Source organism: Elgaria multicarinata, chromosome 3, assembly GCF_023053635.1.
Source record: "Elgaria multicarinata webbii isolate HBS135686 ecotype San Diego chromosome 3, rElgMul1.1.pri, whole genome shotgun sequence".
Taxonomy (NCBI): Eukaryota; Metazoa; Chordata; class Lepidosauria; order Squamata; family Anguidae; genus Elgaria; species Elgaria multicarinata.
The window spans coordinates 38,346,028-38,398,833 of record NC_086173.1 but is presented as its reverse complement, the minus strand read 5'-3'; the positions used below and the strand labels follow the sequence as shown (position 1 = coordinate 38,398,833).

General features: G+C 41.6%; 1 protein-coding gene across 5 annotated transcripts; it reads left to right on the top strand.

The window, feature by feature from the left end:
* Nucleotides 1-345: 345 nt before the first annotated feature.
* On the top strand, nucleotides 346-51,906 carry PECAM1 (platelet and endothelial cell adhesion molecule 1). Of its 5 annotated transcripts, none has more exons than XM_063120004.1 (16): nucleotides 346-688; nucleotides 791-817; nucleotides 11,875-12,168; nucleotides 14,756-15,061; nucleotides 17,599-17,868; nucleotides 20,487-20,735; nucleotides 22,800-23,084; nucleotides 23,468-23,749; nucleotides 25,516-25,623; nucleotides 26,736-26,763; nucleotides 27,786-27,811; nucleotides 29,560-29,619; nucleotides 31,053-31,121; nucleotides 33,567-33,661; nucleotides 41,935-41,957; nucleotides 51,263-51,906. In XM_063120004.1, exons 1-16 carry the CDS (start codon nucleotides 655-657, stop codon nucleotides 51,267-51,269), a joined length of 2,163 nt encoding a protein of 720 aa, XP_062976074.1. In that variant the 5' UTR covers nucleotides 346-654; the 3' UTR covers nucleotides 51,270-51,906. The 5 variants fall into 5 exon arrangements, with proteins under 5 accessions (XP_062976074.1, XP_062976075.1, XP_062976072.1 ...); XM_063120002.1 differs by having other exon boundaries at nucleotides 347-688; nucleotides 27,786-27,859; XM_063120003.1 differs by having other exon boundaries at nucleotides 348-688; nucleotides 27,786-27,859; nucleotides 33,567-33,623.
* Nucleotides 51,907-52,806: the final 900 nt, after the last annotated feature.

Below are 52,806 nucleotides of genomic sequence, written 5' to 3'. Positions count from 1 at the left end.
AAATAAATCATCATCATCAGATGATGATGATGATGATTTTAGAGAAAAGGGTGTGCTAAGCATCACTTGTGAAAGCGCCCTTTCTTATTGCTCCCTGTGTGAAGTTTCACACGGCGTCGTGCAACCTGGCCACAAAAAAGGCACATATGACTAAGCTCTAGCAAAGCATTCTTACAACGAATTAAAAATGTATTATAGCGTATTGTTCTTCTGTAAATTAAACAGTTGAAGAGTGATTTTAAATTAATGAACGGAGTCACCGGAAAAATGTCATTGGTACTTCTTGTTTTCAATGTACCTTAAGAAACTGAACAAAGCAAGTGCGTTCACTGGCTCCCTCAGGAAAAGGCCAGTCACTTCCTGAGCAGTAATCTGCCTGTTTGCAGCAGATAGATCTTCATTGTTTGCCACTTCCAGTTTCCAGTAATGGGAATGATTACTTGACCAATATCAGCCAGTTTGTAGTGCATGGGTCCTGTAAAAACATAGGCGTTCTGTATCTTCTGCAGTGAAGACACACTACTGGATATTTTTTCACTTTTACAAAAAGAATTTGAAAGTTTTTCGTGATTGAAGCTCCTTGAAGGCAGGAACTAGTGGGACAAATGAACATTTCTTTATTCTGGAGCTTTACGTCTGCTTCCCAATGACGAGATGTATTGTGTTTTGCTGTTGATCCTTTTACATTGTAAGTTCCAGACTGAACATTTCCATTAAAATATAAAAAAATAATTTGTTTTTCTTACATTGATTCATTTGATAATGACCCCTTCTGCTTTTTCCCCCCCAGCTTGCAAGCTGAAAGCTCAAGATAATGGTGAGTTTGCAACTTTTAAAAATGTATGCCTTTCCAGTCTGGAGACTTTCAAAGTTATTTTGGGTAGGTTGGAGAAATGCTGGTTAGTCTAGACTTGCATGTGTGTAACAAAGAGAAGAAATTGGCCCAGGTAAAAAGATACATGTTGTAATTTCTAAATGTCTTAATTTCTTCAAGAATGTACATAATAATGTGTGATTCATGTTTTCTGCTGAGTATAAGAGTCTGTAATATCTGCTGACTGAGGTTCCATATTATAACCCAAATGGTCAGTATAATTTTCAGCCTGAATCATGATAATCCACTAAAACTGAAGCTTTTAGTTCTATACTAGTTGAGTTCCTTTGCTTTCAGTATGACTCAAGTGGATTAAGGGCTCAATCCTATACATGCCTAGACAGAAAATAGTACTGCAATTCCCAGTCTTTTTGTTGTAGGACTTTTTTCCCCTGACTAAAAATGCATAGGATTGGATTATAAATGTCCCATAGCCGGATCTACGCTACTGCTTTAAAGCGCTTTATAACAGTTTTGAAAACGGTATGTGGAGTGTGTCCTGGGCCCCAACAGTTGTCCACACTGTTATAAAGTGCTTTAAAGCAGTCATGTAGATTCTGCCCAAGTCTCAAAAGTGTTAATAGCAACTTTGATGGGAACTGCAGTGCTGGGAGAAAGTGGTTCTAACCCTTTGTCCTTCATACAATTTTCCAGAATAAAATAATAGATACCCGTCCCCAAGCTGCTGTTTCCTCTGCATGGCAAAGGAAACAGGTATTGTAAGGGTACCTGTTTGCGTTTTGCTCTGCAAGGCAAGTAGCAGCTTCATGGTGATTTTAATTAGGTAAATGGTGGAGGGGGAAATTAACTACCCCACCCCAGCATTGTGACTCCATTCTGAACTGGACCCACTCACACACACCCAGACCCAGCTTCTCTTAACACTTTTTGAAAAATGAGTGACCTGACTCCCCACTTCCTATGCTATTAACCATTCTTTTAAAAACTTACGGAGATCCTGTTCAAGGATATGCTGCATCGCATTTCATTTAGTGTTTATACAATGGGCTGAAATGCCATGAAAGTTATGATATACAAAGAACGGCATTATCAAAATGAGTTGGCTTAGCTTTACAGTAAAACAAGACTGGCAAAGTCTATGAGTTGTTGCAATCAGGTTTTCTATACTGGATGGTCTCTCAGTTATAATAGACCCTGTCCAGAAGACACCGCTTAAACCACACTTGTTACGGCTTTTTTGTTAACAAAAAGCATTAACTACAGTGATTTAAGGTGTCTTCTGAACAGGGCCACAGTGCTACGATATATTGGCCCCATTCAGAAGACATGTTAAACCACGGCTTTTACCACTATGGTTAAGCCAGAAAACTGGGCCGTGTTCAGAAGACACCTTAAACCATGGCTTTAACCATGGTGCATAAAACTTTTTGCCTTAGTCACTGTGGTTAAAGCCATGGTTTAAAGTGACTTCTGAACACAGCTCGACTTGTGGCTTAACCACTGTAGTTAAAGCTGTGGTTTAAGGTATTTTCTTAACGGGTCCACCATATCAGATTATGTAAGGTAGGATTGCACAACACCACTTTTGCATTTTGAAGGACTCAAGCAGACCATATTACTCTGTTCACTACACAGAAAAACAGAGCCTGGATTAGTTAAGCCACAGTAGGTTGTTTTTGTGGATGGCTGCAGAGTGGCTAGTCTAACGTCTGAGCCCAGAGTGTGTTTTTCGTTGTGGGTAGTTTTGCACAAACAAGCCACCCAGAGAACCCATGGCTTGTAGGGTGGCTTGCTCTCAGGGTGGCTTAGGACTTTTCTACATGAAGCTTTTAACTCGCACCTTTACCAAGCCTTCTGCTTCTAGATTATTTGTGGAATTAAGATTATTTGTGGAATTAAGATTCCACATTTGTTCCCCTTGGCTTTTTCTTTCTCTGCTTTTTGGTGTGTTCCATCATACAACTACTACGTGGTGCTGTGGTATAGAAGAATTGCACAATTACATGAGATTTCTATGGTGTTATAGAGACCATTCAGGGGGGGAAAATACTATGCTTTTACCATTAAGAAAAATAATCCAATAATGGTTTCAAAGCACAGGAGAGGCCCTGGAGGATGATAATGTCATGTAAAGTACCCGCAAAGTACTGTGCTTGAGCAATCATGAATACACAGTAAAAGCCTCATGTAGAAAGGCTCTTAGTGTGAATTCCAAACCCTGCAGGGTGATTTTTTTTCATGGGTTGTTGGAACTGTCTAGAGAGCTGGCCAGCAAGAGCAGCAAAAATCCTTCCCACTCCTTGTGATCTCTGTAGTGCTGCTGTCCTTCTCCCTCAAACCTTCTCACCCCAAGGATAGATTAAGAAAAATATTTTATAGGACTTTTGAAGACACCAGAGAGTGTCCTAAATCTCTTCGCAGTTTCTTTTTGGTCTTGCGCAGGTGTGCAAGAGTGAATGACCACTGGTAGGACTATTTTTTTTTTGTAATGGTCACCCTTCATTTTATAGCTTTGCCATGAGATTGCACAATTTCCCCTTTAGTTTTACTGCTTTGCTACAAGATTTATGGCTAGTAGCTGCAGGAGAGAAGGAGCTTTAGGGGTAGGTATGCTTACTTCAGTGTAACATGTAATGTGAAGCTGCATTTAAAAATAAAAGAAGGGAAGTGCCGATTCTGCATTTGGTCCATGAAAGAGAAATGCCCTTTCTGCATTTGGTCCTTGGTAGCTGCTGGCTGATGAGGGAAACTCCCCCCTCCCCGGGCATCAGATCACAAAAAGGAGATAAAAGCAGCCTTTAAAAGTAAAAGGTGCTCACTAGGAAAGGGAGGATAAAACTGACAAGGACAAGCAGCTAGCATCTGTAAGAGAGAAGGCACTTTAGGTGTGGGTATTCTTATTTTAGTGGCCCTGCCTTCGCAGCGCTGCATTGGCACTGCTGCACCACCAAACCTAGAAGTATCGCCACAGCACAGGCTTTACGGCAACCATTTGGCTTGCTGCGCCCCTTCCCTCCTCCTCGCCTGGCTTCCGGCGATCAATGGGAGGTAACTTTTTGCCCAGGAACACCCCTGGTGTGGCGCCAGAGCAAGGACAGGTGGTAGAAAAGCCATGCTGACATCCCTCTGGCAGGAAAAGTCGGGGCAAGTCCCCAATTTTTCTGCTGCACGTCTTCATTTTTTTGCCCCGTGCTGGCAGTAAATCCGCCACTGCTTCATATAACTGACACAGTGCCAATTTGCAGCCACCGCAGGACAAAGATGATGTTTAGACAGCCCCAGTGTAACATGAAGCAGCCTTTTTAAAAGGTGTTTGCTAGCAAGGGAAGCTCCAAAATGGAGGACAAAATTAACAAGGAAATTAAATTGACAAGAGGGAGATACAAGTATGCTTGGCTAAATAGTGAACATACAGTCTTTCACCCTTGCACAGGAGCCCCCCTCCCTTTAAAAATAAATAAATAAAGCTTGCTAAAGCATTCCCATGTTCATAAGGGCTCAGAAAATTATTTTGCAATCTGATGCGGGTTGGGGGGAGTTTCAGCTGGCATCCGCAGTGGACTAATTGCGTCCAGTTCTGGGCTCCACAATTCAAGAAGGATGCAGACAAGCTGGAGCGTGTTCAGAGGAGGGCAACCAGGATGATCAGGGGTCTGGAAACAAAGCCCTATGAAGAGAGACTGAAAGAACTGGGCATGTTTAGCCTGGAGAAGAGAAGATTGAGGGGAGACATGATAGCACTCTTCAAATACTTAAAAGGTTGTGACACAGAGGAGGGCCAGGATCTCTTCTCGATCCTCCCAGAGTGCAGGACACGGAATAATGGGCTCAAGTTAAAGGAAGCCAGATTCCAGCTGGACATCAGGAAAAACTTCCTGACTGTTAGAGCAGTACGACAATGGAATCAGTTACCTAGGGAGGTTGTGGGCTCTCCCACACTAGAAGCATTCAAGAGGCAGCTGGACAACCATCTGTGAGGGACACTTTAGGGTGGATTCCTGCATTGAGCAGGGGGTTGGACTCGATGGCCTTGTAGGCCCCTTCCAACTCTGCTATTCTATGATTCTATGATTCTAACTGCAGAAAGTGTGCTGATGCAAGGAAAGGTGAAACAAGGATTTCTGTTGCAAAGAACCTGGGATACATTCTGTCAGTGGCCTGTTGGACTTAGAAGAACTGAGGGAGAAACAAGGCACCGTGCCTTCTTCTCAGGGTGGCTTAGTGTGATGTGTGAATGCGGCCATTTTGTTGCCATTATAACTCATTGGGCCGGTTCACACAATCACCACAATGGCTTGTTTAAGCTGTGGTACATGCTGGGTGTCATTTCCCTAATCAACCACCTGGGCACAGCTTGCCTGTCTCCTGAACCTGGGTGGCATGGCTTGTTAGAGGTGGGAAGAACCCTGAAATGATCCATGGGCTGTTGCTGGGGTAGTTTCCCACTCCAACAAGCAATATCCCCTCGGTTTGGACAACATGACAAGATGCATCTGGTGATTAGGCAAATAGCACCCACATATGTCACAGCTTAAATAAGCTATCATGGCTTGTTTAACCAATGGTGATTGTGCAAAGCAAGTCAATATGTTCTCTTATCTGTTAAGCCCCCTCCTTCTCTCATGTCCTATAGCGTGGTCTGTGTCATGTCTAGCCCTGCTCCCCCTGGTTTGGAAGAAGGTGTTTCAGGCGATCAATTAGAATCAGACTATGAAGTAGAGGAGTCGGTGCCAGACACAGGCCAGCCTGTACCAGAGGGGGAGAAAGCTCTCACGGGCTCTTCACCAGCTGATGGTGAACTGTCTCCAGAGCTTAACTTGTCAAGGGCAAATAATACAGTCAGTGGGAAGCCAACATTCTTCCAAAGGGGAGAGCCCTGACAGGTTAGCCGATCCTAGAGTTCGCCGCAGACTAAAATGGGTGGAGCAAAACGAAGGCGAGAGAAAGTCGGCCCGGCTCGCATCGCTTCAGAAGCTGCCTCAGAACTAGTCTCTCTGAAGTTAATGCGTCTTGGGAAAAGGCTTTCCATCCTTCTTCTTGAAAGGAGAATTGTCTCGCTTAGCTTGCATAGTTTTGCCTAGGGGAAAGTTCCTAAAGATTAAACTTTCTTCAGGTGGGAAGAGATGTTTATTGCTTAAATAAACCTTTGTGGATTACTTAGCAGGCCTCGTTATTGTCTCCCAAGAAGACAGGAAGTTTTGAGAAACACGACAGTCTGTCTTTTATCACCCCTCTACACCCCCATTGTACATATTCTATTTTCTTTCTCTCACTACAGGAGACACGCTAAGCCACAGTGGTTAACATTTTGAGCTAAACATTATGGCTTAGCGTTTTGTGTGATCCATGACTTCGTGTGTTGGGTGAACCATTCCTAACTATGGTGGCTACATAAGCACGGTTTAAGCACGCTCACTAAAGATTTGCTGCAAAAGGGTTAGTGGTCTAACCATGGTTTAGCATGTTGTCTGTACAGGCCCACTAATAGCTTCATCCCATGTACCTGTTTCCCTCGAATTATCCCCTACAGCACTAAGCTGTCATTGTTGTTGCTAACTAAATCACACCCTGGGCGGCAGCGCTCCTAAGATCCTTTGCATACCAGGAAACGGGTTTTAGGGGGGAAATGTAAAAATAAATAAAAAAATCAACAGATGACCCAATCCAATTCAAATTTGGTATGCTTAAAGCTCTCCTTAATATTTATTACTGTGCTAATTTTGATGCCACAGTGGAGAAAGCCCTCCTCCTAGTAGCCACCTGCCTCACTCCCTTTGGCAGGGGCTCACGGAGAAGGGCCCCTGTAGATAATCTTAAGGTCCAGGCAGGTACATATGGGAGGAGGCGTTCCTTCAAATAACCTGGCCCCAAACCGTTTAGGGCTTTAAATGTCAATACCAGCACTTTGAATCGGGCCCGGACCTGGACTGGCAGCCAATGAAGTTGTAAAAGGACTGGTGTAATGTAATCTTGCCAGCCAGTCCCTGTTAGTAAGCGGGCTGCTCTGTTTTGTACCAGCTGAAGTTTCCAGACCGTTTTCAAAGGCAGCCCCACGTATAACACATTGCAGTAATCCAAATGAGAGGTTATCAGAGCATGGATAACTGTAGCTAGGCTATCTCTGTCCAGATAAGGGCATAGTTAATTTTTTTGTGAACCGCCCAGAGAGCTCCGGCTATTGGGTGGTATAGAAATGTAACAAATAAATAAATAAATAAATAAATAAATAAATAAATAAATAGTTGGTATATCAACCTAAGCTGATAAAAGGTGCTCTTTGCCACTGAGTTCACCTGTGCCTCAAGTGACAGTTCTGTATCCAAGAGCACCCCCAAACTACGGACCCGATCCTTTAGGGAGAGTGCAACCCCGTCCAGGACAGGGCAAACATCACCTCGCCGGACAAATGATTCGCTCCAAAACTAGTAGCAAAATAGGTCGGATCTTTTGGCTTTATAGCACAATTAAAACAGGATGCATGGGAGAACTTCACAGTCAAAGCAGATTATAAACTGGAAAACTTCAGAGTACTTCACAATAAAAGCATCTTATAAGCTGGAAAACTTGGAGTCCTTTGCACACAATTTGCAGTGATTGCACAGTATAACTGTTGCGATAAAGCTCTAAGGCATAATTTTAGCTCAAAATGGCTTAGCGTGTCATGTGTCAAGTTCACAATTAAGCAACAGGATACATGATGTTTTAAGTTATGTTGCTTGTAATGGCTATTAATCATCTGTATATATAAAAGCCCAGACTGCTCCTACAAGCCAGTTATTGTTTTTGCCCTCTGGCACCATCTAGCAACGTTTCTCGGAACTGCGGCCTTCTATGGAAGCTCCAAGTTCCGAGAAAGATAACTGCCAGGAGCTTCCGGCCTAGCAGAGGGGCCAAAACCCACTAACCTCCTCATCAGACTGCTCCTCTACACCTGTCGTATGGCAGGCTTTTTTGCTAGTATACAATAAAATGTTTTGAGTTGAGTTGAAGTAACAGGGTACCCCTAAGCACAGTCTGAGCCAGAATTGAACTGACTTCACAGTCCTTTCACACAAAATTCAATTCCTGGTTACTCTACTATCTTCATTTCAGCAGCCCAATTTAAGTGGGAAATGTTGCTAATTGTTGCTAATGTTAATCAATTAGGAGCCAGAAACCCTTGCTGTTCTGCTGAAAATAACCGGAGCTATATTAGTAGATACCAGCTGATTTACCTTCTACACACCCTTGAAGTACAGTACTATTACAGATAGATGTTTTATTTTTAACTGTAAAGAAAGAAACCAGATCCAGATCTTCTTGTATGTTCAAGCAAACATGCTCTTTAATACTCATATTACCGTTCATCAATGGACAGAAGGGTCATGTGCAACTCTTCTGTATCCGACTATTCCAGAATAACCAAACACACACACACTTCTAAGCATAGCCAACCCTCATTAGTGTAACCCTTGGGTCGGTACCCAGGGCCGGGTTCTATGTCTAGGGGTTGTTTGTTTTTCCCTTAAGGTTAGCTCAGGCTCAAGCCCCCACCCAGGAAACCTGGGACACCAATTTAGAGATGTCTGAGTAGCAACCTCACCCACACACATGAGGTATAAGTACTGGTATTTATTCAGTTTAACAACAAGCAGCAAAAATAGAACATGGGAGACAACCTTTTGATTAACACATTTCCCTCCCAAGGTCTAGGTAGGCCGATGGAAGCCTGTGTCCTTTAGCCTTATTCACAAGCCCAGGAGACAGTGAATGAATAGAGATCCTCCAGGCATGCAATAAGGTGGATGGTAGGTGGCAGCAACTGGAACTGGGGTGCGCTGCAAAGAGAGCTGATTCAGCAGCATCAGGAACTGGGGTGTGCTGCAAAGAGAACTGATTCAGTAGGCCCAAACCAGGAACTGGGGTGCGCTGCAAAAGAGAGCTGATTCAGCAGGCCCAAACCAGGAACCACCTCCAACACTAACAATGTCAAAGTTCAGCTCCTCCTTCTGCAGCAAGAGACTGTTGCATGCACAACACTGTATGCAAATGAGCTCCTTCATGTTAGGGCATGTTTTCCCTGCTCCCCCCCCCCACCGGGTGGCATGTACTCATTTCTCTACTGCTTTACATTAGTATAGTAAACACAGGTTTAACCTCAAATGAACTGTATATCGCAACCTTTTCTGACACTAAGGGTTTTTCTACGTAAGTCTTATAACCCACACCTTTACTGAGTTTTCTGCTTCTGGATTCTTTACAGGAGTAACATTGGTTCCTTTATACATATTTTTTTCTAGGGGTTTTTCTTTCTCTGCTTTTCTATATATTTCATCCATGTATCAATAGCCATGTAGACATATTTCAATTGCTTTTCCTTTTATATACTATTTTCAACAACAAAAAGCTTAAAAACCAATGGTGACATCTCCTCTGTATTTAACAATGAACCAAATTGTTTCAAATGAGCAGTCTAAAAATATTGTTAATAAATAATAAAAAAAATGTATGGCCGTGGATTCTGAAACTGGATAAAGAAAATGTAATACTGAAAACTGAATACCTGATCTTAAACCTCCTTGCCAAGATTCAAATATCAATTTTGGAAGTACCATGGTGGCTTGTTAACCAGCCCTGTATGTGCTGGTCACATGCTGATTCATTTCTCTAATTACTCTCACCTGGCACAGGTTGTCATGATGTTCAAACTCAGAGAAGGTGGGTGTCTGGGTGGTTAATAAACCACCTCACAACCCCACAACAGAACGTGGGTTTTGGGTGGTTTATTGACCACAGCAGCCAGCCAGGCTTGTAGGGTTTGGACAGCATGACAACCCATGTGTGCATAGACATGGTGAGGGGAGGTGTCATGGCTCCCCCCAAAGTATTGTGAGAATCGTAGTTGTATGTTTGTGAATGCTTCTCTATTAGCCTTTCTCACAGAGCTCTGAATTTTTAGCTGATGACAGCAGTAAGGCGTTGGCACTTTTTACCCACTGTCATTTCCTGCAATAGTTCTGTAACTGTTGCTAAAAGCTTGGTCTAGCACAAACTTGGACAATGTGTGACCCCCTAATGTTTTGGCCTACAACTCCCATCATCCCTCACCCTCTACTATGCTGACTAGGAATTGTAGGCCAAAAATATCTGGAGGGCCCACAAATTGCCCATCCCTGTTTTAGCAACTCCCTGAAAGCGTTTGCTCAACTGTGTTGTGATCATCTTACCTGTAGAATTAAGAAAATGAAATATTAGTATGGCTGTAAGCAGCCCAGGTGGTTTGCCTCAGGCTGGATTCAGCTGGTTATTCAGTTTGTCAAATGCAGCATCTCCACTACTCTTTGGGGTTTCCAGGTCCAGACAGTGTACCTTTAAAAGTTGTACTAAAGGGAATATTTTACCAGCTGAGGCTTTTCCCACTGTAGCGCTGCAGTAACGGGAGAAGCTGCGCCTGGTCAAGATGTCTCCTTCATTCCAACTATTAAAGATATTGAATGCTTCATACTTTTGGGCTTGGCAATCTGGAGGCCCCTGGACATCCTGCCCACCACCCTCCAAGTCCCAAAGCTCCATTTTCGATTTATTTTCCTCTGACCAAAGCATATAGTTTCTTCTGAGCCCAAGACCTTTGCCTCAGTCTCACTTTATCTTTACAGGCTTTCCATTAGAAAAAGTGAGGTGGTCACCTCAGGCAACAGATTTGGATGTCGCAAAAGGGCAAATTGTTTCATCATCCTCATCCTCATCATCGCCGTCGTCATCCTCATCCTCATCCTCATCATCAAATAGTGTATTGTTGCTGCTGCTGCTGTTGTTTTATTTTTACTCCCAGACAAAGGCATTTGTGGGATTTTCTGCCTCAGGAGCAAAAATAACTTAGCTAACCTTGGATATTCTGAACTTTACTTGGGGAGGGGGTGCCATTTGATATTCTGCCTTCGGCAACACCGTTTCTGGGGCCAGCCCTTTCTCTTTCAGCCCCTTCCTTTCTTCAGCTCCATGTCTCCTCCACATGTCTTTTCCTCAGCTACCTGCTTTTTGTCCTCTGCCTGTCTTTTCCAGCTTCCTTTTAGTCACTCTGACCTTAAGCCAGTGCCCTGTCTGTCTGGTCCATTGACAGCAGGAACATACCGGCAAAGGACCTCTCCACTCCTCAGTTCTTTTTTAAAAAGTTTTCTTTTTTAAATAATGTATTGGTTTTATGTTTTTAATCAGTTTTATGTATTTAATATTTTTGTATTCAATGTTGTTCCCCGCTTCGATCCAGAGGGAGAGGCAGGAAAGAAATAATAATAATAATAATAATAATAATAATAATAATAATAATAATAACTATTTATTTTAAAAGTTGCAATTATTTTTAATAGAAGTACTTGTTCATGTGACAAGTGGATTCTTATCAGCGACTCTTCTTTTCTGTCTCACAGGAAGTGCTCGCTGCAACATGTAGTTGCATCATCTAAAAACAAAATATTCTTTTGCTGCAGTATGATTGCTTTATTTATGTGCAAATCCATGCATATTTAATCACTTAATTGTGTGATTTATCAAGAAAAATGTATTTGATTAACCAACTCAGATTGCTTTAAATGGCTGACACTCTAGTAGTGGTGATATGAACTCCACTGAGGCTGTGAAGTTCATCAGACAAGTGTTTTATCGCACGCTTGCTACTGCCCACTTATGGAAGTACACGTGTCCACCTCCTTCACACCTCTTGCTCCTTCCGCTTGTTTTTCCATCGTGAAATAGATCCCTTTTAATCTGACTTTTTTTAAAAAGAGGATGTGCCGTGATTGCCTGCTGTATGCAGGAAAAGCAGCACGCTACAAACAGCCCCTGAAAGGGCCACGTGGTCTTTGTTTACTTCCTCTTTCCCCTCCGGGCAGAAAGAGGAAGTAATGAGGGACAAACATAGGGGCAGAGAAGCAACGGTAAGGAAACGCTATTTTCCCCCATGTGATGACGCTTTGTGAATCATATGCAGACACTTTCTAATAAACTGCACTGGATTGTTACTGAAACTAATAAATGTCACTGGTATTTCTCCTCTTTTCCAGTGTTCACCATCAATAAAATTACACTCCGTGCTGATCCACCTCAGGAAGTGGAGAATGGAAAGCCAGTCACCCTCTACTGTTCTGTGGACATCAGCAAGAGCGAACATTTCCAGCCGAATTATACGTTTTCATTTTCCAGGAATGAAAACATTCTGTTCAATTACACATCGGAGCAAAACTGGGCACAGTATACAATCTCAAAGCCTAGATTTTCTGATTCGGGAGAGTATGAGTGTACACTGAGTGTTGAGGGGAAAACAAAATCCAGTGATCCTTTGATTGTTAAAGTGAAAGGTAGGTGTTCCTTCATCCCCTAAATGTTTTCTGGCAGAGAATATGACTAGGTGCTAAAATAATGCAGTTGTTCATAGATATAAAAGACTGACCACTATATTCTCCTAGTGCCTTTATGTAACTTTGTATTTTAATTATTCTTTTCCCTCTTATTTTCCTGTTCTCTGTTGGGTTTGTCTCTTTGATGGTCCTCTATTCTTCACTATACTCTTCTTCTTAGCTCCATTAAACCTTCTCTTGGTTATAATACTGTTTTGTCACTGATGAACTCAAGAACTTTCTTTTATTCTGTCCTTTTCATTGGGCTTTCTACGCAAGGAATTTATTTTGCACTTGTCATTCCCTACTCAAGGTTGTTTATGGGTTCTTTAGAGAATGTTGTGACCCTCCAGTTTCGCTTCTGAGTCTAAGGAGCAGTTTCAGCAAGTTTTTTTAGAACAGGGAAAATTTGGCAGTTGATTGTGAAAGCAAAAGAAAGCGTGAGTTCGTCTTGTGTATTTGCATATTTCATTATACTCCATTATATTCCAATAACTTCTGCCACCTAGAAGTTATTTAGTGGAAAAGCAGGAAAGGAAACACTCCTTGTGTTGTGCTTGGATCTCAATTCTGCAATGAAACCTAAAGTAGATAAAGTGAATTAACAGCCAATTAACAGCTTATCGTCGTTTAACATGTGTTTTTAACTTCTGTAAACCGCCCAGAGAGCTTTGGCTATTGGGCAGTATATAAATGTAAATAATAATAATAATAATAATAATAATAATAATAATAATAATAATAATTTGATTTTGACCTAAACTTTAGTCATATATGTACCAGGTGAGTATCTCTGGGGAGGCTGTTCCATAACTGGTGAAGCACCACTGCCATAGAAAAGGCTCCACCTCCAATCAACCTTGTGCCAATGCTGAGCTTTAGTCTACTCTCCAGTAAGGGAAAACTTTCCAGCTTTCTTCTTCTTCTGAGACTGACATAGAGCCCAAACATCTGCTTCCAGTGGATCCATTCTTGGTCCAGGCTCTTCTGTGCAAAATCAGGATTCCTGGAGGTTTCAGTTCATGTGCCATTTCTGCTTCTTCTGAAAATCATGCCAGAGATTTTTTTTAAAAAAATGCTACCATGGTGTTTTATTAGCATAAATCACTGGCAGGCTTTAGATTAGAGGAAATATTCTGTGGACCAAGAACTGAAAATTAACATATCACAGTCTTCCTCACTGTGATGAGACAGATTGTACTTTTACTTAAATTATAATAATTATTTCTAAATTTCCTGTATATATAAAAATTAGCACATGTGAATATTATGCAAATCACCATCCTCTTTTTTTCTTTTTTTGGTGATGCATAACTGACCTCTCTAACTGTTAGTGACTGATGCCTAGTACAATAATGCTAAGTCCTGGACTGCACAACTAGAAACAGATCTTAAGAAATAATATACAAGATGCAGCGGGATGGCCATCTGTATGCTTTAAGGTGGATTCCTGCACTGAGCAGGGGGTTGGACTCGATGGCCTTATACTCTACTATTCTATGATTCTATGAACGCTACATAGGTGGACTATATAACTATTGGACTTCCTTTCATATTATCATATCGAGACTTATTTTCAGTGGTTTGCCCAGTTGAATGTTTGCTTTACTTCTTCATCCCCTCCCATTTCCTTTGCTGGTAAATACATCCTAGTTCTTATTTTATTATCCCAGTAAATTGCTTACTGGTGAGGGAACAGAGTTTCTGGTGGACTGGTGGCAGCACACGCTAGTTTGGAGTCTGCATCTTTCTGCCTTATCAATTGTCCCCCCAAACGGCAATGAAAACGATCAAGCGGCTGGTGGAGCAACTCCCCAATGAGGGAAGGTTACAACAGCAGGGATTATTTAGCAGCTTGTTAAAAAAGGCAAGTAAGGGGAGACATGATAGAAGTGTCATAAATTATGAATGATTTGTCAAGCACCTCAACGTGGCCTCGCAGGCAGCATTGGAGACTCGTGCTCTGTGTCATGCTTTTAAATTCTATTCAAAAGCCTGTATCATCATTTATTTAAATGAAAAATAAGATACAAACTTACTCAGTGTTAACTACCAATGTGATATTCTTGGGTTTTCTGTTATACAGGGGGAAAGTGGGCCTTGCTACAGGTAAATTCAGTTTGCAAGTGGGCCCCACTTCACTCCCTCTCCAGCCTAGACCACTAGCAAGTTTTTTTTAACCCTCCTCCCTGCCTAGTGGAGGCTCCAATGTCACTGGGGCAGTGAATCCACTAAAGTTTTCAGTCAGATCTAGTCAGAACTCTAAAGGAGCTATCCTGCCAACCTGCCCCCTCCATTCCAAGCTGCCCCCAAAGTGCTATTTGCTGCAAATGGCCCCTTCAGGGGCAAAAACAGCTTCAGGAGAGACAATGTTTGGGTGTAGAAATGGCATGGGGAAAGATCCGGTTCTAGGTCCCCACACACCTGCTTTTTCTAAAGAAAACTACTTGGGGAATCTCAAGTCCAGGATGTTTGAATCAATGTCTAGTTTGTTCCTCGTAGAAGCATGTTCTGATTAATGTCTTGTGTTGCTTTTATTTTTTAAAAGGAATAAGGCAGCCAAAATTGACAGTCCAGAAAACTGCAGTGATGGAAGGTGAAAAAGTATCTTTACGCTGTGAAGTGCCAGAAGAAACCCCCCCATTTTATTTCACATTTTATAAAATCCCACAGTCTCCAAAACAATCAAAAAGGGACAGGAAGAGAGGACCAGTGAATAACAACTTTGCAGAGATGGAATTTCCAATTGATGCAGGGGATAGTATTTTGTATTTTGAATGTACTGTTCGAATGGATTCAGTGGCAGGGCCTGAGATATCAAAACCCAGTAACAAAACAATAGTTACTGTTACTGGTAAGTTAATTTTTACTTTCATGCAATTAGACTTTAATGTTTAACTATTTTATATGTATTTGTTCTTATGCCCATGACATCTTTTGTCCCCAAAATACCACATCATTTTTGACAATATTAACCATTATTGGATCCAACCACTATGGGTTGAATCCAATAATGTCCTTCCACCTGTGGAATGGACACCACAGGCAGATACATTTCTCCTCCCTCCTGCAGCCTGCCAAATCTCCTCTGGAGGGTTGGGGGACCCTCCAGTGCAGATTTGAGGAGGGGGTTGTGGGGAGGGGGGGAAGAGAAGGAAAATTCCTATTGCGCAAGTAGAAGTCCACTCACGTAATGCTGGATTTCTCCTGATGTATTTATAAATTGTAGCCATAATTCCTACTAGCTTTCTTTCTTTCTTCTATGCTCAACAGCAGTGTTACCTGGTAAATGTCTTCCAAAATTAGATTAGCAAGAACATGAAGCCCTTTGGGGGCATTCAAGCACGGTGTTTCATTAATATGTATGGGAGGACAAGCTCTGCCCCTGAACTATGCATGTTCGCTAGAATGCCAGAATGCCACCCCCCCTAAGCACATAGCTAAGCTGGGAGGGCTTCTGTCTAGATAATGAGGAGCCCAGCAAAGGGTGGATCACATGGATGGAATCCCCTGCATGTAGACCTTTATGTGTGTGGGTTCAGTTCAGGAATTCCAACGAAAGGCATAGGTCAGGGCAGAGCTTGCTGCTGTGATGCTGACTGTCCATGTGTACATTGACTATCCAAATGGCTGAATTTGTGTTGACTTGCAAGATTGGTCCATAAGCCCCCATCCCCCCATGTATACACAATCTAACTATGTGCCTAAATAAAGGGCTACTTCACAGAAGGCCATTATGTGTTTCTTGTATCTTGGCTAGCTTGGCTGTTAAAGGTCACTCAGAGATCAGGAGTATCCTCAGACGGGTGGATTTTCGCATTTCCCTACCGTCGCTATGGCCTCCTGCTGCTGTTTCACAATAGTGACGATCTCTTTACATGGGGAGAGAAAGGGGAAGCAGCAATGAAAGAGGAAGCAGCAATGACCACGTGGCCCATTCAGGGGCTGTTTGTATTGCAGTGCTTTTCCTGCACACAGCAGGAAATGGCGGCACATTTCTGTTTTTTTTTTAAAAAAAGTCAGATTAAAAGGGGCCTATTTTGCGACAGAAACACAAGGTGAAGGAGCAGGAGGCGGACATTGTCATCCAAAGGATGCACAAACATCCATAAGTGGACAGTAGCGAGCGTGCGCTCATCTTATGACACTCCAAATCAACCAGATATTCCTGCAGGACCTCGTAGCATTGTCAAAGTGCTGTTAAGATGGACTGCCATAGGAGAGGAGATGGCTCCTGGGTCTGGTCCAGCAGGGCAGTTCCTATGCCCAGCATTCTTTAGATTGCTGGAGGAGCTGGTCCTGTGTTGGATGGGCAGGACTGCAGAACTCAAGGCTTGGGAGAGATGCCTAGACATATAACTGTGCCAGATCTGTGTGTAGATTCAGATTGGGCATAATCACATAGAATGTGGGTTGTGTTGTGGCTGTCTTGGGGAGTCCAAGTTAAGGAGCAAAAGGGATACACGGGGGAGTGAATCCTTCCCTCTCTGGAGCAAGCTCTTCCCAAGTTCTTCTCTCTTAGCCTGGCTCACTTTTGAAGTCAGAGCGCAGCTAGGAGAAAAGTCCTTTGAGAAAGAGGCTGTGGTGAGTAGAAGAAGGTATGGAATGGGGAGGCTTCTTGCTTCTCACACATGTGTCTTTTGCTCCTTAAATCAGACTGCATTCTATGTGATTGGGGCAGACTCAATCCCATGTACTTTGCATCCTGTCAATTATCGTTTTATTTTAATTGTCTGCCTCTTATGGAACCTCATTTTATCCAGTGTGTAAAGCAGAATTTGTTACTGGTCTAATGTTGTTCTTTTATTATTTGGGTAAATGCAATTAAAATGTTATTATAAAACAAAAACACATGGATTTGTCACCATGTCTAGTTCTGCCTTAAGTATCCCTTTCTCTAGAAGCACGTAATAACAACAAACACTTAGGGGCTTTCTATATATTGTCTTTGACCCGGGTGGCTCTGAATCCGTGCTGTCGGTTATATGACGCAGCTGCCAATTTGGAGCCACTCCACGGCAAAGAGTTGAAGATACGACTTTTTCTGCATGAGCGAGGTCAGTGTAGCTCTTCCCTGTCTGTCCTCACTTGGGCGTTGTTCTGGGGGGTGTTCCCGGGCAGAAGGCAACCTGCCATTGGTTGCCAGAAGACAGCCCCTTAAAGATATCACTGATATTAAGGCACTGAGATCATTCCTTCCCTTCCCTTTTCCTTTCCTGTTTCCTTTTCAAAAACTGATACTTTAAATGGAGTAAAATTCTTGAAAAATTCCTCTGGGATTCGTAGAAGAGTTTCTAGTAGAAATGAATGTCGAAGTGCCTAATGTAAGTCCTACAACATCCTTCCATATGTTATGTATTTATGCTTGATTTCCCCTCTCTTTCTTTCTAGAACCATTTTCCAAACCCAAAATAACCATCCTGCCACCAAATAACATTACAGAAGGAGATCAAATGTGCCTAGAATGTACAACTGTCCTAGGTCATCCGGATCAAACTGAAATCATCATCCAGAAAGACAAAAAAATTCTTAACAGCACAAAGGGTAAAGAGACTGTGACATACTGCAAAGTAGCCACCATGGAGGACAATGGCAATTACATTTGCAAAGCAGAACTTGGGAGCGTGTCCAAAATCAACGAAGTAAATGTTGGCGTAGCTGGTAAGAATTTTCTCTGCCTTGCCTGTGCTAGCTCAGAGGGCAGACATTTGCATCTCTGCTATTATTCTTATTATTATTAACAACAACTAAGGAAGGAAGGGCTTGGAGCGCGCAGTTTTTGAAGAGCTAAATCTGTAATCTGAAAGTCTGGAGAATTAGATGAAAGTTCTGGTTAAAGTGCCTCTGTAACACACTAAGCACCGGTGTATGATCAGATTAGATCGTTTCTTTGGGTGACAGTGTTTGAGAGCAAGGGAGCATAAAGGGAACTCTTAAGGAGCTATCCAAGGTGTGAAGCAGTGATGTGGCTATTGCAAAGCACCTTGGATAGTGCCTTCAGAGTTCTGACTGAAACCCGGAGCGGATTCACTGTCCCACTGATATCGGGGCCACCAGTCTCCACTATATTTTAGAGTTTTTAAATTATCTTTAAGGAATGCATATTTACTTGTCTCTATTTTACCTTGGGTGCCTTTATAAAGAGATCCAATATGGAAATATTATTTATTTATTTATTCATTCATTTCTATATCGTCTAATAGCCAAAGCTCTCTGGGCGGTTCACAACAATTCACAAGGTAAAATGCAACATAAATATTAAACTAAAATTCCAAGGGGGGAAAAACCTCAAACTGTTCCAGTCATCTGTGAATGAGCAGGTGCACTAGTACTATTAGACCAAAAATTAGTCATCCAGATGCCCCTTCTGGTGGGGGAGTGGGGGCTTGACATCTCCTGTTCTAAAAGACAGTGGGAGTAGAAATTAGGCAAATGCTGAAAAGTTAATGCTCATAGTGTGTGTGACGGTGACATCACTACTGAGCTGTGTGACATGTAAACAAAGCTGTGTGACATGTAAACAACATGTAAACAATGTTGGTATAACTTGCTAAAATGCCCTTTGTCATCCATTACAAAAATTACAATATAATAGTAATGGAACTTTCATATAGCCAAGATCAACCCTCAGGCCTTAACTTGAGTATGTCTACCCACTATCCAGGCAGGGTCCTGATAAAATGGCAATGATGTTTTCGATCCAAATGGAAGTTTGACCAGAATGTTTAACCATACTCTCTATAAATCTTTTTCTGCACATTTGGGAATTACTTACCCTATACAAATATTCTGTGTTGAACTCATTTGGTGCCTTTCTGGTATATGTGAAAGTTAGGGTTGGCACCTGAATATAACTTAGCATTTCGGCAGAATACATTACTATAGTATGCATAAGAGTAGCCTGCAGCAAAAGTTGTAGTATTAAGTGTTCCATTTTGAAGCTTCATTTGCCCTCCCTGTTTTCCATTCCCCTCCACACACAGTGTCAGCTTGTATCATATGCCGAATGAGCATACTCAGACCTTAGCTAGACCTAAGGTTTATCCCGGGATAATCCCGGGGTCATCCCTGTTCATGTAAATGACACACAGGAGATCCCGGGAGCAGGCAGGGACAACCCCGGGACAATCCCAGGATAAACCTTAGGCCTAGCTAAGGCCTCAGTCTTCATTGGATTTTGTCCCGTTATTATTTTTACCTACAGGGTGGTTTTTGTTTTGTTTTGTTTAGCTACTTCTTCAAACCTCAGGGTTCCCTCAAACCTGCTGTTATGTCCTTCTTATGCATAGATTATGCTGTTTTAGCACGTAAGGAATGACCATTTGCCATTCCTATGTATAATAATTACAGTGGCCTAATTCTACAGAGTCCTTTCACTTCCGAATATTCAAGGCATATGGCTTGATTTTTATAGCTAGCTCCAGTTTCCTCTGGAGTGGTGATATATCAGGGGCATTGGGTTGATTAAAATGCTGGCTTGATCATTCTCTGCAGCCATCCAACACATCTCATAGTGCCACTGCTGCTTTCTTAAGCTCTTCTCGGGGCTTTTCTGAACAAGCAATTTATTGCACGCTCATGATTGTTCACTCACATCCTTTATAAGACGTCATCAATCTCCAGGATGTCTCCTGCACTTCTGTCCTTTATCCCACTTTCAATAAGACTGGAGATAATGTGGAAAGGGATGTTGTTTTAATCTATCGGCTGTGTGAAATGCCGATGTAACGCTATAATGACAGTGCCATCTAGTGGCTGTAAATTGAAACGCACAGAAACATATAGAATTTGCCAAAGAAGGACTTTCCTTGTTTCAAACCACATGTCCACTGTGTAAAGAAGCCCATCTTAATCCCACAAAGCAGAAAGCCCTGATAAGAATGTAGGCTTTTTGCTTAATGTAGAGAAGCTCTCAATGCCAGGAGATGAAAAAATATATATCCTTCAATGTGTCCACCTGGAGCAATGATTCTCTGAGAGCACTGGTGTACTAGTGATGTCACAGGCTCTCTTCAATGAGAGTAGAAGGCACTTGCTCAGTTGCATTCCACACAGGACACATTATTGAAGTGGATACACTAGGAGGGGGTATAATTGCGTTTTCTTTGTATCAACAAATATTACTGTGATATTCCCACAAAAGAAATGATTTATTCATGTGAAACATGACTGGATCTCCTGCCATTATTGGATAATAACTGCACATTTGTTTCATTATACATCGATCATGTGGGAAGGCTCTAATGGATTACCTGTATGCTCTTCCATATATTTTGCAGAATTATTTTCCAAGCCAATACTGATTCTTCCCAAAGAACACTGGAATGAAAACAGCTGGATACAAATTGAATGTCGAGTTAATAGTCCACAGCCAATACATTTTTCACTCTTGAAGGACAACAGAGTGTTGGCAAACTCCAGCATCTACAATATCACAGCCCGCGTTGTTGACAGCGGGAACTATGTTTGTAAGGCTGAGATAAAAGGGATTGCCAAGGAGAGTAAACCGGTACAGATACGTGTTTATGGTAAGCTGATTTGGGCACAGGACAGCTGCTGAGCCCTCTGAACTGAACTAGAAGGGGGCAAAGAGTGCCTATTATTATTATTATTATTATTATTATTATTATTATTATTATTTCTATTTTTTATTTTCTCAGCATTTTAACAGTCTATCAAATTAATTTTAACTTTGCTGTTTTAAATTTGTATTTTAAATCGGTATTAATTTCTGCATTGCTGCTTGATTTTATCCTGGCTGTGTTTTTATATTGTATTTTGTATTAAGCTTTTATACTGTTTGTTTTATATTTTGAATGGTTTCTATGGTTTTATTTTTTGTAAACTGCCCAGAGAACTTTGACTATTGGACAGTATAAAATTGCAATAAAATAAATAAATAAATATCATCCAATAGCCAAAGCTCTCTGGGCAATTTACAACAATTCATAAGACAATAAAATACAGCATTAAAAATACAGCATAAAAAATTAAATATCCAAAATTTAAATTATTTAGTCACCTAAAACAGTTTCAGTAAAATACTAGACCTGTTTAGATGACTGGCATAAATGCCCCATCATATGCCATCAAATGCCTGGGAGTAAAGGGCAGCGTTAACCTGGCATTAAACAGATGAAAATGTTGATGCCAGGCCGGCCTCTGTGGAGAGCTCATTCCAGAATCGGGAGTGGGGTCACCACTGTGAAGGCCCTCCTTTGTTGACGCCTTGTAGCCCTCTCTTAGAGGTAGCACTTGGAATGAGAGTGCAGATGTTCATTGTAGTATTCGGGTATGTTCAGGTCAGGAGAGGTATTGTGGTCCTAAGCCGTGTAAAGCTTTATAGGTTAAAACCAGCACCTTGAATTGGGCTTGCAAACATACAGGCAGCCTGTGATGTTCAGCTGGCTATTATGCATTAAATGTAAATCTTTGTCAAGTTATTTGTCAAGCATAAAGTTCCAGGAAGTAACCCAATGTACTTACAATTTGTAGTCACAGGTTCTGTGAAGTGAATGGTAGAAATGGGGTAGAGAGCATGAAGGAGTGATTAAGGAATATGTGAATGATTCTGTGAGGAGAACAGTTATATATGAGAGAAGTAGATGATTATTTGAGAGAAGTGTAGGATTATATGAGAGAAGTAGATGATTTTATGAGAATAAAGATAGCTGAGTATAAAGACATTAGTATACTATAGTGCAACATCTTAAGAAAGAACTGACAGAAACTAATATGCTTAGAAGAACCTTGTAACCATTCGCATTTCAACTGAAGAAATCAATAAGCTTGTTCATGCACTTATATTAATAAATTCTAGTTACTTTCAACCAACTGGTGTGGCCTGTGGAAGAGTGACTGAGCGGATAACAGATAATGGTGGCAGCAGAATGGGAAACTGAGGGCTAAGGTGCTGGGCTGTAAAGCTGTGCAGCCTAAAGAATAAAGGCGAGTCAGGAGCAGCAGCAGGAAGGCCTAAACCCTCACAAACATCATCAGCATAGGGGGGATTGAAATTGGTCCTAGATGCTAGTGGTATAGATAGTAGCTTGTGGGCGTCTCAGGTGAAGCCAAGACATCACAGGTGAGCAAGATATCACACAGCCAATGCAAGCAGGACCGTCTGGTCCCTTTTATTCATCTAGTCCCATCACAATATAGTCTTAGTACTCCCAGGGCCAACTTTCATGTAGTGCGGATACCCAAGTACAAAAGAGATGTATCTCCCATCAGTTGTTCAATGCTCCAGGTATGTGTCGAGGATTCAAAGGAGCACTCCCATGGTCTGTGGTCCATTTCCACATGGGCACAAGACAGCCCCATTTGCAGAAGGTTAAATGTAATGGTTGGTGCGTGCATATGGGAGGCATGTAACGGCCTGTTCTACATCATGGCTGGTGTGTGTTGCTGCGCATGCATACCTGGGGTCTGGCTGGGGAAGGGCAGGGGGAGGAAGTGTACAGGACTCCATTGGTGGTGATCTCCTTCTGGAAGCACAGCTGCATCCACTTGTGGACTCATAGAAATGCAACACACTCCAGGTTGGATTATTCATACAGCCACTTATGTACCAATTCTGTATTTCATTTCAGCTCCGGTTTCCCGACCTGTCCTTTCCCAACCAGTTCCCCAGGTAGTAGTGTTGGGGAAGCCTTTCTATGTAAGCTGCTATTCCAACAGCGGAACTCTGCCTATTACATATATTCTCTACAGAGGAGACGTCCCACTTAAAAACAAGACTGTGGGAGAAAAAAATTCACCAGCAAGTTTTCAGGTCAAAGCAACAGATGTGCATGTTCCAGGAGAATACAGATGTCATGCTCAGAATGGCCATTCTATTACACAACAAAGCATCGGAGAAAACATCACAGCAATAGGTAATTGTTTGGCGTGTTGCTGCATTTTGCGGTGTTGTTTTTTTTTGCAAATTTTAAAAGCTTCAAAGCTTGTGTAGTAAGCATAGGGAGCCAAATTTGGTTTGCAAAGGTTTTCCATCTGATCCTTAGCAGAGCCCCTGATCCAAAGGACCCACCCACTTGCAGCCACTGTAATGCACTTCAGCCATTTTCTCCCAATCCTTGTTTACTCATGCTGGCTGTAAATGCATTCCATCAGGTATCATTGGCCTTCACGTTACCTACTCTATCACTTCCCTCCAGCACTTTCATAATTTTCCATATAGTGAGCATTTCTATTACACCCATTTAAAATCTGCTGTCGAGACTTTCCTCCCCCCACCACTTTTTTTTTAAATCCACAGCTCCAGTTGTTAACATAAACTTGACAAGACCTGAATATGGATTTGTGGAAGATGGCCAAGATCTCTCACTCTTCTGCACTGTTGGTTCAGGGTCTTTTCCTATTGAGTTCAACTTTTTTAGAGAAAATAGCTCTGAATCCTTGTATCGGGTAACAGAGACTGAAGTGTACGGAGCTGCTTTTTACAAAAAAGAACTCACAAACCAAGATGGAGGGAAGTATTTTTGCACCGCTGACAACCAAGCAAAATTACCTCTAAGGAGCAAGGCGATAATTGTCAAGGGTAAGTTGTGTTCATGAATTTACTCTGCATAAAGAATTGAGAAAAAGGACTCTGAGACTATCCTGGTATTATAAGAGCTTGTACAATATGGTGGACAGATGCAAAGGAAGATGAGGCTCCTATACATTTCCAGGCACATCTATACAATAGATTTAAATTGGTTTCAGGGCTTTTCTACATGAAGGAGAAAAAATGGAGAGCGAAGCTCTGGTGCTTTGAATCTTTATTTTTGTTTTCAAATCTTCAATGTACTCACTCTAAGCATTTCAGACAAGTGTCCTTCATCAGGACATGAAGGAGGAAATAGAAGAGAAAAACATCAAACAGCAGTTGCCGCGGGTCAAAGTCAAACAGCCCAAACAATAATAAAAACAGATAAAACTTGATTATAAAAGAAACGCTTGGCCTGCACGCCAAGCATCCGTCGCTTCTCAGAAAATGGATGCTTGGCGTGCAGGCCAAGAGTTTCTTTTATAATCAAGTTTTATCTTTTGTTATTATTGTTGTTTGGGCTGTTTGACTTTGACCCGCAGCACTGCTGTTTGATGTTTTTCTCCTCTGTTTCCTTCTTCATGTCCTGATGAAGGACACTTGTTCGAAACGCTTAGAGTAAGTACATTGAAGATTTGAAAACAAAAATAAAGATTCAAAGAACCAGAGTTTCGCTCTCCATTTTTTCTCCATTTGGTGGTGCTTCTTTCCCTCGCTTTTGCACTTTTTCTACATGAGGCATTTATCATAAATTCATCATTCCCTACTCATGGTTGTTTATGGGTTCTTTAGATGACGCTGTGAACCTCTGGTTTCGCTTTTGTATCTACCCAGTACTTTCAGCAAGGTTTCTTAGAGCCAGGAAAATGCAGCATTTTAATCGTGAAAGCGAAAGAAAGCACAATGACTTCTTGTGTATTTCTGCTATTCCAGTATATCACAGTGCCACCTAGATGTTATGTAGTGGAAAAGCAGGAAAGGAAATGTTCCTTGTATAGTGGTCAGATCTCAATTCTATAATGAACCGAAAGTAGATACAGCAGATTAACAGCCTGCTCAGTTGTCATTCCCACTTCCCAGAGAACCATGAAAATGTTGTTCAGTGAGGTCTCATAACAGAAAGTTCTCAGCACTGTCACAAACCTGCAGTTCCGAGGATTATTTTGTTCTATGTTTAAATATGTAGTTCTGCCTTAAGAATTATGCAACATGGGGATTTCAGAAGGTGCAGTTTGTCATGCAGGAATGGGAAAAACTACACCTAACTAAATACCCTCTTCCACACAACAGTTTTCTTTCTAAAGGGCTATATTAATTAGTGCTTGTGATTAAACTCGAGAAGTGCTCAGGCTTTACTGATGAAAACAAGAATCCAGGCCCAGCATCCTTGGGCACCCTGCTACCTGCCCTTTGCTCTCCTTTGAAAAAGCACGGTGCCCCTAGAAGCCCACCAGTTCCTGGGGCAGGTGATGTTTCTATGGAAAGTAATCATTTTGAAAGGTTCTCCAATGCAATCTCCCTCAATTTAGCAATCTAGAATTAAATCCAGTGGAGCCACTTTGAAGCAGCAACCATGATGTCCATGTAATCTAGAACAGTAACAATCCTTTGGGTGGTGGCAATATTTGTACAGTTTGTTCATACCTATGTGGGTTTGCATCCCTAAACATCTGAAGAGATTTCCATATCTTACAGTGACGGATTGTTCTTTGTAAAAACTGACACGGATGCAATATCATGCCTAAATTGTGACCTACCTTTCTCCTAATTTTTAGTTGTTCTGGCTTCGTGGAAGAAATCACTAATTGCAGCAGTTCTACTGCTGATTCTTCTTGCTGTTGGTATTGCAGGGCTCTGGTGGTACCTTCATAAGAAGGCAAAAGGTAAAATATTTTCTTTTGAATTCACTCATTTGGTGAAAGGAACACCAACCCTTTTATCTGAACCTTCTGATTATTGGAATTAACTTGGTATTTCCCACCAACCACTTCAGGAGCACCGCATAGAAGCACCTCGTCTCCCTCTCTTCCCTCCACTCCCTAAAACTTACTTTCCAGTTCGCAGCTACCTCTGCATTGGTAGTTTTGCTAATTGTGCTTAACTCCAAACCAAAGTTTGCAAACCCATATCTAACTATGGTTGCAAACTGGGGTTGGAACTAACTGTGGTGTAGGCATACAGCTGCAAAGAGGGTAGCTCCAAAAATTTAAGAGAAGAGAGAATTCATTTACAAGAGGAAAGGGGAAAGAGTACATGAGCCTGCTTGTGTATGTTCAATCTCCGAGCCATGATTAGGACCTCAGGCGGTGTTACGTCTGTACTAGGTTACTGATGTAATTTTATGCAAGGTGCACATCCATTAATACAAAGTTCTGATGATCCAGATATTTCAGATGGTCTCTGCTAAAGAAGAAAAGGCTGTGTATCTAAAAATAACAAAAAAATAATAATAGAAGATATTTGGAATGAATGAGTCAAATTATTTTATTCAAATTTTCTGATTGGAAGCAAATTGCAAACATTGGAAAAGTAATTTCTTGAGACAGACTATAAACTTTGAATATAGCTATTGTGATTTAAAATAACACATTTCTGCTCAAAATGGCGTGGCTCTGGGGCTTTTTGGTTGTTGGAAGAGAGCATATATTTACATTGTGAATGGTGAAAATGGTTAGTGCTCATTATAATCTCTAAATGATTCTTGTGTTTTCTTAGCTGAATTCTTTTATTTTGTTATACTTCACAACTAAAAATTCACAACTATCCCTGTTTTCATAATATGTAAACTCTATGGGTTAATAACCCATTATTAACAACCACAAACCAATGCTTAATGTTGGGAATAAACCACTGCTGGATTAGGCTAAAAGAACCATCTGGATCCAGAGTGCCTCATCCAGCACTGGGGAACATCCCTGTTCATTTATTTTCACAGCTGTCTTTCTATGTATGCAACATGGCATAGTAACTTATTGTTATTTTTCTCCTTATCAAGGCAGAGGCAGTTCTATGGAACTGGCAAGGTAGGTTGGTTTCTTACTGGTACTGGAAAAGGTCCTTCTAGCCAATATGGTGGTGTCATATCCCTAACACTGGTCTGCATATGTATCATTTATCTGTCTCAATGGACACAGCAGCTAATTGAAGCAGACTTCTACATGGAAATGGCCTGATAACCTAAGCAGATAAAGAAGAGTTAAATTAAAAAAAAATGTTAGAAGGTTCAAGGTAAAAACAACAACAACACTGGGGTGTGATCCTCTCCCTAGTAAAGTAGTGGCAAATATCCACAGATGCCTTTTACACATCTGTAAAATCTGAGCACAATCCTATGCATGTTCAGGGTGCAATCCTATGCATGTTTAGACAGGAAAAAAGTCCTGCAACTCCCAGCATGGCTGGCTGGGGAATGCTGGGAAGTGTAGGACCTTTCACTGTCTAACCATACATAGGATTGTGCCCTGAGTGTGTTCTTGGGGACACCAGGCCTTGGTTGCAACCTACAACCTGAGTCTGCTAGATTATTTTAAACTGATATAGCAAACTTGGGAGTGCAGTGGGTTTTAGCACCTCAAAGAAATAAATTACCTAGCTATTTTGCTTTTGAATTCCTACTGTTTTTGTTGTTTTTTGCGAATCCTTTTGGAAGTTCCATTGGACCAAAAAAGCAGGATACAAGGATGTATATAAATATACATTTAGAACAATAACTCAGTTTTTAATTGTTTGCAAGTCTGGGATTCTCATGTGTTTTATGTGATTACACATTTCCAAGGAAAGGCAGCCTAGCCACACAGGTCTAGCCAACATAGAATATAATTGCAGGGAGGGTGGTAGTGTGGTAGGGATTTGTGTAAGTGGATTTGCCATGAAAGAGTACATAGCTTTAGGAGTATCCATGAATGCTCAGTGATTCTTTAGACTGCTTGTCCTCAGGGCCAAACCAGAACTATATCTCTGACATCGTTAGAAAGATGAATTTCTATAGCTAAAATATCAATGCTTTGTTTCCATTATTCAATTCCTTGGTCTGTTTTCTTTTTAGTTCCAGACCAGAAACCAATTCAATGGGTGAGAAGTTGTCATCAGTGCAGAATAATGAACGGGAATTCTATTATGGTAGTTTATTATTAATTACTTTCCTTTTTTAATGTCTATTTCATTGTTGTTGTTTGTTTAAAGAAACCTTAATCTTAGCACCTCCACCATTAAAACAGGACATTTTTTGGACTAGGCCAAATGAAAGACTTTTATTAATATATCCACAGGGTGGTTGTGTTTTGCTCTTCAAACAAAGTAGGCATTGCCAGATATGGTAAAATACTACATAGGAAGATGGACAGTACTGCAGAGTGTAAGATATCATATAGGAGGGTTTGGCCAAACTTCAGGAAAATGCAAATCTGATCTGTTGGAATGATACAGATTATAAAGGGTTTTACATCCTGTTTACTAATTTTAAACTCCTTTGTGCATTTGCAGAAAATTCTAGGATCATGGGAGTTGAGCGACAACTCTCACGATCCCAGGCAAGAAGTGCCAACAGCTGGGGATAATGGGAGTTGAGATTCAACCCCCACTAACCCAAGTGGAAGAAGATGTTGTGGGATCAGTACACTACACATGCCTTCTGTATTTTTCAAAGAAGTGCAGATGGAGGACGAGAGGCCAAGGTGGGCTTCTTCTGTCCAAGACGTTGCTATGATTGCAAATGGCAGCAGTGCAACCTGCAACTATGTCTTGGTCTCCAAAGTAACTTTCTTCCACTTTGCAACTAAGATAGGCTGGCAGGGGAATTCTATTCACCTGTCCTCTGTGGGACCTTGATATTCAGTTGAGCCACTTCAGAGGTTCTGAGAGCTTGTCTACATGAACAATTTATTGCACACTAATGATTGGCCACTCATAGAAGTTTGCAGTTCCTTACATGATGCCATCAAGCTCCAGGATGTCTCCAGTAACTTCGCTTTTAAAAAGATCAGAGATAATGCACTATTTAAAATTATTGAAGGATATAAATAATATTTAAAATTATTGAAGGATACCGTGGGCTTCACCGCACCAGCCTGAAATCCCACATCCTTATTGGGGCTTCCTGCTTCTAGTTTCTTTGCAAGACTGCAATGGGCTTCTTTACACGGTAGACGTGTGATTTGAATTGAAAACTCCCTTTCTCTGCAATATTCTATATTTTTCATTACACAGTGCCATCTAGTGGCTGTATTATAACACAATACCATCAATGCACATTGCTGATATCTCGCATTACCGTTTGTATCAGCTTATCTTTGATGCTTTTAAAAGTGGGATAAAGCTCAAAACGTGCAGGAGACGCTCTGGAGTTTGCTGACAACATGTAAAAGACCTGCAATTTTCTTTGAATTACCAATCACAAGCGTGCAATGAAAGGTTTGTGTAGAAATGCTCTGAGGAAGACAGAACCCCAGTTTTAGGCCAGCTATATGTAATATGGAACTCCCTGCCCCTAGAAGTCAGGAAGACACCAACATTGGGCTGTTTTCAGTCCTACTGAAAACATCTTTATTTCAAGAAGCCTTCCTTGAGTCGCCAGCCATGGCTTTCACTGGTATTCTGTTGTTTTTGTTGTTTTGTTTGTTGTTTTTAAAGTTTTTAAATAAGGTATTTTATTTTTTACTGTTCACCATTCTGGAATCTATTTAGATGTGAAGTGATATGTAAATGTTGCAAATAATAAAGAAATAAAATATGTATTGATACAAATATTGTGCTTAAAGGGGAGAAGTAGATTACTGGTAATTAATTTGACAGCTCACCTGTTTTTCATTTTTACTTTTTAGGATCAGATTATAATGAAGATGGTGAAAAAAATCACATAACATCAAAAGAGGATAATAAAGGTAATTTCTTCATTTTCCTTTCAAAGTGCATTTCTAACTTTTCAGGACATGACATTTTTGAAGGAGTAGAACAGAGAATCTATTTCCTCCAGCTTGGAGTTTCTTTATTGTACCCTATTTCTTCGATTCTAAGACACACTTTTCCCCCCATATAAACATCTCTAAAAACAGGGTGCGTCTTAGAATCGCGGGTGTGTCTTAGGTTTTTTTTTTCTGTTGGTGGTACTGAAATTAGTGTGCGTCTTACAATCGATGGCATCTTACAATCGAAGAAATACGGTACTTGTATCTATTTTTCCAGGGATGGATTTCAAATGCAATGAATTGCATGATATTGCCTGAATTTTGAGATAGCCCATGGCAGGGGAAGCAACATGGTGCTCACGGATGCGAGTGTGCCTCCATATATCTTTCTTGGTGCCCACCAAGGTGCCCTACATATTATTATTATTATTATTATTATTATTATTAGCTGGTGTTTCAGCTGGTGATGAAAACTTGGGTTCAAAGGAGTTGTTTAGTATGTTAGGGCTCAGACCGCTGCCTTATACTCAGTCTTTTGGGCAAGTTAATTGTCCATGGTAGCCATTTTGTGGTAGTATCCAGGACCATTATTCAAATTGACAAATGTGCCCATGGCTATCTACCCCTGGCCTATAGAGTACTACTGAAACCCAGGACAGCTTTTGGGATGAAACGTGAAGTGCCCTATTAGCTCAATGGTAGAGCACCTCCTTTGCATGCAGAAGGTCCCAGGTTCAATCCCCTGCTTCTCCAGGACAAGGAAAGAATCCTGTCTGAAACCCTGGAGAGTTGCTGCCAGTTAGTGTTGACAATACAGGGCTAGATGGACCCATGATTTGACTCAGTATAAGGCAGCGTCCTATGTTCCTACGTCCCCTAAGCTTTTTAACATCTACGTGAAGCCACTGGGAGAAATCATCTGGAGAATTTGGTTAAAGTGTCATGTGTATGCTGATGACATGCAGCTCTACCTTCAGTTTTTACCTGCTGATCCCAGGGAGGCTGTGGAACTCCTGAACAGGTGTCTAGGGTTGGATGTAAACGGCCCAGAGAGTTCGGCTATGGGGTGCTTTAAAGGAGCTACGTATTACTGGCCTTTGTGAAAGTCAATGATGGCTTCTCTTCCTCCTCTTCACATGCAGGGGGGAAGCCAGTCCTTACTGGTTTTTCCAACTTTCTTGATCGCTGGCAGGAGGTGGGGGAAGTTTGCTGGTCTCGTTATGAAACGGGTGGAGGGAGACTCTAATTTAGGAATCAACTCCTAAATGTGACAAAAACATCCCTTGGTTTTGTCATCATTAAAGCCTGTGGGAGTGTGACTACTTTACTGCACTGATAGCAAAAACCAATCCCTTAGTAGGTTCAGAGTCCTATTCAAAGGAACACCTGTTTTGCTCTTTTGGGGGCAGATCCTGACCCTGAGAATTCTTCGGTGGAATATACTGAAGTGGAAGTGTCGGTTCATGACCATAAGAGAGGTAATTACAGAGCTGGCTCATGCAGTGGTGCAACAGGAATAGCAGTGGGCCTCCCCAACTCATTTCAGAAAGGGCAGGAATAGGCCTAAAGCTGCCATTCCAACACTAGTAAACAGGAAGAAACACAGCCTCTGCTCCAAGGACTAGCAGGTGTTCCGTCTAGATTGTTTATTCATTAATATACCCCCTCTGTATCCACTCATTTGAGACATAATGGCTACCTGCATATAGTCATGTCTGGAAAGGACATGAGGCTATGTGATACTGCTCCCAGCCCCGATATATCGACTGCCCTCCCTAAAGATGAATTTGCAGTATGTTGGTTGCAAAAACATGAGTGTATAAGACAGGGATCCCCAGTGAGAACCCCCAATGGTGCCCCTGAAGCTCTCCCCTCCCTGCCCTTTTTAAAAAATATATTTTTAAGAAAATTCTTGGGAAATGTTAGCAATCTTCTTTTTCTCCCTTTCTAGTCTCTAGCCTTGTTCTTTCTCTCCCCTCTACCTCTTGACTTGCTATTTCCCTCTCCCTCCCAGTCTCGCTATTTCTCTCCCCACATCCCCTGATCCTGGCAGAGTTAGATGCACCTAAACAAATTGAAATCATAGGCTGGCAGCCTTAGTTGTGAATGACTTAGGTGGGATTGTGCCCAGTCATTATCTGTGAGCGCTCCGGGCCTATAAAGGACCTGTAGCCACACCCATGCTGAACCTCCAGTGCACTACAAGGGGATGTGATGATCTCATCAGATATTTTAAACATAAAGCCTTACAAGGTTAAAGATCCTCCAAGCTATCATGCCAGCATATTTCCTTTTTCAATAAAACTAGCCTGAATGTCTCACTTCCAGGCTGAGTGTAAAGTTCCAGTTGTTTTACAGGCTATCAATGGAGCAATTTAAATAACAAGTCTCTTGTTACCTTTTTTTAAAAATACCTACAAAGATGGCATTAAGGAATGGACTAACTTGATAATAGTCTCCCCCCACAATATGAATTTATTAATGGCCATTGAATAGTTTTACTTGGTAACATGAGCTTGTGTCTGGTGTCATTTCATGTGGGATTTGTGAGTGGGATGAAAAGGAAATAGACCATCTCAGTATTACCCAGTTGATATTTTGAGCAGAAGAAGGGCTTGGCAAGGGATTAATTGCCTGGGTCAAGAATGTTACTTGTTAGAAAAGACATCCACAACAAACCATCAGGAGGAAAAAGTTGGAAAATATAGATGGAAATCCTGTCTTATTTTATCCTAGACAGCCATAGAGACCAAAATCACTAATATTGTCAGACTTAGTTCAAGAAGAGATATGCTGGTAAACATAAGAAATGTGTGAGCCATATTTAGAATTGTTTAGTACAAGTGTGTGTTTAATTGTATGTGTATGTTAAAAAATCTTGAAGTAGTACACCAGAGCATCAGCAAAACCCTATTTTGTAAAGCATGTTATATGGCCCTGTGGCTTTCTCCAGCAGCTCAGCCAGGCAGATTATTTTCAGAAAGACAGTGATAAAGAGCTTCTCTACATGAGGCTTTTCTCATGCACTTGTGATTGGTCACTCATGGAAATTTGCACGATGTTGTCAACCCTCAGGGCTTCTTCTGTGCTTCATAATCTTTATCCCAGCTTTTTTTCTTAACGGAGAAAATGCACTATTTTTTCTGCAAGGCTCTCCAATGGCTCTGTGTATTGTACAATTCTGCTATGTCACAGCTATACCACAGTGCCATCTAGTGGCTGTATAATGAAACATAAAGAACTTGCAGAGAAATGAAATCCCTGAAAAAAGCACATGTAAAGGAGCCAATCTTAATCCCACAAAGAATTTTGAAGCAGAAGTCCTGCTGGTGTAGAGAAGCCCCCAGTGTATGAAAATAACATATATTTTTATTTGTCAACTACTTTATTTGTCAACATCTCTTTATAACATTTCTAACAGGGCTTCTCCTCAAGATCTCTCTCTCTCTCTCTCTCTCTCTCACACACACACACACACACTTTCCTCTCCACACATCCAAGCCACAAAAGCGGGCAACTTGTGGCCTTCCAGATGTTTTGTCCTTGTCAGCCCTAGTCAGCATAGTCTCTGGTGAGGAATAATGGGAGTTGCCTACTCCTACATTAGGGGCTATTTTTAGAGATGCTTACAGCATATACTAACTTTAGGTTATATACAGCCTTAAAAGGATGAGCTAAATAGTAGAAGCATTACTGAGGCATGCTTCAAGCACATTTTTTTTAAATCAGAAAGCTAAATTTCAGTTTAGTTATGGAGAAACATTATACAGATGGTAAAGACATTTTCCCAATTTGCAGGTATTGTTATTTATGTGCCTGTTTCTTCTGAAATGTCAGTGTAGTCTGTTGATTTAAAGAGAATTTCAAAATATACCCCTCCTGCCCCCTCAAAGTAATTGATTCCATACTAATATGTTTTCTAGCTCCTGTAACAAACAAGAATGAGACAGTTTATACTGAAATCAGAAAACCAATTAATGGTAAGGAAGGAAGTGAAAGCATCAAACACATAAAGGAGGTATCCATGGGGGATTTTTGTATCTAAATTCTGATTTGTTTTGTTTTTGAAGAAGAAAACATAAACAATGGTCATGTTCAGACAACACATTAGTCAACCATGTGTTAATAGTCAACTCCATGGTTGACTATTTGGGGGTGGGGTACTTGCCAGAGGGGGTACTCCCTCTGTCTACACAGTCCTTCCCCTTTGCATTCATCGCTCCACTTTGGGTAACATTTCTTACTCATGCTGGATTCCAACAAAAGGACTAACCCACCTTTCCCAACCTGGTGCCCTCTAGATGTCTTAGACTACAACCCCCATCATCCTCCATCCAGCATAACAGTGCTGGAAGATGTAGCCCAATGCATCTAGAGGGCACCAGGTTGGGGAAGATGAAAATGTTTGCTGTTTTGTGTGTGTGAAGAAGCAGCTATCTGAGCTGCAAAAGAACTAAAATTCTCACAAAGTTTTGAAGAACTAAACTTCAGATTTCAGAGATCTTATCTAATCCTTAGCAAGCAAGCACACCTCTCAATTTTTAGGTTTTAATATGTGGGAATGTAATCTCTAGCTGTATGATAATGACATAATTGACATTTCATCTGGATGTTTTGCATCGCATCTGGATCTTGAAATAAATTTTTGTGACTACTTTAAATAATATTGAATTGTTAGTGTAGCTCTACTGAAACTGCACTAACAAATTATTGATTTTTTTGTTTTTTGTAAGCCACTTTGATTTTATATATATATATATATATATATATATATATATATATATATATCCTAGAAGTACAGGAAATAAACAAAATAAATAATCACAAGATTTAAATTACCTTGATAAACATCTTTCTCTTTTGTTCCCCATTTAGTTGATGAAGAAAGAATTGCTCTATTTTCTGCAATAAATCTCCTTAAGAGAAGCTTATATTATAGAAACTTTTAGTAACTGAACTGCCTACTTTATCAGCTCCAATGTGTTTGAGAAGGGCATCGAGCATTCAAAATCCTTTTCAATCGATACTTTTTTTTTTGCAGGGCAGGAAGTCCAGTGAATGAGATTCGATTAAAAGTGTGGACTGGATTAGACTGACAATAAGCAGCCACCCCTTAATCTTGCATTCCACCTTCTCTTCTGCACATACTCGGCTGCAGCTTTAGTTATTTTTGGACATGTAATAACAGTGTATTGTTCTAATTGCGTCTGCGTTTCCTGAGTGATACACAGGAAAAGTGTTTCAAATAGATAAGCAGGCCATCACATAACAGCAAAGTCATTTTGGAGGCTTATTACATGACTTATTAAAACGTAACCATATTGACTTTGTTGATGGAGATGATTCTTGATAGCATTTATATCGAAGCATATACACCCAGCTGGCCGTGGAACCCATAAAGAAGAGGGATGCAACAAAAATGAAGGGCGGCCAAACCTCCTGGCTTTATGAGCCGGGTGCCTCACACTGCATCTGTAATAAAGTGCAGTCATGCTTTAGTGTAACTGAAAAACACAATCCAGAGCAGCAAAGTTGTGCAGATAGGATAGGAACAGTGTTGGTTCTTATGGGAGCACCCTGCACAGGGAACAAGTTTTGTTCCCACTCTCCAATTGTATGCCTTGATTCCCCCCCCCCCTCTACAAGTATGGCTGTCATGAATTCCTATGGAGAAAGGAGCTGCACCTGATGACAGTGGGCACCTTTACATTAAGGGGAAATTGTGTTGCTTACCCAGGGCGTTTGTGCTTCCTGCTTTTTAGCGCAATTGTTATGGGCTGCATTATACAGGCGAAGAGGGGCTATCATGTTGTTTGAATTGAATAATTCCCCTACATTCAGTTTCATTGAGACAGCATCATCTAGTGGTGGAAGATCCATGTTTTTCATGATGTTGCCACTTTAAAATTAGTTCTTTTCATAGTGGAATTTCCAAGGGATAGCGCTGGAGACATCCTGGTCGTTGACAATGACGAGTAAAAGACCCACAAACATTCATATGTGGCCTATCATGAGAGTGCAATAAATTGCTTGTTTAGAGAAGCCCCAAGGTGTGTGTGTGTGTGTGTGTGTGAGAGAGAGAGAGAGAGAGAGAGAGAGAAAGAAAGGTTGCATGTGTAGCCCTGACATTGAATGGTCCATCCATAAGCAACAGGAGACAATATCCCTCTTTCCCTTCTGAAGGCTGCTCCAGGGCTGTGGGAAATGGAACATCCCTCCCCCTCCATTCCTCATTGAACTTAGGAATCACTTCCTCCCATATATGAACTTCACTTGTTGATGGAGGGCAGGTGATATCTTTATTAATATTGGCATAACATATAAAACCCTGTCATATTTTGTAAAAATTATCCTTACATTGCTCGGACCTATTATGCGTAACTGCTTTTGTTCATTTTTCCATTAATGCAATGTGCCAGACTTTAAGCGCCATCCGACAAGTGTTTTATTGCACCCTCGTTACTGGGCACTCACAGAGTTTTCTCAGGTGCCTCACATGACGTTGTCTGCCTCCTGCATGCCTTCCGCCCCTTCTGGCCTTCCTTGCGTGACAAAAAAAACCCTCTTTAAGGCCGATGTTTTTTTAAACACGGAATTGCTGCTCTCTCCTGCTGTGTGCAGGAGAAGCAGTGCCATTAGAGCAGCAGACTCAATGGGCCTCGTGCTCGTTGTGTACTTCCTCTTCTTGAAAAGATGAAGTAACTGAGGAACGAAAACACAAAGGTTAACCCCTGGTGTGATGGAGCTTTTTGTCTCTCTGTATATTGATGGAGGCCTTTTAGTGAACACATCTAGACTCAGGTGTTCTGCTTCCACTGCTTTCCCCAGGCAGTATGGGGTATGGGAAACTGGCCCACTGTCCACACATTGCAACTTCAGGCAAAAGCCAGAACTCTGGGGCCACTGCTGCCTGTCTGCACTGGTCCAGATGGGCCTCCTTAAGGATTTGTTTCCTGCTGACGGGCAACTACAAATACCCTGGCATGGGTAAGCTAATAGCAATATCCAGAGATTGGTAGAACATTTCAACATACTGACCCTGTTTAAACAACATGCTATAATGAATTTGTTAGTCTTTAAGGCATGATAACAAGACACTTTGCTGCAACTGGGTAACATGGCAACTTCTAATTGTTCTAATCAAAACCTAATCTGCGGGTGCTTTCACTGGAAAAATGACTCAGTTGCTGGGAGGCAGTTTCAGTGTCGAGACAGGAAACGCTCAGGATCCCATTGCCACCCACAATATGCTGTGGAAAAACAAATATTATCAAGCGGAGAGAAGTATGAGAAAAATCCTTGCTGTGCTTCACACTTCATAATAAGTTATTAGAAGTGGTTTTGTGCCTCAGGAAATCTGCTTTACTCAGTTCCCTGCTTCCAGGGTGGTGACATTAAATCTCTAAAGTATCCTCTTCTTGCGTCGAGAGATCCTTTCTAATGAAGTGCCAGAGTAGGGTATCTCTCCTAGTTTGGAGTTTAATAAGGTTGTTGTTTTTAATGCAGCTTAGTTTGGACACATTGTACAAACCAGGAAGAATGGGTGGTCCATAAAAGCATGGAATACATTTTCACAAAAAGAGGTCCATGGTCAATACCTCATGCTTATTCTGTTCCCTTTTCCATATCGCCTCTTAGATTCAAAGTTTGCAAGAGCCTCTATGAGCATTACTACACGAGGCTTTTATTGTACACTTATGGTTGGTCGCTCACATCTTTTTGTGGGTCCTTTACTCAACGTCATCAATCTCCAGGGCCCCTCCTGTCTTTTCTGGCCATTATAGCAGGTTAAATGCAACAAGAGACTTCAAGGTGTGAGAAATGTCCAGTGAATTTCTGAAACTGCATTATATCACAGCACCATCTAGTGGCTGTATAATGAAACTTATAGAACTTGCCCAGAAAGAAAAAAACCACATGGAAAGGAGTCAATGTTGCAAACATACAAATAAGGTGGATAATATATACAACTCCTGCAAGGAAACTGGAAGCAGAAGCCCTGGTAAGGATGTGGGATTTTAGAAATGCTCTATATTTCTCATATGCTATTCCAAAGGTTATCTCATCTATAAATATATTTAGATTGCAGTTGCAAAATAATTGGACATTTTACTCCCCCCCCCCCCCATTGCAACTCCATACTATTCAGAATCTTTTGCCCAGATTTGTTATCTAAGTCTAAGGCCGTTGCTAGATGAGGAGTTAGCCCGGTCTCTCTCCTGTGCATCCAGATGACGCACAGGGAATCCCGGGGTCAGGCCGGGCTAAGTCCTCCCTTGAACCGGGATAAGCGGATCCGCTTATGGCCCGGCTTTTCTGCAGCCCTGGCCTGAGGCCAGGGCTGCGGAAGGTCTAGCAGGGTCTGTGGCTTTTCCCGGCTGCTCGCTTGCTCGCGAGTAGCTGGGAGAAGCCACGGACTGGCCACAGCATTCCATAGGAGCGCTGTGCCCATCGGGCCAGGGGGGGAATCACAGGGGCCCAGGGGAAAGAATGGACCCGGCAGGAGAGATGGGGGGGAAGAAGAACGGGGACAGCCATGGTGGACGGGGACAGGGGAAGATGAACGGGGACAGGGGACAGCCAAGGCGGACGGGGGGAAGAAGAACGGGGACGGGGGATGGGCATGGCAGACGGGGGGAAGAAGAACGGGGATGGGGACAGCCATGGCGGACAGGGGGGAGAAGAATGGGGATGGGGCACGGGCATGGCGGACGGGGGAAGAAGAATGGGGACGGGGGACAGGCATGGCGGATGGAGGGAGGACGGGCGAGCGAGCGGGCAGGGGGGGCATCAGACATCGTGTGTGTGGGGGGAAATCGGGGAGAGGGGAACTCTTTATTTTTTAAAAAAAAATAGCTTACCCTTTCCGTGGGTGCGGTCCTGCGCACATGGCCCTTTAAGACGCAAACAACTGGAGCACGCGACGGGGCTTTCCCTTGCCCCGTCGCGTGTTTACGGCTAGCTAGGGGCGACGGGGCGCACTAGCTGCAGCGCGGCCTCGCCCCGACTCCCGACTGGATTATCTGGTAGGTCTAGCAAGGCCCTAAGTCTTCTTTTTGTTAAGGTAAAAAAAAATGTTTTCCTCAGTTAGACACATGAGTGGAGCTCTCTTTGCACAATCAAACATCTCCCTTGCCCTCCTCCCTCCTGCACCCACTCCCATGTGTCCCCCCATCTGCTCCCATGTGTCCCCCCCAATCTGCTCCCATGTGTCCCCCCCAATCTGCTCCAGAGGGTTCTCCAACTATCTGTAAAAACACTTTATTGCTACTAAAAATTAACAGTGTCAAACATTTATGATGCTTTATTCATGTGAGTAACACTAATCCAATTGACCACCTTGTGTTGAACCATGACATGTTTCATGTCAGTTCCATTTATACACACACATGCTATGTAACTTTAACTTTTGGGGTATTTATTTATTTCACTTATATACCGCTCCCATAGCCGGGGCTCTCTGGGCGGTTTACAGGGTATTCACTTAAAAAAAAAAATCTGCCTTATGATCTCTGCTAAAAGATATAAATATTTTTAAATAAATGCAAATACAAATTTTATAAACCTGTTCTCTGAGAGCTGTTTGATTAAACTTTTCCAAACTTTCAGCAAGTGGGGCATGTAAAAAAAGAAACAGAAAAAAAGACTGCATTGAAATGCCTAGCACTATGTATAATCACCACATGTGTGGTGGTTATACGTTATTGCATGTACATGCAGCATGCACACAGCTGTTAAGCAGTTGCCAGTTGTTATAATTCACATATGCTGAAGTACACGTGGGTTGTCTTCTAATTCCTTGTGCTGAACTGCCTCCCATGTAGGAAGTGTGTAATGAGTAAAGCAGGCCTGCACTGACTTTTCACACCACAATTGAACCACATATGCCTCGTGAAGAAGGCACTTTTGCAAGTATATACTGGACGCATGTTAGGGAGTCGTATATTATCCACCTTGTATGTTTGCAATATATATCTCCTTTTTCAAAAGAGCCATGCTGGATCAGTCCAAGGGTCCATCTAGTCCAGTTAGGGAATCTGCCAAATAATTTGCAATGTCCTTGAAATAATAGTGACCGTGTAAAGTGTGTCTTTGTTTTCTTTTAAGCTAAATTTTGGAGGTTAAGCTGTATCACTTTATCAATGTCTGAAAAATCTAAAGGATACATTACAGATAAAAATCAGACTAGTCTTAGTCATAAAACATTTCTGGCCACCTAGACTTTTGATTTAGGGTGACAAAGACATGGGATATCCGTTGGTTTTCTCTAGTTTCCCCATTCCCTGGCTGGGGTATATTTAACAAACATCCGTTCAATTGAAGCTTTGTAAATATACAAAATTTATAATTTCCTCCTTCCTGATAGTACAATACCTAGCATACTACATGAGGCTTAATAATTTATTTCAGATTTAAAATGTCTTCTTTGATCTCACTGTTGGTGAAGCGAATTACTGTTTTGAATTATATCTACTTCAACAAGTGCAAATGCGGTGCATATTTTATCTTGATCCTGTCAGTCTAGAGAAAGGAGTTGAGTCAAATTCTCCACCTTTCCCCTTCTGCTAGCTTTACATGAAGAGACCAAAGCCTAGGACTGGAATCAGGGATCATGATCAATCTCTGACTCTTTGCTCTAACTTTAGGAAGTACTCCTGTGCCAAAGCAGACACATTAATTCTCCTACTTCAAGGTGTAGAGCAGAGCACTTATGTGCACAATAAGAAATTTGTGCAAGAGTTGTTGTGTGTTTCTCTCTTTTGACAGAGAGAGAGCTGCGGAGAGTATGAGGGTATATCTATAGTAAAAACCTGTATTAGCTATATAGTATTTATTCATTTAGAATTATAATTGTTTTAATTGAGTATATCAGCAGGATAAATGGGTAAAGTGAATACAAAAGAAAATAATGAGTCAGTATGAATTAATGATAAGGTCATGTCTGTCATGGCTTTCCTCAAATAACCCTGACAACTATGGTTTGATGAGGGTGATGAACATTGTGTTAGAGAATTTTAGATTTAAATACAGTTCCCTGGATTCCCTAGGGAAAGAGAGCTCCTTTCCCGCTGAACCAGTTTTGGATAGGTAGTGTTCATACACCCTGAAAAGTAGGAGGACCCTGCATGGTAAAGGGAATCCTTGGTTTTAGTGACTAGGGGCTCCTCTAAACGAGTGATTTATTGTATGCTCATGATTGGCCACTAATGGAAGTTTTCGGGTTCATTACATGATGTTGTGAATGACCAGGATGTCTCCCATGGTATCCCCTGGAAATCCCAGAATGAAAAGACCCACATTTAAAGTGGTAATAGCCAGGGGAAAAGTGGAATCTTCCATCACCAGATTGTGCTGTCTCAATGGTAGTGAAGGGATGGTAAGCATTCAATTCAAAGCACGTGTTCGCCCCTCTCCAGCTGTTTAATGCAGCCCATAACAATCACACCAAAGAATGGGAAAACAAAAGCCCCGAGTAAGCAACGTGATTTCCCTTAATGTAGAGATGCTCTAGGATGAAGCTGTTTAGCTTGGTCCTGCTTGCATCATCCAGGATGTCAGATTAGGTGCTGCAGTGTACACTTCTGCCTATTGCCTGGAGAGATTTCCATAGGTTTTGCATCTAGCAAATGCACCTGTCATAGAAATCTTACATGTCTGCTTTTGTCAGTCAGCTTCTCTCAAGTTTTCCCACTGTTATTAGTACTATCAAGATATAGCCAGGATCACTGTTGCTTACCAAAATAACACCTGTCCTTGGGGGAAAGAATCATATTACTTGCCCATTTCTTCTTCTGCTTCCTGTGCAAAAGCTACAAAGTGGGCAGGTATATGAAGCATTCTAATAGATTTGACATTTTAATCCTATGTACTTGAAAGTAAGTCCCACTTTGTTTACTGGGACAGATTCCTTGGGAGGTTTGCACAGGATTGCGGCAAAAATCATTCAAATTGTAACCTGAATCAGAAGTTTCCTAAATTATCCAAAAATTATTGTGCTGTGCTACCAAAAAAGAAATGCCATAGAGTTGTGAAAGCAATGAAGTCTTTGCTTCTCTTACATCTTAAAAATTAAATGGATTTTTATTTAAATCCTTTTATTTTATTTTATTTTATTTTATTTTATTTTATTAAATCCATTTAATTAAAAATTAAATGGATTTACCTTGACCTCTGAGTTAAATGTATTGCAAGTGTACCTGTGAAATCCTGAGAACATGTGAAGTAAAACATTTAAGTTACAATTTTAATGACTTCTGTGTTAGTTTCTAAACTGTATTTTCTAATTTTCAGATGCTGGGGAACACAGGCATTCTGTAAGTATGCATTTAATTTGAGCTGTAAAAATTGGGAGATAGGCTTAAGAAAATATTTTGGTTGTCAGAGCAGAAGCCAAAATACCTGTCTTTTATTATGAAATGCCTTCTGTAGCATGTTGCACTTCATTATGTATTTTTCGCAATGTATGGGTCAACTCTAATGTCACAATGGGACTTCACCTTGCTTTCTTCTTCACTGCAACCCCACTAATCAGGTTATAGAGCAGATTTGGGAAGTATGCTGTGGGCTGCAGAGTGGGAGGGGGAGAGAGCTTTTCTATACAAAGCATTTATTCTGTGTTCTGTGTTCATGATTCCTCACTCACTGTAGTTCCTGGGTGCTTTAGATGACAACGCCATCCTCCTGACTTAACCCAAACGACACAGATGCACGGGGGTCTGTTTACAAGCACGTCTAGCACGGGGAAATCAGAACATTTTTCTTGACAGTATTAGTCATGCATGGCTTTAAAACAGCTTTAGAAATCCTTAAATTATTGCTCGATTGCAGTATGGAATCCATCATGGCTTCCAGCAGCAACTGTGTGTTCAATAGGCCTGAAAATCTGCAACAGCAGAAACAATGTATTGAGATGGATCTTTTGGCTTTCCCCTACCCCACCTGGTGTGTCATCCCTGTGCCAGTTATGAATATAAAAACAGCCCAGGGGGAAATCAGCACATTGCAGTGCCCATACCATGACCTGCCTATTGTGTGCCTTTTTTTGACATGCCATGACAAATGCTCCAAGTGTGCTCTTTGCTGTGGCAGGCTGCGATGCATCCATGTAAATAGCTAACCTTTTGGCATTGTCAGGAGGGAGGATAAGCAAGGAGGTGTCTAGAGCAAACTCCACAGATATTAAAAGTTGTATTTTGTGCCTGGTAGCACTTGCACATAACTGGCTAGCCATAGGATGTATCCTGCCACATGTAGCATTTTCAAATGTTTTCCTTTTGCCTATGATATGCCCAGTAGTCATGTGAATAGACATGATAGAGGTGTACAAAATGATGCATGGTATGGAGAATGTGGATAGGGAGACATTTTTCTCCCTCTCTCAAAATTCTAGAACCCGGGGTCATCCCATGAAGCTGATTGGTGGGAGAACCAGGACAAATAAAAGGAAGTACTTCTTCACACAGCGCACAGTTAAATTATGGAACTCACTACTACAAGATGTAGTGATGGCCACCAATTTGGATGGCTTTAAAAGGGGGTTGGATAAATTCCTGGAGGCAAAGGCTATCAATGGCTACTAGCCCTGATGGTTGTATGCTATCTCCAGTATTCGAGGCAGTAAGCCTGTGTGCACTAGTTGCTGGGGAACATGGGTGGGAGGGTGCTGTTGTACCATGTCCTGCTTTGTTGGTCCCTGGCCGTCGGCTGGTTGGCCACTGTGTGAACAGAGTGCTGGACTAGATTTATTTATTTCTTTAAAACATTTGTATCCCGCCCTATATCATTAAGATCTCAGGGCGGCGTACAGATAAAAGCATACAGTATAAAACAATAAATAAGCACAGTTAAAAACAAATTAAACCATGGACCCATAGATGGACCCTTGGTCACATCCAGCATGGCACTTACGTTTTTAGGTTCTTATGAATAAGCTCTGACTTTTGAGCTTTTATTTTCAACAAAGAGAAATACGAGGAATACGTGTATAAGTAAGTGATCACACAGTAGCATCGTTTGCAACCACCGGTAACATAAAATGCTTGCACGCATACACAGACAAGCCGTTCTTGTTAGTCAGTCAACATTCATATCCTCATGGGTCTAGCAAGAAACTCTTTGTATTGTTTACATCCGATTGGCACAGACCGAAGGTCACCAAGTCTGTTAGAATAAACAGACCTCCCTTAATGGACGAGCAGTAGTTACCTCATCACTGTTCATTTTAGATTAGCATGTGTGTCTATGTTGCCTTGGGTCCGACTGTGTAGTTCACTCTTAGAAAGACTGATCACCCCAAAACCAGCCCAAATAAAGGCATTTTACAAATTTTGAAAAGATGCTCAGATTTAGGCTTTGGCTGGTTTCCAAAGGGGAAGGAGTTCAACAGCAATGGGAAAGCCACCAAGAACAGAGCCAGTTCCAGGTTTCTCTGGGCCTTTGGCCAAGGCGGCTTCCTAAACTGTCTTGGGGGAGGCAGCACCATGGCTAGTTATGGGTTTGTTGGCGTGTGTGTTTGCATGTGTATGCAATAATTGCATCTTCACACCAGCTTCTTATTGTGTGGAAGAAGATCATTTCTTAATGCTTACCTTTCCTCTGGCAATAGTTCTGCAGTGCTCTGAATTTCTAACCTTTCCCTCTCTCTTTGCTTCCCAGTGCTGTTCCAGTAATATAAAAGAGCAAAGTAACCTCTTTTTTCTAAAGCATTACTCTAAAGCAACTTTTTGGCCAGTGTTTGTGTGAGCGATGCATAAATGAACAGGAGTGACTGATCTTTGCTCTCTAAAGAACCTAAGGCTTAGGAGAACTATTCTATTCATTCTTTCCTCCTTTAGAAAAAATATTTCTCAGCGGGATAAAAAAAAAGACTCAACCAAATACTTCCACGTTTGCACTAGCTTCCTATGGCTTCTCATGCATAACTCAACATTCTGTTTAAATTAAAACTCCCTAAACGACTCACATCTTATATATCTAAGAGTGGGTTAGAAATGGATGGTGCAAGATCCCTTTTTCTTTGTGTGTGTGACAACACCCTATTTGAAAGGACAGATGGGAGAGGAGATGCTTTTAGGGGAGGGGACCTGGCTCAGTGGTAGAGCACATGCAGAAGGTCCCAGTTTCTATCCCCAGCATCTCCAGGTAGGGCTGTGAAACTCCTGCCTGAAACCCTGGGGAGCTATTGCTGCCAGTCAGTGTCGGCGATATTGTGGTAGATGGCCCAATAGTCTCAGTCTAAGCAGCTTCCTATGTTCCTAGGTAGCATGCTTCTGGAGTCAAGTTTTTATGTGGCTGTAATTAGATGTTTTTGTGCATGTGTGTGTGGGCTGGATGTTGCCCCCACACAGAGAGAAATATGAAGAAAGATCTAGTAAATCTAATAAATGTACCCCATACTTGGGAATGACTCTCTAATCTCTGGTATATATCCTGTTTGTGCATTTATATCTGTGAAAACATGCCCAACACTGATGATTTTCAGAACTTTTAGAAGTATGGTAGAAAAAACAGAGAAACCAGATGTCCACAATATTCTTTGAGAATAGGATACAAAGCCATGAGAGGAAATTACAAGAGGCTAGATCTATTTGCAGAAAGGACAGAGATCCAGTGGAGGCTTCCACTGGAGGAAAAAGAACAGATGGTTTTTTTCCAGTTCCCCATTTCCCCTCCAGCTCCCTGTATCACCCCACACACACACACCAACATACATGCACAATGTTGCAGAAGTTGTTCCAACGCTCCAGAACACCTTTTTATGGAGAGGAGCAATCTGCAAAAATGTTTCCCTTCCCACCTCTAACAGAGGTGTCCTGTGAACTCTGAATCAAGCCAAGATATATTTAGGTTGATCATTACGAGTATTTCTAGAAGTACAAGTTGAACCATGGTGGAGTGAACTTTTGAGGAAGTTTTTAGAATCTACTTTCCGGAAGGCTTTAAACAGAAACATGGACAGGTGCTCGTCTAAAGTATTTTGCCTCAAGACACGAACCAGGAGCAGTGGTTTCTTCCACATTTAAGGATTCCATGATTGGTTCATAGAAAGCTCATATAACACCTGTACCAGGTCTTCCCAAATTCTATTGGGAATCTTTGTCAAAGAGATGAGGCTGTTGTTCACCTCTAGTTAAGTAAATGTCTTCATTCCCTAGGGCATTAAGGCACCATTACCAAAACGAAATCACAGGGATGGGGAGACATCTATGTTTCTCTGGACACAGAAAATGGATCATCACACTCTTTAGAGCAAATGCAATCTGCACATTTCTTTTGAAATACTGACTGATGACAAAAGGGGGTACATTGCCAATAAGTTTATATAATACATATTTATTATTTACAATCATCACCATAAGAATTTGGTGCCATTATAAACTTGTACCTAGTATTTGGTCAGATTCTAAAAAAAATAATAAAAGGATGGTTTTTCTTTTTAAACACACTGCAGAGTATGACTGAATCAAATTTAAACATTTTAAATGTTGCAATCCTAAGTATACATGAATTTAAGTGAGTCCAAATGAATTCCGATATACTTACTTCTGAGTAAGCATGTTTAGGATTGGGCTACAAAGGACTTTTGGATTCAGTGGAAAGCTTAAGCACATGCTTAGCTCTCTTCCATTGAATTCAGAGAAACTTATACAGGTTTAACTTTGGCTTGGCCAATAGGGTTGATAGGAGGGCCATCTATACGATGACGCTTTGCCTACTCATTTCTCCCAAACCTCGCAGCAGCAATAGGCAGGAGTGAGCACAGGCTATCCAGGCAGGAAAAACTGCAGCGCCATTGTCAGTTTGTGGGAATGGGCAGTAAATATTGGGGCACCAAAAACCACGTAAACCTTTTTTATTGTTGTGGTTTTCTAGTAACTGCGCACAACTTTGAAAGCCTGTAGCAGCACAGATGCGCTTCTACAGTTCATTGAATTTATGCAATATTCATCAGAACTGCCCTTATTTTCATTCCCCATACTTTAATATTGTCATGGTGGCCATTACTAGGCTTTTTAAGCCTGCCCCCCGCCCTACATTCCCACATCTACTCTGCATTGGGATCCGCCCCTAACTACCATAGTGTCCATAGTGTCATCGGAGCAAATTAAAAAGTTGCGGTGAAACAACACATTGGAAACACATTTTCACCGGGAATAGCACAATGTAGCTGCGAGTTGGTGGCTGCATCATATAAACAAAGAGGCATAACTGTGCAGCCACGAAAGGTTATATAGAGTGTATAGACAAGCCCATATTCAAAACCAGAGAACCATTATATATACCTTTAACTCATCTGATGCAACAAAAAATTAGGCAGCCCCAGGTCCTCCTGCCTGTTCTCCCCATCCTCCTCCCCTGCTTGCTGTGTGGCCTACCTGGACCCAGATCAATTATAGCAAGTTGCAGAGGAGGATGGACCATGGGTCAGGGAGGGAAGAGGCAGGAGATGCTACAGCTGTCTTCTCATTTGCTACCTTGGGAGATTTAAAGGCACATGAATGTTCTCAGGCTTTGAATCTGGCAACCCAATGGGTCATGCCCTTGCTGTATCTTCACCTCCTGTTTTCAGAAACATAAGGGTTTCTTTTGGCAAGGGCTTTCCCACAATAAACAAGTGCTGTAACCTCAATCTATTTCATTCAAGGGGTGGGGAGGAGGGGAACAAACAGCACTTCTCACAAGCAAGGAGTTCATGGCTGATTCTCTGAGGTGGATAGATACACACAATTCTTTCACCACATCCTCACAGGCAAAATGTACTGTAGAGAACCATGGTTGCCTCCAGGTCCCTATGGCATGCGCGACCGTTTGCCCTTCTGTGGGGTACAATTTTGTACGCACAAAACCTGTAACTTGTACAGGCTTAAACTATTGTATGGGAAGAGGCCCCAAAAGGGACTCAAATCACAAGAACTATCAAGGTAGTTCTCAATATACCAGTTGAATGTGAATTTATTTGTACTACTTCAAATTGAATAAAACTGCTTTAAATTAAAATGGGATCGATTCCTATTTAGGTTTAAATTTATTTTAAAAAGAAGGAGAGCATTCTAAGCTCTTCTGATCTAAACGTATTGGAACTGCAAAGGTATATGGGAATACTTTAATATATATCATCCAATCCCATAGACGTAATGTTTGAACTCTGGGGCCTGCCTCTTCTAATTATCTGATTCAGAATGCTGGACATCTTGACTGTCATATGTGGAATTTGTTTGAAAATGCTCTCACTAGGCTCCTTACCCCTTGCTGAATTCTACCTCAAGCTGGTTTTGAAAGCATCATGGGCAAAACGTGAATTACTCAGAGAGGAACTGGGTGGGGGTTTCCTTCCTGAAATCAGAACTGGCAATCTTTCTGTGCTATTTAATAGCTACCACCAGTTTCTGAAAACATATTAAAAGGAAATATCTTAACAATGAGACAACCACTTCGCCAAATACTAATTTGGTATTGTGTTTTATTTGCTTCAGCAGTCCAGCTTGACTTCATCTGCTACCCCCCCCCCCCTTCAACCCTTTCCCCTTCATCATCTTGACTTGCTTGTTTGCTTTATTTGGACTGATGCAAAAGGTAGTCTCATAGTCTTGAGTCGATGAACAGTATATCTTAAGTGGCAAATTAGTAAAAATGTACAGGATGCCATCTTGGAGGGTAACACCTACTATTCGACATTTTGAACAACTGTGCCCACTTTGAACATCTGCTTTCATTCTGGTCAAACAAACACAAAAAGTTCTGAGAGACTTCTGAATCAATTCAGCTATATCTCAAAAGGAGATGTGAATGTTTTTCCTCAGTGCCCAGTAATGCACTGTTTATGATGGGACAGGAAATTCAAGTTAATAAGGCATCCATTTTAAATGACAAAGAAAAAGTTACGGTGCAAGACAGTTCGTAAATGCGTGAATTCATACAACTGAAAATATGTGTACACTTGGTATATCTTTTGTATGGAAATTTTCAGTCAGTCCTGACCTTACTTCCAAGTAAAGGACTAATATTCATATGACCATTGGGTACCTGCTTCCTGTGATGAAAAGTAATTGAAAATGCCATGTGTGGTAGCTTGTGTGGTGGGGAATGATGTTGTTCAATTCATACTGAAAATTTATCCCAGCCTATTGATAGGGCGGCACGCAGGTAGCTCACCGGGACATGGAACTCACTATAGAGATGTGTTCCCATGGTCTTCCTGTATCTAGATGGTTATATGATTTGGCTCTAAATATCTTTGAATCTCAGGAGTCTGAAAGCCCTGTCGTGGGTGTGTGGTGGCACTGCATCGGTTACACAATGCACCAGCCACCTCTCGGCCATTGCAGGGCTTTCCCGCAAAGTTGCAACTTAAAAAAATCAGGAACTTGCCCTGACTCCCCCCCGCCCCAGAGCAAGGCAAGTACAGCGCATCCGCCCCCTATCCTCACTCTAAAGTCATGTCGGAGGTGTTCCCTGGGCTGATGCCATCCCTTGATTGGTTGCTGTCCATCTGGGCAGAGGGCAGGGGGCATGCCAATGGCTGCTAGAAACCCTATGCCCTACGTCTGCATCAGGATTAGCCGCAACCACCCTGCTGCAAAGAAAGCGTGGGTTTTGCTGAAGGCATATAGGCAGGGCCTCAGACGGAGGCAAAAAAGAGGCCAACCACTTCAGTCATTTAATATCCGAAGAGTCGCCCTTCACTGAGGTAATGTCATTTCTTCATTATTTATACAGCTATTTTAATGTGCAGTGTGCTATGTCTGCAGTAACTCCTGCATACAAGACATAGCTTTCCTCCTCAGAAAATACTTTGTCCTCTTAAATATTTTTTTTTCTAGTGCCTCCATTGATTCAGCCATTTTAATCACATTTAAAGATCATATCATATTGTAGGGTGACCAACTGTCAGGATTTCCCCGGATTTGTCCTGGTTTTTGTTCTTTTCACGGTGTCAGGGGGGATTTTCTATAATTTTCAACAATGTCCTGGAATGACACACCTTCCCCTTTAAGGCTGCCATTAGCATGGCAGGAGGGAATGACATGCTTTCTTGAGGCACATCATTCCCCCACCCCGAGCTCCAATTGAGGTCTTAAAGGGGAAAGTGGGTCATTCGTGGACATTATAGAAAAGGCCCCAATTGGAGTGGATGGTGGTGGTGCAGAATGAAATCCTTTCCCCTCCTCCAGTCCAATCAGGTTCTTTAAGGTGGCGGGGGAATAACGTACTTTCTGCAGGACTCAGAAAGCTGCTTCCCTACACACACACTAGGTGTCCTCTTTTTTGGTTTCCCAAATATGGTCACCCTGTCATATTGAAAATCTCCTCCGTCAATACTGAACCAAAGCATGGCTGTTTTAACAAAGGAAATCTTGCTTCTAGAAAGGGCAGAGCTTTTGTCCCTCTTTCTCTTAAAGGACTTGGCATCCTCTTGATAACTGCCAAAGTGCAATAGCAAAGTTATCCTTTAGCATACTCCCAAGACTGGACTTGGCTATTGGTATGTGCCTCCAGGCAACTCCACCCCTTTTACACAGGTTTTTGATCCTATAACTTTGGGGAGATTGCCTCTTGTTCATCTGGAGCTTTTAAAAGGATAGGAGACCTTTCTTGATACAGGGAGATGCTTCCCTGGTTTGTAATGCATTGATTTGGTAGCCGCTGCTTCATTCAAGATCATGCTCTGGCCTTCCTTCTTCTCACATCAGTCCGTTGGTTTCTGTTCACCACTCTGCCGCAAAGATCATCTTCTTGGCTCGCCGCTTGACCATGTTACTCCGCTACTGAAATCTCTTCATTGGCTTCCAATTCACTTCAGAATCCAATATAAACTTCTCCTGTTAACCTTCAAAGCTTTTCACGGTCTAGCTCCTTCCTATCTCTCCTCTCTCATCTCACACTATTGCCCCGCTCGTGCTCTTCGCTCCTCTGATGCCATGTTTCTCGCCTGCCCAAGGGCCTCTACTTCCCTTGCTCGGCTCCGTCCATTTTCTTCTGCTGCCCCTTACGCCTGGAACGCTCTTCCAGAACATTTGAGAACTACAAGTTCAATCGCAGCTTTTAAAGCTCAACTAAAAACTTTTATTTTTCCTAAAGCTTTTAAAACTTGATGTTGTGCAGACTTTATACTGTTAGTTTTACCCTACCCTGTGCCTGCTTACCCTACCCTGTGCCTGTTGGCATTCTCTTCCCCTCCTTATTGTTTTACTATGATTTTATTAGATTGTAAACCTATGCGGCAGAGTCTTGCTATTTACTGTTTTACTCTGTACAGCACCATGTACATTGATGGTGCTATATAAATAAATAAATAAATAAATAAATAATAATGCTTGGAATTGTCCTAGTGAGCTATCAACTGGTATCTTTAATTCTAAGCTCCCTGTTTTGTAAGTGAAAGTCCATAAAATGGAGTTGAAATTATAGTACATAGGAAAGTAGTAGGAATGGAACAGCATGTATTGCCAAACATTTAAACATTAGCATTGCATTTTTAATTTTTAAAAATTACATTTACTGGTTTTAAAGGAAAAGGATTCAAAACTCAGAGGAAAGTTGCATTTTTGTGTGATATTTTTGTAAGCTTGAGAGGGTTGTAAGATCAGTTCTTATAATGTTGTAATCCTGTTGTTTGTAGAGAATAGAAGACTTGCCTGATGGGACTTAGAAAAGTAGACAACAATCATCACTGAAAACAAGATGGAGGATGTTCCACCAGTTCTGCAGCATTTCGGTGCCTTCAGAAGTCACATTTTGCTTGAGCTGTTGGTAACCCCTGTGGGGTGAACCTAGCATCTATACAGTATCACTGCTGTTCTGCCATTGCCACAATTTAACATAGTGATGTACACGCTCCAAATTTTTGTTCTATATTTTCTTTAATGACACTCTAAGCAACAAAAGTGTGTACATATGATGAATATTTGCCACTTTCCTTGTTTTTAATCCTCCAAGCAATTATGGAGAGAGAGGATAGGCCTGCCAAAACGTGAAGCAACATTTAGTCACTTCCCTATGATCCCCAAGGACTGTGTAAAGCATTATGTGTGGGTAGAAATGTTTCTGGTAGGAAAACATCAGAGTTGTTTATTCAGGAGTGCTTTACAAATTACGTCTGAAGTAGCGTTAACATCTACATTTCATGTCATTTTTGCATAGTTCATGGAATGCTTTGTGCTACTTGGCTGTGGTGGGTGGATAAAAAAATGTTTATTAATATGCTCATCTTCTGCCTCCAGTGTTCACTTTCTTATGGTGCACAATAAAGATGTCCTTAAAGGAGTTGCTGTTTTTTAAAGCTGCAATTATAAAACAACAGCTATTAATTAACTGTTCTGACTAAATTATTGCTCTTGTGTTTCATCCTACTTTGCCCACCTGAGGGTTGCCTTAACAGCGCCGGGTTGCTGCTGTTTTCTGGAAAACCCTGCACTTGCACTGCTGCAGGATGGCGGCCGCTAATTTATTTGTTTTATTTATTACATTTATATTCCGCCTTTTTTCCTCCAAGGAACCCAAGGCGCCCTACATAATCCTCCTCATCCTCTCCATTTTATCCTCACAACAACAACCTGTGAGGTAGGTTGGGCTGAGAGTCTGTGACTGGCCCAAAGTCAACCAGTGGGTTTCCATGGCCGAGTGGGGACTAGAACCTGGATCTCCTGACTCTCAGTTCAACACTTTAGCCGCTTCACCACACTGGCCTAATCCCAACACAGGAGGCAGCATGGGCTTTCTGGTGGTCTTTGGCTCTCCAGGCCCACCCCCTGCCCTGGCTTCTGGCAACCAATTAGGGGTTGCCATCCGCCCAGGAACACTTCTGCCTTGACGTCATAGCAAGATCACATAGGGGAAGGGCCATAGTCAACTTGCTCCAGCTTTAAAAGTTGGGGTAAGTCCCGACTTTTTAAATTCAAAGCTCTGCGAATCGGCAGCTGCATTGTATATCTGATGCTGCAGCACCACACAGCTCCTGCAGGGCTTTTAAAATGTATATACAGCTCCCTGGGCATGTTCCTGACCCACTAAAGGCAAAAACCCCCAACAACAACGTTCTGAAAATATCTTTTACACTTGAATATCTGTTCAATGATTCTGACCTTTGTAAAGTGCAATGTCAGTGCAACCATGAGCTTTGCTTGTTCTTTATCAAATAACTTCTTGCATCAATGGTTCTTTATC

Excerpts from the sequence above, each read along its gene's own strand:
- PECAM1 (XM_063120002.1), top strand. The coding sequence starts at position 655 with ATGTATTGTGTTTTGCTGTTGATCCTTTTACATT. Across the intron at positions 27,860-29,559 it reads TGAACGGGAATTCTATTATG|GATCAGATTATAATGAAGAT; the intron begins GTAGTTTATTAT and ends TTTACTTTTTAG. Across the intron at positions 29,620-31,052 it reads ATCAAAAGAGGATAATAAAG|ATCCTGACCCTGAGAATTCT; the intron begins GTAATTTCTTCA and ends TTTTGGGGGCAG.